At 38.6% G+C, this 72089-nt stretch overlaps 1 protein-coding gene across 1 annotated transcript; it reads left to right on the plus strand.

Annotated features, from left to right (window-relative positions):
• Nucleotides 1-23203: 23203 nt before the first annotated feature.
• Nucleotides 23204-41230, plus strand: fgf10a (fibroblast growth factor 10a; the record flags this gene model as incomplete). Its single annotated transcript, XM_079257167.1, has 3 exons — nucleotides 23204-23654; nucleotides 36823-36926; nucleotides 41030-41230. The coding sequence occupies 3 exons, from the start codon at nucleotides 23204-23206 to the stop codon at nucleotides 41228-41230; spliced, it is 756 nt and encodes a 251-aa protein (XP_079113293.1).
• Between the last annotated feature and the right edge of the window lie 30859 nt (nucleotides 41231-72089).

Consider the following 72089-nt stretch of genomic DNA (forward strand, 5'->3'; position numbering starts at 1 on the left):
GTTGATATAGCCTTTTTCACTCATCCGCTTCAGCCCTGAATTTGTTTAGACTGCATACAAACCTAGAAATCTGATGTGGTTCACCCAGCCTGCACAATAATAACATGCCTGTTAGAGCAGTCTGCCAGTATGTTGCCATGTAGAGTGAGGTTAATCTCTATAGCTCAGAACATAACCTCTGAAATGGATTATTATCCTCATCTCAGGTTCAGGAGGAGGATTAAGAGATAGAACCAGAAATGATGTGGTGCACATGCCAGGCCGGTAGTGAACAGTAAAATGTAATGACACCATGCTGCATCCTCATCACACTGGAAAGCAACACAACAGAAGTGTTGCATGCCAACTGCTAGTTAATCTGGCACATGGAACCTCTGCGTCTTTGCTGACGGCATGAATGTAACCAAGACAGGTGTTGCTTCAACAGACCAAGTAAAGTAAAAATATGTAGCAGCACAAACATGACACAGTGGTCCAACATTGCTAATGTGCTTTTCGGGGGACAAGCAGGGTCTAAGTGCACAAGCACAAGACGTCACCGTCGCCTAGAGATTCTTATTCCAGTTTCCGCTGACAGGACTTGTGTTGTGTTGCAAGAAAAAAATCCATCATGGAGGCTGCCGTCATATTTTGTGGTTTTATCCAACAGAACTCTTTTTACCATGTAAGTAAAATTCCAGAATGCAACCAAACTTTTGCGTTTTTCAGCGTTGGTGTAAACAGAGCTTTGGAATCTGTTGTCTCTACCGTCAATCCTTTGCTCCAACAAGAAAGTTATACTAAAAAAACTCACACCAGAAATGTATCTCGTAAAATTATACAATGTCACTACAATAAAAGAATTCAAATTCAACAGGAACATATCCCTTTTAATTGCACAAGCATTAACTGAGGTCATTTTTTTTTGTGTTAACATGAACAAACCATGCAACAATACAGTGTTCTCATACAATTACAGGAAACACTGTCCTCTTCAGAAACCTGCTGTAAGTGTGAAAATGCAGTTTTCATGTATCAGGATAACAAGGGCCCCTGTTGACTCAGCTGAGCTGCTGGAAAATTACACATCTGTATCATGAAATCAAGAAAATGACCTCTGAATAGTCTTCTGTTGAAGAAAATATCTGTCTGTGAAAAGAGCGGGTGTTTAAGGATGACGCAGTTTAATTTTCTCAATTGTCTTTGTCTCTTCCTGATAAAGTGCATCAAAGACACGCTGACTGGTATCAGGGTGTTTTGCTAACACTGGCAGGACTGTGGCCCTGGATTGGTATTTTTGTCATTGTGACTGTATACGTTTTTCTGAAGTACAGTTTTAATATTAAAAAAAGCACAAAACAACAACTTGAAGTACAACTTCAGAAAGTTCCACTTAGCCTGAGTTTGGTAGACTCAGTGATCTCTTGAAAAGCTGCCAAGAACTCTTCTTTTTAAACCTTTTTTTTATGTTCTTTTAAAGTGTTACATTGTTTTGAATTTTTGTGTTTTATTGTAAAGCAGTTAATTGTAATTTTTTTTATCTTCCAAAGTGACATGTACGTGAACATTTACGTATTTACTTATAAATCTGTGATTCATACAATAATTTACACCCTGCACCAGTTCTAAAAATGATTTTCTTACGCAGTTTTATTGCCTTAAATTTACTTTGAGTTGAGAAGAATCGTATAACTCATCCAGTTTTACACATATGCGCATATGCAAGTTGTACAGCAGAGCAGTTTTCTTCTCCGGATGCTCAGACTTCCTTCTTTTCCCTCATCACTCATCAGCATCTCAAACAAGACTGACAAACAAAGCTGCTACACAAATAAATGTGACATGTATACTTTGCTGTACATAAAAGTTCATGACCTGTATTGCGGTGGCTCTTTTGAATCCTTTTCTGTATGATTAACCATTAATCATCTCTTGGTGAAACACATGGACTCTGTCGGGTCTGCATTCAAAACATCAAAAGATCTCTGTGTGTTGTTGCTTCCATATGAGGAGCTGGCTGACACTTTTTCACAAAAGGATATTGCCGACTCGGTGTGTGCAAGAGGGAGCGAGGCACACAGGCACTCCACGCTTCGACTTTGCTGATTTTTTGTTGCCTCCATATGAATAACTTGGCCATAGTTAACACATCGTGGTGATGATGGAGAAGTCAACATGCCAGTTGCGCTGGCTGCCACATGTAAAGCCCCTTTGATTTTCCCATGGATATATCAGAGCTGGATGTCACTGCTTTATCTGTAAAAGGAATGTCCAAATGTAAAACAGATTATAGCGTATTTGTAGTATTATTTAGGGAATACTCACACGTCACATCCTTGCTATATATTCAGAGTGACTACAGAGAGATGTTATACATCTACTTGGTTCCTTGATGGGATTTAGGTCTGAAATTGGAGAGCAAAATAAAAAAAACCCCGTAATAATAAAATGTTTTCAAATGTGTTATAAAATCATGAGACACAACATCTTATTAATGAATTGTTAAAGATGTTATTAGTTTTTAATTGTGAAAAAAAAATCAGTCAAATATAATTGTCCAAAGACATGCATGTTAGGTTAATTGGTTACTCTAAATTGCCCATAGGAGCGTGAGTGGTTGTTTGTCTCTGTGTGGCCCAACGATGGACTGGCGAGCTGTCCAGGGTGTACCCTGCCTTTAACCCAAAGACTGCTGGGATAGGCTCCAGCTTCCCCGTGACCCTTCATTGGATTAAACGGTTCAGATAATGAATGAATATATTTTACCTTTAATAAAAATTGCTGTCATTTCAGTCAACTTATTTAGGCTGGATGGCTTAAAAAGCAGCAGCTATTTCTTGCTGACATCGGCGGGTTGCATCTGCAGCAGTAGCATTACACCACGGCTGCTGATGTGTGATTGACATTCATTTGCTTGGAAACATTCATCTGCTTCATGAAATCACAGTTTGATTTGCTGGTTCACTGTGTTTGGTTCCTGGGTTTGAACTGATCAGCATTAAACTGTCTTGGTCGTACATCCCTGCCTGTCGTCTGCATTTGGGTCCTCATCTCAGCACCCCCCGTGACAACTGTGGTATTAAGAAAGGTTTCAACTTCTGGGTATTTTATCATCCCAGGTTGTTTGAATTTTATGAATGGATTAGGATTAATTATTATCATTATTATTTATCAACATAATATTAAGTGTGTTTTTGATAAAGAAAAAAAGAAAAATAAACAAAAGCCCTAATTGTGTCATAGCCACAATCGTCCGAGTCTCAATATTTTCAAAATAAATTAACTAATAAAATAACTACAATCATAATTAGAAAGTTTTTTGAACATGTAGGTTCCAGTCTGTTCATATTTGATGTGTTATTAAATTACAAGTTTAATTAATGACAAATGACAAAAAGCACATTTTTTTTTACTGGTAGGCAAACTTTTAAGAAGGGTCTTTGTCATTAATTAAACTTGTAATTTAATAAACACATCAAATATGGACAGACTGGAACCTACATGTTTAAAAAAAACTATCTAATTATGATTGTAGTTATTTTTTAGTTTTTTTTTTTTTTTTATATTTAAAATCTTACATACTCCACCTTTAAGTTCCTTTAGTACAGCGTTGTCCTTATGTGTATTTAGTTGTAAGTGGCATAAATGATGTGTAAAATCACAATTTTACATGTGTAAAATTATCACTTTTTAAACTGTATGAAGTAGTATTCATCGGGTCTGATGTAAAATCCCAAGCTGAGAACCCCTGAGTAAGAACAGAGGGATTTACCTGTAGTCAGACCATACGAGAAGCTCCAACAACCGGGAATTCATGAGTCAAACATCAGGAGCTAGACAAGGGGAAGCCCAGCCTCACTGTCTTCATTACAAGCAACAAAGCGTGATGATGAAGCCTGATGACTCCTTTTATGTGAGACCAAGTCTCGTGTCTAATGGCTCCATCATTAGTAGAGTGTAAACATGAGAAAACACCATTCAGACATGGTGGGATTAGCCCTGGAGTAAGCATTTGTTGTGGTTTCTTCAAAACCACAGGTTCATATGTGTGCTTTCTATAGATCTTTGTGAGCGCATGTTGTTTCGGGTACATGCAGCAGTGCGTCTTCTGATGGTGTAAATGCATTTGTTCTTGTCAGTTCCAGTGCGAAGTTAAAGTGACTTACAGAGCACAATCAGGTGCTGGACAGTTATTACAGACAAATAATAAGTTAGCGTCCCTTACAAACAAATTCGGACAACAAAAGATAGTAAAAAGTGCTTTATGTGAAGCCAGATTGCATGATTTTTCTCTACAAAGGAGGAGGGGAAGTTATTTTATACTGTAGTAGGTAATATTCCAGGTAATACACAATGATAAATGCCCAAAGAAATTATGACTTATTGAAAATAGTTATATGTGTCGGATTATAGTTTATATCACAGTTTCCTTAGGTGACCTGTAGACAATGAAAAAAAGAAATCTTAATTGATGTTGCACATTTAGTATGATCAATTCATTTGCACTATCACAAGTAAAAACTGCATCATTTTGAGTTCCAACTTTGAACTCTCGAAGTAGATGAAATGCATCATTAATATGCAAAGAATACTTTGTGTCTCTGCTTAAACCGTCCAAATTTGATTGTGACGGAGAGAGATAACAACTGTAACTACTTTGTAGTTTCGCCACTTCGCCACTGCACCAACACCTGATTCACCTGATTCTCTTGGATCTACTTTATAGTCTCGGCACTGATCATTTCTCATTCTTATAAAACTTAAGGTCTTCCTACTGAGACACTTTGAGAACAGGTGTTGAAAAAATGTGATCTCTCTCTGTCTCTCTCTCTCTCTATATATATATATAATATAACATATTTTACAAGAATTTTACACGCTGCTGGAGCCCTGAGGAGGATTGTTCTCTGAGGGCCGGTCCCAAGCCCGGATAAATCCAGAGGGTTGCATCAAGAAGGGCATCCGGCGTAAAACATGAGCAAATTCACCCGAGCGATGATTTGCTGTGGCGACCCCTTCAAAGGGACAAGCCGAAAGGGAAACAAAAACAATGATTTAGTAGAACCTCTGAATTGTAGTTGCAAAGAAAAAATTGTAAAAATCCTGACAGTGGTTTTATGCTCTATTTCAAATCATTTCTGTATAACCAAAATGATATTTTTATTATCATATGGCAATAATTGTAAATATTAATTTCTGTTTAAGTGGTGCGATCTGGACCTAGAAGAGCTTCATTATATAAAAGGACTTTCTACAATGAACATTTTTCCTTTGTGAGAGATAATTTTCTCACTGTAGCGTGCAGCAGAAGCAGCACATGCTATAAGGAGTAGGTATGTAACTGCTCTGGACAGATGGAAACCACTCTACTGCAGGCAATAAATTAAATTCAAGACTTTCATACATTCTCAGAACTTTAGAAAGACTTCAGACCTGCAGATATCCTCACATCCTGTACTATAGTTTTAACTAATTTCAGCTAGACAAAGAAAAAAGCAGCTGAGGCTTTGTGATGTTTAATCCCTGCTCTCATCTGTAAGATAACTCAGACAAGTCTGCCTGACTGATCTTAAAAGTAAAGGAAGAAGTAAAGTGCTCACTACTGACAGGTTAATTCAAGTGTATTTCAAGTGCTTAGAGGTACTTTTCAAAACATTTTCAGCCTGACTATTTTTGTTCTAGTCTTCCCTACTGAGGAATGTCTTCTCTGTAGGGAGTCTCCTTACTTTGGCTTGTTCGCGTGTCTAGACAGAAAGCATTTAGCTGGGCCTTGAATCGCTTCTCTATTGTTACCTGTGCACCTGCGGACAGCTGCATGGTTTCACCACATCACAGGGCTTTGTCTGTTCAAATTTGTCCTCTCATCAGAGACCTAAAAATACATGCAATTGTCTTTCAACTTGTCTCAGGGGGAGGTAAGGTATCTTCACCTCCTGTGCATACATATCTGTGGAGGATAGAGCTACAGACACACTGGTCACCTGACTGAGCATGTGCAGAGTGCTTTTAAAGAGGGATGAAGGGGGAGGATGTTGCCTCTCAACTTAAATCGGACACCTGAAATCCTATCGTTGTACATGGAACACATGAGGTGTCTAATTCCAACCCTGATCAAAGTAACGGATAAGCGTTACTGAGGTGTCTGTGTGTGTATTATTACCTGGCGTGGAAGGTTAAAAAGTCAGCTGTAACATTAGGAAGGTGATGAAGAACTTCCAGTGTCTCACCCCTTCCTCTGACATCCCACACTGTAAGTTTTCAGGTGTGTCCATTTACACAAACACCCAGTTAATAAAAGATATATTTGAAAGAAGATCACATTCTTCCAAATAGAGTTTTTTTTTGTGCCTGAAAGATCTGGGAACATTTTTGCCAAATTACCCATGAACCCATGTTTTCACTCTCTGTCCCACACACATGCATACACACACACACACACACACACACACACACACACACACACACACACACACACACACACACACACACACACACACACACACCTGGCCTCCATTTTACCTCCTTCTAGATGCAATTCTGAACATCAAGAGCATAACTTAGCCATGTCCCCTACAGAGACCATCTCGAGTGAACTCTGGTGAAACAGTGATTCATACAGTATAAGAAGCAACTTATATTATTTTGAGGGTGAGGCGTTTATAAGCTTTGACAGAAAACTTCTAATTAGGTTTAAAAAAAAACATGCAATTTTGTAGCCTGAGTTTCTGGTTTTGTTGGTTTAAGTCACAGTCTGACTGAAGGTTTCCCAGAAAGTTGATGTTTTCACACTCAGCTATGGGTGGGCCTGATGCTATTAACTGTAGCAACAGTCAACTGGAAGCTCGGACACAATCAGACAGGCAATTTGATTGGCTGAAACCTACGCCACTACAGGAAAAACCTGATTATTGTCAAAATTCTCAGCTTTTGTACTTGTATCCTCCAGTTAAGCATTTAAAAAAGAAACATTCAATGTAGCAGTGCAAGACATCCAACCATTCAGAGGGAATGAAACCATGTGTGAATCTGGATTACAGGTTTTCTCACTAGCATGGGTTGACCACCTTTACTTGAAGGCATGCATTTAAACTTGATTCACCAATATGGTCTCCAGCAGCTTAATAAAATGCCTCAAGAGGGTCCTCCAAGTTGTGTCCATATTGGCCAGTTATTTTAGATCAGAAAGACTTAACCCTTAATTATGAAACAATAACTTAATAAAATTCCCCCACATATCACTTTGGTTTCTGCAGCTGGACTCCGGATACTTGTGACATCAACTCTATAACTCAAGACATTGGCTCCGGTTACATGATGTTTTTTTTAGTTAAATCTGGGTGTAGTGATGGACTCAGACTTAAACTTTGAAGAACGCATTGTTACGATCGGCTGCAAGGACCATAACAAAATAAACGAAGTAAAGGAATCCGGAATACAAAAATATATTTATTAACTAAACCAAAATCCAACCCAAAAATGCCAGACCCAAACTCCTGTGGACCGGGCCGCGCCGTGGGAGAAGCAGATCTTAAATAGCTGATTGGAGATCCTGGCCTACTGTCACCAATCAGCCATTAACTCCACCTGCAACAACACATAATTAGAAATCAAAGCAAACTAAAAAAACACAACGACCCAACAAACCATGGGTCGTCACAACATCAAGGAAAAAAAGTCAGTTATTAACACCTTAAGAATCTGTTAAAGGTAAAAGATCTGATGTCTCAGCCGGACCTAAAAAAAACTAGTCCATGCTTCCATCAGCTTCATTACTTTAACAATATTTTCACAGGGTTACCTAAAAAATTCTATTAGACACTTGCAGCTCATTCAGAACTCTGCTGTTCGGGTCCTCACCAAGACCAAGAAAGCCGACCACGTTAGTCCAGTTCTGAGGTCTTTACACTGGTGGCCTGTTCATTAGAGGGTAGACTTTAAAGTTTTGTTGCTGGTCAATAAAGCTCTAAATGGTTCAGAAGCAAAATACATCAGTAACCTCCTAACCTAATATGAACCTACCAGACACCTCTGGTCAACTACTAATGTTATGAACAGTTCATTTTCATAGCCTGGAACGAACTAACTGTGATCATCAATTTCTGTGGCAGCACTGTAATCCTAACCCTATAAAGCTAAATGTGTCATATTTGATACATTTAGTTTAAGAGACCATTTGTATCACTTTATTGTAGAAATTTTGCTCAAAACCCTGTTGTACATAATCTGATACTTGTTTTTTTTGCCCCCTAATGGATACTAGGAAGAGGATGATTACTCTAAAATAATTTTGACTTTTAGACCTTTGGATTACACATCCAAAAAAATGTCTTTTTGTTTTTTAGATTTTGTCAAGAAGGGCCAAAAAAAGACTTTTCTTTCCAGTTTGTTTAATTATCCTAAATGAACGAGGAAGAACAGGTGTTCTAGGATTGTGTGTAAGTGATCTAATCAGATGTCTTTAATCTTCTGAAGAGAACATTTATTTCAAGGGTGGCAACATCTAGGAATAAACCCAGACATTGATCAGAGACAGGTGCACATTTTTTCAACATGAGGTCATATTGCTGAAGATTTATTTTCCACGAACTGAACTTCATAACAAAGGGAAGCTCATTTATCGGCTTTGCACTCAGCAATGTCATTTACAACGCTCCCAGGTCAAAGATGCCAGCTCATTTGTGTAGCTGGTAGGTATACTGTGATCCTCCAGTGGGACATACGCTTTTGCCAGGTTTGCCTCCCTTTGAGTCGAAACAGTTGTCCAATTCAGTCATTTTCCCCTTATGCTGCTCTTGTCTTTTCCTCTTGTGTGCACCACTTCTTTTAGAAAAAAAATTCTGCCCTCCATCTGCCACTCAGCATTACCTTTCAAACCCACTCTGAGCTGTTCCCATAGGCTGTATAAAAAAGATGGACGTCACTCGAAGGTTTCTGAAAAGCTGAAACTGAAAAAGGCAGTTTCTACCATCGCTATCTTGGCATGGGCACACGTCGTCTCGTCCGGAAAATACAAATATGGGCAAAGAGGTGGAGCTGAGAGGGGCGCTGTGAGCATCATGGTGGATGATTGACATCGAGTGAACTCTGAGGTTTCTGTAGCTAACAGCTAACTGAGCTAACCTGGAAATAACAGGAGCTAACCAGCTAATGGAGGTAAGCGGGTTAAAGCTAAGTCACGTTGTTGAGCGGCTAAAAATTGTGGTTGTTCTACGTTCTTCTTACTTGAAGCAGGAGATCAGGTACCTGTCAATCAAAAGGACACACCCCTAAATATGCTGAATTTCAAGATTAAATTACTTTTAAACAGGCAAGTTAGAAAAAAATCCCTCACCCCCACAGTTGACATGAAGGTAAACCTGACCTATTAAACCAAAAATGGATTTTTGAACCAGGCTGTAAACACGTTTATTTATACTGTGAAGTCGGTCTTTTTAACATGTGAGTCTATGGGGATTTGCTCTGTTTTGAAGCCCCTAGTTGATGAAGGGGGATCTGCAGTTTCATGCACTTCCTCATAGGCTTCACTTTTTACCGCCGGAAACTCCGCCCATCTTTCATATACAGTCATTGGCTGTTCCTTTTGCAAAAACAGGGCCCTGTGGCTAAGTCTTGCCCTCATATGTGATGAGCCAGTCAGAATGCATGTAGCCATCTCCATACACTGACTTTCTATGCATGGGTGCTTTTCGAACACATTACACAAAGCCAGATTTGTTTGGTTTTCAGAGGCGTTTTTATGCTTTTGAGATTTGAGGAAAAAAAAAAAGGTAAAGCAGCGATTTTTTATTTTTTTTTACCCTTTCCCTAAACCTGTCAAACTTGGTTCGACGTGCTGCTTTGCCACAGTTGATTTCCACTCACATTACTTCATTGCAGATTCAATAATCTTTATTCTCTCATGCATAATCTTGTGACAAACAAATTACGTCAAAAACTCTTTGCTCTTCTGGGCCGAACATCTGTGCAGTCAGTGACGCATTCCTCTATATGCGTCACCTGCCCAGGTAACAATACAACGCTCCCGAACAGCAACAAGTAAGAAAACAGTTAAACAAATTGACTCCTTTAGTTTTCAGTGAGTGTTATTAGGGACCACACATCAACTCAGTTAATCAAGATTCTCACATTGGAGCTGAAAATAAATGACAAAGACTGCTCAGTGAATACCTTAATATCTCAGGCTGGAATTAAACGACCCAGAATAATTTAAATAAGAAACTAGCAAGGCTGCTGTTCTTAAGTACATCATGCCATTAAAATGTAGATAAATATTTTCTGTTGCCAGTCTTAATCAGTATAGTAGATATGACAATGATGATAAAAGAAGATATTTAAGATATTTTTTTGGGAAAGAGGAAGATACAGATCAGGGTGAGACATATCCTGACTCCTGTGTCATAAGCCCTGGGAGCTCGTGGAACTAATGAAGTTAGTAATTGTGGTCAGGTACAAGGATTCAGTCCACCACTAACACCACTAGATGATAGGCCAAAACGACTGAATAAGGGGAAAAACCACTGCCAGAGCCACCTCATCTGGCTGCGATGCATATTGAATCAGTGGTTCTACTCTAAACAACCTTCTGGTTGACTCAGCCTTTCACCCCCTCTCTAACGGAGAGCTCAGTCATCCTGCAGAGGAAGCCCCCAACAACTTAGCTCCTTGGATCATTGAAACATGCAAAACCCTTCAAGAAGGTCACAGCTTGTGTGTGTGTGTGTGTGTGGGGGGGTTCCTACCTCTGGTCATTCTGTGAATAACATGCGACTCTTTCATACTCGTTCAAATCAGAATATCTGTTTGTGCAATCAGCTGTAGCATGCAACACTCTACCAACATTGAGTGTCAAAAGAGATGTTCACCTGTTTTCTTGAATGTTTATGTCTTAATTTGTTTTCTTGCAGTGATGAAAATCCAAACTATTGCCTCTTCATTTCCTGATCTAGATTGTAGTATCTAGAATTTAATGTGATCCAGATCTGTCGTTGATATCTAATAAAACTGGTTGGGAACTTCTATATGTTTTGGCCAAGCAACCCGACCATCTATTGTAAAATTATATGCATAAAAATTAAAAATGGCCCAAGATCATGATGATAAAGTAGCCTTAAAAATGGTAACCTGGGTCAGTCCTAAAATTTAATTGAATGGAAGTTAGACTAAGTCTCATTTTGAGACCAAAAAAAAAATTAAAAATCATGACAATCCATTCAGTAGGGTTTGTGTAAAGTTGAAAACTGACAGACAGATAAATGCAGGCAAAAATAACTTCTGTCAGAGTCTTGATGGAAGTAATAATTGGAGTCAGGTGTATTGTGGCAGGCAAGAGTAAATTCTGCAGGACATTGTCTCCACGGGTCCACAGATGGTAATCTCTGCACTAGTGCAGCAGCAAAATCTTAATATTCCTCTTTAAAAGTTTTGAAATAACCGTGTGAGATGAATACAGATATTTCATTTTAAACTTTATCAAATTAAATAATAATAATGGAAAAAAAAACTTCACTATTTTAATTAACTTAGATCCAATGCTTGCAGGTCCAATAAATACTCCTTACTTTCCTTAATCAGCAGCTGTATGTTTCTAATAAACAAACCAAATAAAACCACGTATTTTGCAATAGTACTGCTTGTTCCCAGTTTAGCATCATGTTGGTAAAATCAAAACTTATGGAAACTGTGTTCACTAAATGTCACACTCTTCTTCTGAACACATTTAGTTGAACCAATCTTCTGAAGTTAAAATGATTTTAGTGCAAACGCAGTAACAAGCAAGAGTTTACACTGCCATGGCTCCAAGCTCGTTGCAATGATAGATGCTACGGTTAAGCTTCAATATTACAGTGACTAAACTGCTGGTCTATTTTAGGATGGATGAAGGTGGATGTGGTAAATGCAGCATCCTGGATTTTATTACTCCTAATGTAGCAGTTTTCTGCTCTTGTAATGGTCCATTTTTGTTAAATGTTTATTACCCAAAAATCACAATGGATGTGTTTCCTGGTGCTGCCTTGATTGTGTGTGTGTGTGTGTGTGTGTGTGTGTGTGTGTGTGTGTGTGTGTGTGTGTGTGTGTGTGTGTGTGTGTGTGTGTGTGTGTGTGTGGACGTGTCTGTGTTTCTGTCACATTATGTCACTTTTACATCCAGGGAAATAACAGCAGGTCCTTTGAATGCAAGTAGAAATGGATTTTCAAATGACTGAAAGCTCAACACCCAGACAGCTCCACATGTCTCAGTGGATCTTTGTCCAGATGCTGTGGATGAATGGTTTCTTTAGTTCTTTAGTTCTTTATTCTTTAGTTGAGGTCTCTGTGGGTATGTTTGTTTCCTAAAAGCACCCTCTCATGCATTACTGTAACATAGATCTCAATTCAAGATTTCTTCACAGATGATTTAATAGGTGACTGATAGCAGGGGTACACACACTGCTGCGGAGTCAAACCATCAGACCTACATGATGTTTTCATTTTAGCGAAGCTATAGGAGATGTAACTTGCTTATACCAGACAAGGACTGTTTAATCAGCAACAATGGTAAACAATGCAAAATTTCTGTTGTACAGTGGGGAAAAAAATGTAGTGTCAGGCCAGAAAAGCTTAACTGATGCTGGCAGCTCATGAGTTTGACACAATGGAAACCAACCACAGTGGAAAAAATCTTGAATTGTTGGAAAGATACCGATTTTAGATGGAACGAGGCTTGCATGACATAAAGCAACCCAACAACATGTTTATGTTGTTCATTTCTATCATTTGTTTTTTATTAAAAATACACTAGCCATGTTGTCATCGTCTTCTCCGGTAAAATAAATGCTTATTTAAATCTTTTAAAACTGCACTTTTCACAGCACATGCTGCCACATCTAACATTCTTTATGCAGGAAATACTGCACACAAACAGTTTTACAGACTTAACAAACACCTCTCATCTGTTTGTATGACAATACGACTGCCTCATGCTTGTCCCGCTTTTTACTGACGCTGCATTCTATTGGCTCTGGTTCTCTTCCCGCCTCTTATGATCACCACTGATTGGTTGCAGGCCTACCATGCTTTCAACTTTCTGTCCAGCAAAAATAAACAAGTAAGCCACAAGAATCATCAATCATCAAAGACAATTACCTTTGTCTTCCAGTGCGAGAATCCTCCTCCTCACTGATCTCATGCACCTCTCACATTTTGTGTTTTTCGCTGACTACATGCGGGTCTGGACAGTGACAGATGCACCAGTTTATGCTAAATGTCAAACTTCATCACAGTCATGTAAAAAGGTTTCGCCTAACTTGTTACATTACATGGAACCATATTGTCCAGAGTGAAAAGAAGTAGTCTGCAACAGATTTAGGAACAGGCTGCTCACAAAATTTCATGACGTTGTATGGAAACACACCTCATGTTAGTTACGTATGATGACTGATGAAGATGAAAAGGTCCCAACCGGTCTCAAATCCAGATCTTGCCTTTAAAATGGCTTAAAAAAAAGTGGGATACATTCCTTTACTGGAGAATTTCTTTGAAAATAAAGCTGCTTATGATTATATTGCTCTGCGATGGACTGGTGAACTGTCCAGGGTGTACCCTGCCCTTCGCCCAAGTACTGCAGGGACAGGCTCCAGCTTCATCGCAACCCTTCATCGGACTAAACGGTCAGGATGATGAATGTGTTATTATATCATTTCAGTAATATTTAAGTACCTGAAAGAAATTCATCATAGGAATCTCCTTTTCTTGTTTTTTGGGTCTTTTTTTTCTTTCCCTTCTTCCCCATTTAATCTTACTGAAACCAGTTTAGAAGTGCAATAATTAATTTATCCATCCACTCGCTTTCTCTGAAACCAGAACTAATCCACCTGCTGCATTATTCACCCAGACCCTGCTCTCCTGTCCCCTCATCAATATTTCAGTGACGAACCATGCAGCCCCACTGGACTTTGCATTAGCAGTATGTTAAGACAGAGGAGGGCAGATAAAATCAGTAGGAGATTTAGCTCAAGATAGGGTTCATTTATCATGTGCATCTTTATTTCTGTGGTGGAAAGAGGTTGTAACACACAAACACGTATGGAAACACTGGCACTGAAGCTAAAAGCTGCATGTTAAACTTCTACATGTAGCAGGGATCTCAGTCTGGTAGTCGAGACCACATCCTGCAGGTTTTTGAAATTGCTGCTCCAACTTGTCTGATTCATATTATTTGAATACAAAAGCATTAAGTTGAATTAGGTGTTTTGAAGCAAAGAAAAATCTAAAACCAAAATCCATGATATGGAGAAATATACTGAGGAAATGCAGGAGTTTTCAACTCCAGTCTCCAAAGTTCACTGTCCTATAGGTTCTGCAGGTGGCTTTTTGGACCTTCTACAATGGTTCTTAATAGCATTGGCTAAAAATGATAAACAGCCATAGAGCGTATTTAAATATAGATATAATAACAAATGTGGGTTTTAGCAGTTTTTCAGTTTTTTTTTCATAGAATAGTTGTATTGGATTTCCACAACATAACAAGCTCAAAGTAGTTTTTTTTTTTTTTTAGATCTATCTTTCTTAGTAAAAAGTTAAATGGACTTGTACTTATAATGCTTTTCCAGTCTTATTGACCACTCAAAGCACCTCATACTATGGCACCTTCGCCCATCCTCTTTTTGCAAGAATTTATGTTTTTCTTTATTTTGAAACTTAAAATAAAAAGAGTTATTCAAAAGTTACAACATTTTTCCTATAGTGGATGGATGGATGGATGGATGGATGGATGGACGGACGGACGGACGGATGGACGGATGGATGGATGGATGAATGGATGGATGGATGGATATGGGAAATTGTAAGTTGTTGTTTTTTTTTCAAAACTTCATATAATATAGGGGGTCTAAAGCCACTTTTATTTAGCTGGGCTGAGGGAAATATTGGCTCTTTGGATTTGAAGCTATAGACTCAAACAAATTTATATCATCCGGCAATACATTACACAATTAATTGGTTTAACTGGTTGCATACATCAGTTTGGTCTTTACCTTTTAATAGCTTTGCATGGTTCTGCACAGTTATAGGTGTTCTCCATGTAGGAAATCTGTTTGCATTAGATGTGTTGCATGCATTTATTTTCCACGCTGTTTTGTGTTCATGCAAAAGTGATAAATGTACGCTCAGATTACTGTCTACCTGCAAGTTGATGAAAATTTGCTACTAAAAGCAAATGTTCATGAGACTTTGGGTGAATTCCAGTGGCAGTCAAGTTTTATGTTGCTGCTTCGAATTCCACTGCACCGGCTAGACACTAATTATTTCCATGTAGTTAGCATTATTTTTTCCAACTCAAAGAGGAGAATAAACACAGCAGTGTTTTGGGAAACATTTCTAGATTTTGGTTTATATTTCTGAAAATATAAACCTAATCCTGGACCCAGTGCTGACTGATTTAACCACAGGTTATAAATTAAGATGATAGCTGAAATATAAAGATTTCTTTTTTTTTTGTCAGACTTGAATCTAGAACACTAAAGACATTAAAGATGATGATTGTGATGGTGAGTTTATACTCACTTTACCAAGCAGTCACAAAAGAGGCAACAAATACATTCAACTAAAGAGCTGCATATTCATTAGTAAAATCAGCACATGCTCCCCACCCTTCCTATCTGCTCTGTGAAGTTAATATATCGAGGCAACATTTGTTTGACTCTATAGCGCATTATGGCATCAGTGCTGCTGGTGTATGGATATATCTGTGCGGCAGATGTCAGAGGGTAATGTCTGCGTAACAGATGTTGATTTTTTTTTTGTCTAAAACGAAAATATGGCAGCACTTTCCTACAAATGTACAATTAGCTATTATGACTTCATTTTGAGTCATAATTTTCAGAGTGGCACATAGAAATAAACTCTTAACTTCTCACTTTTGTCTTTAGGGGACACATTTTTGGATGAAGAAGAACAGCAGTCCTGTACCAGACCTGTTTGATTTCACTCCTTTGTCTTCGCCCTTAAGATATACTTGTTCTGATCAAACAATAAATTTCGGGGCCAACCTATGCAACCCTATGGAATTACCGAGACTTCTGGATTCATTATTCATCAAATGAAGTCTGATATTCATTTAAGCCATAGTTTCAGACAAACACAATCTGACTAAACAAACAAAACACATACACAAGCTGCTGCAGTTTCCATGTACTTATAAAACATGGAGTTACAAGCACTCACAGAGATTAATCATTTGGTGTTCAGGTTGGAAATGGATGGATCTTACTTGCATATCTCTTTTATTTAGGAAAAAACAGTCAATGAGAATAATTTTGCACCCAGCCTCCTGATCTGACTACAAATGACAGAATATCAAATTATTTTAGTCTCTTTTTATATTTTTGTTTTAATGGGAAGATGAATTGCTGTGCTCATTATTAAACCCTGAACAAAACTAACTTCTGCTAAGCCTCTTGTTTGGTGTCATTCAAAATCTAAAATCTGGTTGCTCCTGCTTACAGAACTTATGTCATATTCTTCTATTGAGTCTCTGATTGTTTACTTCAGACTACAATAGTGTTTAGCAGATTAAGGAACGATGGCTTTGAAGATACAGTTTAGCACACACACCCATCATGTGCTCCGCTTTACCATTCACCTGACATAACAAGTCAGACATGTCCAGTTACTCTGAGGAACTCCTGGTCCTGGTCATCCTGCACCAGGAACTCACCGAAAAGCAAATCTATAACAAAGAAGTGTTTTTTGTGCCAGTGTGTGCAGACTGTGTTACTGTTTATGTGACTCATCTAATTAACTGTTAAAATAAATCAATAAATACATTGGAGCCTGAATGGCTGTAGCTGATCGAGCTGAAAAAATGTCCAGTTCCAGCCACTGGCAACAGGATCAGGGGATCCTTCCTCCACCTACCAGTACGGTGTAATATAGAAGAGGCCCAGTGGCCTGTGGTTTTCTATCTCTCCTCATGTGGGTTTTTGGAGCATGTTGTGGTTGTGACTTGTTCTCACCAAAGTGACTTTTAGTTCTGTAGCCTTTTGTTTAATGCTTTGGAGCAATTTGTGGACATGACGAGCTTCTACCCAACAGTACTTGTAGCCTGTGGGCTTTTGTTTCAAGTGAGGTCTCTGGAACAGTTTACGACTGTTTGACTGGCCTCTTCTTAATAGTTCCTGCCGTCTGTCATTGGGAGCTGATGAAGAGGAGACAACACTGATTTGATAGTGAGGTGCATTTTAGGTACTAATGTTTGGTCTTGTTATCATTTGAATGTATTAATATATAAGCGTTATTGGGTAATTTTCCTTGATTGGCCTTTATGGGATGTTTTTAACCTGTTATTGCACTTCTGTGTGAGTTGTGATTCTTGTTTCACAGTGTTGTAGAGTCAGTTGAAATCACCATGTTTCTGGATTTTAAGGGTACTTCTTTATAGTTTGTTTTATTTAGTATTTTTAGCCAAAAAACCCTGCTTTAGTTGGTGTACAGTCAAGAGAACATTTTGTCAACAAGGATTTTTTACTTTTAAGGAGAAACACCTCTATATTATTTGTTTCCACAGAGGGTCACAAACTTGTTAAAAGTATGTGTCTCTGAATCATTTTTTGCCACATTGACATTTATTATACACATTCCTAAATTAATCTTTACCCTGCAGCGTACTGGGGCTGAGAAACTGCGTTTAACTACATTTTTCTCAGCCCAGTATCACGTGACAGCGGTGTACGGCACCACATCACACACCAGCTGGATGTTACCACACTGGGCATTTTGACTGTGCACCATGACTGATTAAGGAAAGAAATCCAGGAGGGCTTTGTCAGGGAGAAGCTTTGTGAGGAGAAGAAAAACAGTAACAGCGCGCAAATCAATATCAAACTGACTTTTAGAGGCTGGAGAATATTCTCAGACGACACAGGATGCAAGACAGGAGTTGAATTAGCCTTCAAAAGTACAAAAATCTGCAAGTTCAGTAGTGCTGCTTATAGTGGACTCCCATGCAAGGCTTTTAAATGCTCACTGGGTACTGAATTATAGCAGTTCATTGTCTTCTGGTACAACTACTGGAAACTGGTTAAATAGAGAGCCTGATTTCCTAATTGGGACGAATTAATTATCATCAATTATCATTACCATTATAATGTATTAGTGATGACTGTGAGTCGAAGTTGGACTTAAGCCTTTAACTTCCACACCAACAAAAAGGCCAAATGTGTTTCTGTGTTTTTCTGTTTGTTTTGGAAAAGAATAAACAGAATAAATGTTTTTAACCAGTGTTTGAGATGTTATGAAGAAGAATTTAATAACAAAGTAACAACAGTGACATGGTTGAAATTTAACTCAGTAGTTTCATGACAAACACTTAGTTTGGATTTAACATACCCAAACCAAATGGCAGAGATGACTCAGTCTGGTTTATTTCCACAATTTTTAAAAAGAAAGTCATCAAAGTCACTGCAAATTTACCTCCACCAAAAGGTAGACCAGGACCTTAAAGGGTTAACATTTGTGTTATTGGTTTGTCTAGATTTGTGACTATAATGGAGATCAAACCATGTTTTCTAGTCTTCAAAATGAGAAATTTTGGTAACTCCAAATGATTTTCCCTTTTTCTTGTAATCACTACAAATCTTTTTGTTTGTCTACTATTCTTACTCAACAATCATCGGATCAGCCTCATCATTAGCAAATTAACCGCACAATCAGAACTATTCAATTTTATTACTACAGAATTATTCCAGTGAACGACAGAAAGCAGATTATCAGAACCTGTTTATGTGACAATGTTAAAACAACTGTTGTCTTCATTTTTAGCTCCATGTTTCTTATTATCAGTCTGCCCTTTTCTCCAAAAAACAGTATCGGGAGACCAACGGAAATACTGCGGTGTGTGAATCACACAACACCATTAAACCAAAGCCCAAGTCTTATTGTTTAATGTCACGCCCTCAGAATATCTTTGTTCACGCAACCTGAAGGTCACATTTCTTCACGCAGGAGTTTGGCAAACCTTCTGAAGCTACCTGGGAAAGAAATGTTTACTCATTTTTCTCTTATTGCTGCATTTAACTTTACTGCATGTATCATGCTTCAAGTTAAACAACTTGTCCAGCAGATTGTTATCTCAGCACTTGGGATTTTAATGGCTGTCACTGATGGTTTGCATCTATTTAGCAGCTTGGTCCGAACCGAAGTGTATCTGTAAATTAGCTTATCGTAAGACCTTTTCTCCCTAAGTGCTTTAACGTGTGTGTAATTAAAGTTAACTGCCAGGGCCATTTCTGCAGAGCTAGTTTGAAGACCATAATGTGTTCAAAGCCACCAGTTCAACCGCAATGAAACAATTAGAAACAGTGAGTCAAACTGCTGGTCCCCATTCTCCTCCCAGGCATGAGTGATCAAGGCATGAGCAACAGAACCCGAAGACATCAGTGCTCGCTCATCTTGCCTAGCACCCATAAAGCAGCTTCTATTTGGTGATTTAATAACTGTAAACCTCTGGGAAAAAGTCAAATTCCAGCAAGTTGTTTTAGTGGCTGACCCCAGTGCAAAACCACCACTATGTAGTACTTCAAAGTTTACCAAAGTTAAACCAAAACCACTGGGACACTGGGAGCAAGTCCTTTCTTTCCAACACTTTTTCCAAACTGCAATGATGTGTTAGGTTATATTTTCTTCATCTTTAGTGTAATACTTTCTACAATGTTGTTTTTTAAATAAACAGAACTGATTCATAAAGAAGCTTTTTAACCATCTGATTCTGGCTGTCAGAATGACAGTCCTGTTCAGAGAGTCCCCCCCCCCCTCCCACTTTCTTTTTTCAGGAGAAAAAAAATCCAAAATGTGTAGTTTCAGCGCTCCAACAAATTGTTTTCTGGTGTGATGAAACTTTTTTTTTCCCCATCTTGACAACTTACTTCCAACATCTGAGTCTTGTTAGGACTGTTTCACAGAACAACAAGACAACAAGGCAAAACAGTGAAGAAATCAGCGAGACATGAACATGTTTCTGCAAATGAATTAAATGGGGATTTATCGTTGATTACACAGATAGAAAGCTGCAGAGAGAGGTTAGTTATATATGCTGTATGGGTGTGTGCATGTGTGGGCGTGTGTGGTGTCAATCCACGCCCTAATTTTCAGCCAAAGAGCCACCGAGCAGATGTTTTTTCTCCCTCTCGCTTTATCGCCTGGTGTTCTATGCCTCTCTTTCTCACTCAGTTGTTTTTTCTCCTCTCCACAAAACTTGGATTTTTGTTGTAGGTTCGACTTTTGCAGTTAACACAGCAGAACCAGTGTAAGTTTCTGGGATAAGCACAGTCTTATAAACCATCTTAAAGTTACAGATTAACAAACTTATTCTCAAACTCTATCAACACACCCAAAACTTAAACTAAAAGAAGATGAACATGTCATCAGAGCTTAACAGAGTTGTGTTCTTTGGAGTTTGTTCTTGGGAAGTGAGTCTGCATACCTTCCTCAGAGATTCTCCTCACACTGTATTCAATCCAAGAACAATGTCAAACAACAGCTTGGGAGGACATTTAGGAAAATGAAAGATGTCTGAAGAGGGGATTTTTGATTATATCATTAGTATATTGAAGGACCGCTCTGAAAAGTGCTGTCCGCGGTGCTGAACGGTGCCAACAGTTGACACATACGAAATACATCCTCTATTACCTAAGTAGATAAATATATTCTGCATGGACTGCCAAGAAACTGCTTTGATGACTGACTAATTATTTTAACTCATTTTGATAAAGTATTTGCTAAGTATCTAAGTTTGTACTGAAGCCTTCAGCAACCTGAAGTCAGATTTTAAAATCCAATTAAAAAAAAAAAAAAAAAAAAAAAAAAAAAAACCAGAATAAAACAAAACAAAACATGAAGGATGAGGAGGGAAAAAAATAGAAACTTTTGACTGTTATGGATTTGTTAAATCTTATCTCATGCCTACTAGATGAAAATAAGTTCATGTAATAATTTTCCATCAGTTCATTGTGACATTTTACACAGTGATGGTTCTTTCATCAAGGCAGGTTGGATAATTAATCTTTACCATGTGCAAAGTCAGGCTCTCTGCGGGAAACAGAAGGCTGAAGTGCTGACAAGAGCGACAAGTTGTTGGCGACACCCAACATCTGCCTATTCCTACTCAGAGTTACTTTTGAGGATGGAAATAATAGCTGAACAGCGAGTTGAACGCATCTTTTTCGACTCTGTGGATGTGACGTATTCATAATTGAGGCTGTTGTACCTTGAGAAGCTGAAGGCAGGTGAACATGATGTTTTAAACCTGCCTGCAAAATAGCATGCACTAAAGAGAAACTAATGAGAGAAAACAAAAAGAGGAGAGAGGAGGAGAGAAGAAGCGGAGATATGGTTGTTGTCTGACTATGTGAAAAGGAAATTAAACAATGCTGAAACCAGACAGCAGACCCAGATTCTTACAAAGGTAAAACGCAACAACACATGCATGGTACACAAAGAGTTTGTCAAAAGAGCCATAAATGATAAAGATAAAGACACTTTAGGGATTCAGCCTTACTGGTACATTACTGAGTCTTACTGGTTCATTTTCAGTTCTGAAAGAAAAACTAAATGGTTGGGAGCTGAAGGAGAAGGCCAAGATATTAACTTCATTAACATAAAACGATTTTTTTTTGTTTTGTTTGTTTCTTTGATAAAATTTGAGCAGATTGTAAACGCTGTGCGAATTCACAGTTCAGCTGGAGTTTGATGTAACTCATCAAAAGTTGGATTTATTTAGTTAAAAATATGATTTGTCAGGAAACGCATTATAAAAGTCCGTCTTGGTGCCAAAATGTTGCAAAACAGGCATGTTATAAAAAACACTTTTACTAATCAGCAACGGGAAGATGAAGGGAATAAAACGGCAAAAACCATGGAGGAGAGGAAGAAAAGGGGTTCCTTTCTGTCTCTGACCTGCTCAACTACTGGAGTTAAGTGTGGGAAGGGGTGGAGACAGAGAAATGGGGGAGAAAGAAAGGAAGGCAAAAATGGGGTGGGACAGATCACCCCCTCACACCCCCCACATCCACCTCCTGCACATACACACTTTACATGCGCAAAAACACTTGCATGCTCACCCAGCTCTTCAAAGCCAAGTGGTTTTAATAGACATCCAATTAGACTGAGACATGTGGGGAGCTGCTGCAGCAGATAAATAAGGTGAGAAGAAAGACAAGGTTCAGTCACCTCAGAGAAGCAGATTACCAGGGAGATAGAGACAGGAGAGAGGCAAAGGAAAGAGGGAGGGGGCCAGCAGAGAGGGAGTCACACACTGGAGGAAAGAAGAGAGGCAACACGCTGCTCGAGCGCTCAGAATCTGAGAGGCAGAGACAGAGGACAGACTCGGAGCGCTGCTCACTGACAGAAGCACACCAAGTGAGGGGAAAACACGAGAACTGGGAGGCTCAGTTACACACTTAAGCAACTTCAAACCAGCTCGGAGGACAACCAGAGACACAAAAAGGGAGAAGAAAGGAAGAAAACCGTCTGGATTCGGTGATGCTTTAGTGAGCAGCACTGCTTGGATTTCTCTGGACATTTCATGAGACTTTGATGGGTTTTTTGTTTTTGTTTTTTTAAATTTTCTTTCTTTCTTTTTTTTTTTAAAAAAAAAAAAAACAAAAAACTTCCTGTTATCTATTCATTTTAAATTAAGCACTTTGACATATTTTGTTCAGCCTCCTCTCCTTTCCTCTTGTCCTTCTCCCTGGACTTTCAGGACATAAATGGGACACGTGCGTGGAGTAGACTATAATAGCGTATGAATGAACTTATGAAGTGTGTTTTGCTTTTAAGTGGTTTGGAGTGTGTGTGAGAACCAGAAGCAGGGGAGAAGGAGGTGATACCTCAGTAGTTCTCACTGTTAGGTGATCTGAGTTATGGATGTTGACACATTCCTGTGGTGCTTCTGAGGAACAACCAGCACAAGGGGGGGGGGGGGGGACTACAGCAGTCATCTTCAGCATCGAAAGCTTCCACCACCACCGGCTACATCATCATTCATCTTACCAACGACTCCACATCTCCACAGCTCTCATCCACCCTGGTCACATTCCTATACTACAGGTTTCAACACCTACGGTCCCGGTCCTGTAGGAAGTTTTGTCAGCCGTTCAGGGGGAGTTTCTCCCGCTCTCTTTCCCTCTCCCTGCACCCAGCTCAGCATGCCCCAGCCCCTGAGCTTCTCCATAGCTCTCCCAGCTCCACTACCATGTGTAGATGGACAGTGACACAAGGTGCACCGGTCGCCTGGTTCTCCTCCAGCTCCCGCTGCAGATCTCCTTCACTCCTCCTCTCCTTCGCTTTCCTCCTCCTGCTCCTCCTGCTCCGTCCCTCATCGTCCTCGCCACAACCCGCTGCTTCATCGACAGACACTCAAAAGAGCCACAATGCACAAGGAAAGCCCTGTCCTCCCCATTTCATCCCATGTCCGGCACCTTCCTCGTCACTCGTGCCTCTTCATGCATCCTCTGCAAGGTTGCCACGGGCAGCGAACATGTCATCGTCGTCTGCAACGGTCCTCGGACGTCACGTGCGGAGCAGCTACAAACATCTGCAAGGAGATGTGCGCAGGAGAAAACTATTCTCCTTTCACAAATTTTTCCTCCGCATTGACAGGGATGGAACTGTTAATGGAACCAAGAGTGAAAATGATCCATACAGTAAGTCATCCTTCCTTTGCCTTTTAAGTTTTCCATCTATCCCTCACCAATATAAAATAAAGCAACATGTGTTTTTAAAAATTTTTTAGTGGATATAAAATGCCCTACTGAGTTCTGGGTCCCATCAGCAACTCTGTTTCTTTTTAAACTTGCTTTTGGCAGCATTACAAGGTGATAACAAAGCATGAAAATACAAGGACCTCCTCTCTATCTGTCAGTGTAACCATTATCACTAAAACCTTTTCAGCCACTTCATCTCATGACAGGGAGTAATGTTCCTGTGTTTTCTCCCTGGGCAACAGTGCACATTAAGACAGGTGATTGGGCAAAAGAACAAATAACAAAGTTGCGTGCGTTCAGTCTTTTCCCCATGTGTGGAGGCAAAACATACTTGTCTGACTACAAAGACTGGGAAAGGAAAGCATGAAAGTTTAAGAGCAGCAGACGAGAAAAAAAAACCAAGCCAAACATTTTTTTTTTTTTAAAAGAGAGAGATGATTCACTGGAACCAATTAGAAATTGCCCAGAGAAAGTTCTTCCTCTTTAAAGAAAATCTAAAACAGCTATTACCAAATCCCTGGGGAGAAGGACAAGTCCACTTACTCTTTGCTGTTATTGTGCTGCAGCTTTAATAGTGGTGGGCATATGCTAAGCATGAGGTTGTACTCAGTCAGATGTAATGTAATAACTATGCGATCCCTTCTTCTTCTTCATTTCGCATGCTGTGATTATAACCTCTATTTATTCTGTAAGGGGTCACTGAACACACATGCTTGTTTGTCAATGCCAGTCAGCTTCACATCTATAAAGATACACTCTTACACACTGAGTCCAATCAAAGTCTTCCAATGCTGTACATCGAGAACATCAGCTGGTACTTTTAAAACGCAAAGTACCTCGGCTGCAAAAAGGGATTAAATTCACTTCAGGGAAAAATGATTGTCTAAAAAGAAGGCATGTTAAGAATATGACTTCAACATAAGCATGCTAAAAGTTCTTTCCCTTTGCTTTGAAAAAGTTGTCATCATTTTACTACAACAGCTGCATAGTGTCTCGCAGTTCTGCACAATATCACATCTAAATACTTTTAACAGCTTGTGAGGTTCATCATAATCACTTATGATCCAGAGCAGAAAATCAGCTGTTATCATTCTGTCATCCACGACTTTTATCTTCTAGCTAAACACATCTGGAGGTTCTCCAAGACCGCGTCTGCAGGCCTGTGAAAAGCACAGAGCTGCACTGCCTCAGTGAACATTGACAGTAGTTGCTGAGGGAAAGCAGAACATTACTCCCACATTTACCTGCTCAGATTCCCTCCCAGTTCACCCAGTCAGATGTGTGACATAAAAAAAAAAAAAAAAAAAAGAACTAATTTTTTTGATATTAGGCTCTGGCTGCTTTACATCTACAACATGTTTTTAAATTTGCTACAGCATGCCAAACGTGTGCATGTGCCAGGGAATGTAATCTGCACAATAGGTCTTTGTCAGTCACCTTCATACACATGTCATAGGTTTGCATGCATCTGTCTGTGAGGCTGTGGTGCTGTACAAGCCTCTCCTGCTGGGTGCACACATGCACACACACACACACGCATACACAGGCCGGAGCACAGAGAGGCCAGTCTTGCACATGGCCTCCATATGGCAAAGCCCACTTTTATTAGGGCCAGGGCCAGTGTGAATATGTGTGTGTGCCACTCAGACACCAAGGCTCTGCCAGACATGGCTGAAGGAATTTCAATTAGCGTCTCTTCCTCCCTCCCCTTGCCTGCAGTGCTCTCTGTAACACACACACACACACACACACACACACACACACATATGTGCACACACTTTCAAACACATGCACAGAAAGAGCTCAACCATTAGACCGCAACGTGTCATAGACTATAATGGCATCAGGTCATTGCATTAGAGCGACAATCCATCAATTTCAGGAACCTCTTGCCACTTGATTGTGGTGGGAAATAGGTAAAAAAAAAAAAAAAAAAAAACCTTTCTGGAGAGAGAAAAGAAACTTTCATACAGGACTTGGCAATGCAGGCTGAACCTTTCAAGCCACATTTTGCCTTGGCAGGATATTTAGTCAGCATTTTGCCACGTCTACCTGTGAACAAGTGCAGATGCTCACATGTCAGACTGATACAAGATGGATGAAGATCTAGTGATGATCTGGGAAGATTTGGCTTTTATGAAATCACGATTAAAGTAAGCACATCATCTTGCTGTGTGTTTTTGCTTATTGAGTGTCTAGATTTTTGCAGAAGCTTGCTTGCAGAAGGATCCGCATGCCCCTCCTGCTTTTTCTGAACAAATTGTTCCCTTCAAACCAAAGCAAACAAGACGTAACTTAATTCTGCTCCACTGTCTCTGATTGTGAACCCGGTTTTCATGCATTTTACGCTTCATATCTTCTGAAAGTCTTTCTGTTTAGAAGTTATGTTCGTGTGTATCATATCAAGATGTCTTTTACATCTCAGATCATAACATTGTTCATATACAGCTGTGAGGTGTAGAGCTGATAGAAGCAAAACCGCAGCTTCAAAGCCGTGTGCTGACTTGGGGACAGATTACTTGCTTGATGCAGGTTTCTGTGCTGCGCTCATTAGAAACATGTGGCTCCTTTGTGGTAAGACGAAGCCAAGTCGCAAAGTTTCTTCTACATGCGCTGTAACATGCCATGTATTACAGTGCACCTACACAGCTCAGTTTATCACAAATAGACCACTTCATAAGGAAATTGTGAAATTGTAACTAAAGAGGAGGCAGATGCTGCGGTCATCATGGTCTTGTAGTCTGGAAGTATTCAGGGTGTCATATTACAAATGAGCTCCATTTGACGGTGTCAGAGGTGATGAAGACAGTTTTATCTCCATCTCCGGGGTCGAGATTCTTCTCCACAGCCGAGCCTATCTAATCAAGGCTGAGCAGATCACATCATTCAGGGTTTAGGACCCGTGTTATAAATGTGCTCAGTGCCGATTGGTCCATCTCGCCTCATAAGGCTCTCCAGGTCAGGCAGCATGGCCCGCATGTGGAAATCTTGCAGGCTTGTAAGGATGTGATTAACACCGATCCTGCTGCTGACCACAAGCAACAAAACTGTCCTTGTTCTCCTCTCCCCGTGTTGCCCACAGACTGTCACATCTTGTTTACAAACAAACAAAGCAATGAAACAAATGGACATGTGTTTGTAGTTGGACGGCAGTCTTATTGATTGGTGCCAATTTGACAACAGTTGGGGAGTCGAACCTCACTGTGACCACCCGCACTGTAAACATTGCAACGATTAATCCATGGACACTAACACGGATGAGTCTAGCAAGCCATTATTCAAGAAAAACATGGAGCATGCTCAGTTGTGCGTTGGAGTTTTGGTTGGTTAAGAGATGCTAATTTTCCCTTTTAAAGTCTAAAATGAATGCAAGTCTCTGCACTAAGGTGAATTTAAACAGTTTAAACTTTCCAAAATTGGAAGCGATTCTTCTATAAGTTTTGGGAAATTTGCACTGGAAAGAAAACCCATAAGCATGTCTTCATCTCTGTTCTGAGCATCATAAACCTCTTGTGCATCAACAGAGGTTTATGCACTGCAAAACTGTAACAAGTGTCGGCCCTTCCAGAAAATGTTAAATATCTCCTTGAAATTGGTCCCAGTCGTCTCCTTGTCTGTCTTTGGACATCTTTATTTTGCAGTTTTAGTCTCGCTGTCTCTCCGCCCAAGGAACATATTTAGTGTTCTCATGGGAAAAGGTAAGAGCGTGGCCCATAAAACAGAGTTATGAGGTGGTACTGGATACACCAGGGGTTAGTGTCAGCGTTGCTTTTCATTTAAAATCACTTTGACATCTACACAGAATTTTTTTCAGCAGCGGTTGTAAATAAGCTCGGTGAGCAAACGCCATTGTGACATCCTTTACGGGAAGTACTGACAAAAGTCTTGCATCTACTAGTGCCACAGTATACATGAACAATTAAATTCAGCTGCATGCTGTTCATGACTCCTTTAAAGTGCAAAGCAAACGTCATCGATGTCCTGCAGAAATGCTGCAGAGAAATGATTCTTATGTAAGAGCAACAGTACCTAATACTGTAACTGATTTATAGTTTTTCCCTTGAATGTTGTGAAACAGCTGAATAGATAACGAAACCAAGTCTGTTCATTTGGAAACTTAAAAAGGTTTCATTATGAGCTGTTCTGCATTGAATCCTCTGGCTCATAATGACAAGATATGCAGCATTTGCTGGTTATTCACAGGTGTGTTTCATGGCTGTTCAGTCCTTAAATCCTTCAGTCATCACATTTGAGACAACATTTATTTCTTAATATAAAAATGTGATGACATCCCATGACTTTCCTGACAAGAAGGCTTTTCCAGTTTGTCCAGTCATCACATCCCGTTGTTGCAGTAAAGGCTAAAACCATCCATTTAACGGCCGTCCTTCATCTATGCTGTTTAGGGGTCTCATTCCACCTCACACACAGGAGTGAGTGTGGTGTTGCAGAGGTCAAGACGTGTGCGTGCCCTTTAACCCCGTTAATACCAAAACCAGGGTCATTTTCAGAGCATGAGTGTTTCAGAAATGCTGACTAGAACATTCTGGAAATTGTCCCAGAAAAGTTTCCCATTAGGATTTATGGACAGATCTGACCCTCAGCTGAATGTGAAACAGCTTGTTGCTTCGTGGTTACTTCCAAAGCAGGAGGATGGATGATTTTCTGTTTTTTATTTTTTTATTATGTGTAGTTCAGAACTGATTTCAGATGAGTACAAAGGTCCAGAAAATGGGTAGCTGGATCTTTTACAAACTTCATCAATGAGAAAATAACTACATTGTTATAATAGCTGTTTTACACACATTGTGAACAGTCATTGATCTGGATACTTGTCTTGGCATCTTTATCAAACCAAGACTTATTGTCAGACTTTACAAATGCAAACATGAAACATGATGATTGGTGAAGTTAGTTTTTAGGTTCCTTGCAACACTGGGTCAGTTTAAAAGCATTCTTTGTGGATGTTCTTCCACCAGTCCATGTGGGAATATACATCCGTACTCGGCATAGAGAAAAATACCAGAGTAGTTTGTTGGAGGGGGGGACCATGATGGGGCCGTAATTCGTCTTTAATAAAGGCTGTTTTTATACATTTAAAGGCTGACCATTTTTTGCAGGAGTAACTGAGGACAATGACAGGATCTGTCTCATTTTTCTCTAACTGTTTACACATTTCCTGTCATTGCCGCTTGACATTTTCCCATTATTTCACTCCGTTGTCGATTAGTGTGTCAGCTATAACAAGACAGAAATAAGAGCCAGGTTTCTGTAGGCAAATTCAAGACAGTCCTACCACAAATCTGACCAGGCAACCACCACCTTAAACAGCAGATTAAACAGAAATCAGTTATGTGAAGAATTCATGGAGCCTGCTTTCATATGAGAAACAATAATGAATACGCGTAGCAGATTTCCATATGAGCAGTGAGTTTGCTACAAATTTTGTTACAAGTCATACAAATATGTTAAAAGGAGTCTAGTCTACTTTAGAAACAGCTTCACGTAAGATTTAAATAGCAAATAATGAGGACAGGATCATCTTATATCAATGGATAAACGTCTAAATAAAAAAGTTCTTTGTTCATTTCAGCCCAAAATAACAAATTGGGGCTATTATCACTTTGTAGTCAACAATAATGGGAAACATGTTTGCAAACTGCTGCATTTGCCACATCAGCAGCAAACTAGTCTTTATGGCACGACTTAGTTACATTGTTTAATCTCAGAGAAGTTTATCCAAGAACCTCAGTTTTACAGGTAACTGTGTCTGAAGAAAATATGATCAGAAAAAAGTAAAATCTTTCTAAAATGTGAAGTTAGATAGTAAAATTACATTGTAGAACTTGTATTTGTGGAACTCTGGAGCTGTTAACATGCTATTTAAAGATTTTGGCTAATCAACGAGATGCTAATTCTGTACTTGATAATAACTTCTTGCTGCGTAAATTTGAGATTGTTTAAACATTCAGAGATGAATAACTGGGATGAGGACTTTTCCCCTTATTAGTTGTCATAAATTTCCGTTTGTTACTTCCAAAAATGTGCTTTTTACAACTAAAAACAACGAACAACGATTGTACCGCAGTGTACTTTCAACAGATTTTCTCTTTAAAAAAATACTGAAAATGTCATTTAAGTGTGAGTCTGGTGTCTGAACAGGCTGAACTGACGGCCAGTAAAGCAGTGGGAGGTGAAGAATAGTATGTGTGACGGATAACATCCAGGGCTGCTGCCTTACCGACACCACGTGCATTAGGAAAAGCCCCCCCTCCACCAAATACACACCTAAAGTTCCTTCTCTCCGCAATGCTCACCCTAAATACCACTCACAAACATACTCATGCACACACACACACACACACACACTCACAGGATGGAAGTGAGGTTTTTAATGGAGCCATCAAAGGTAGAGCGAAGAGCTGAGTGCAGAAAGGCATCTGGATAGTCTGGCTGTTTGAGTAGAGCAGTAAGGAATTCCAGTTAATAACTCCGTGTTTGTGCGTACTGAATGATCATTAATTCAAGCAGACACACAAAGGAAGTCAGGTTAAAGCACAGAGAGAATGTGCAAACCTGAACAATATCTGAGAGGAAAAATAATCCGCTTTATAAGCTGAACTGTTCGTCTGCAACAGCACAAACCACAACAGTTGGGCAACATCATGCTGGCAGCTGAACTGTAAATGAAAAATGTGTGAAATGCAGACAACCGTCGCAGCACTTTTTTTTCTTTTTCTGAAAACATAACTCCTGCCGTGTCAAGCCTGTGAGATGTTTTGAGAAAAACTGGCAGCTCTGGCACTTTATCACGTTACAAAGTCAACTCTGTTGGAGGGGATCACAATTTCTCAGGTGGTTATGTTTTTTGTTTTTTCTCCTCTCAATCAAATCCACATTAACTTCACAGCGAATTTCTTTTGGTTTCCTCTCAGCTGCTCTTAAACTCGGGTGACATAACCCCCTGCGCTGTTTCTGTGCTCTGTCTCAAATTCCATGGGTGGCAACGATGAGTCAACTCTTCATGCTGTCTGTCCGCTGGAATTTTAAACAAGGTTTTCTACTCAGGTGATCCCAGATTAATCCGAGTTTAGGTTTTTTTTCTCCCAAGGAGGCCAATTGTGACGACACATTCAGCTTGATCAGTGTGTGCAGTTGTCAGGACAGAGACAGAAACAGGCTGAATACTGAAAGCAGGTTATTCAGAATAGTACCACTAATGAAAAATAGAGCCGAACCCATTCAGTCCACTAGCACTATATTTATTATGGCCTTATGGTCGATGTGAATTGTACAATATCATACGACAAAACAAATTAAGATTTGTTTTTCATGTTGGCAGAAAAATGTTGTCCATGTTGGAAAACAACCCTCTGTTTTCTCAGCTCCAGTCAAACCCATTAGTCAGTCAGGCTTTGATGTGGTCACTTAGCGCAGGATGATACTCTTGCCAACCACATCGGTTTAAACCAGTCCCTCAGTATTCCTTAAAACCCATAATATGCAGCAGTTTCTAGTCCAAGCCGACATCTTCACCAGACCTCCCCAACAACTTGCTCAGCAGAGGGGGACGTTTGTTCTTCCTCTGACTTTAAAGAGCTGAAAACATTCAGTTTGACGTTCTACCTCAAAAGACTGGATCTCCTTTTGCTTTCTTTCCTTTTTTTTTTTTCCAAAGTAAAATATAGTTTAGAGCACAGCAGATCAGTTTATGTTTTTGTAAAGTCATGTCTGATGTGACCACAGTGGTGGTCCCTATTTCCCACTTTTTCATTTGACCTATTCTTTGGTAGCTTTGGATGTAAACACTCACGTCACAGTAAATATAGGACATTATTGATCACTTTGGTGTTTGTTTAACATTAAAATGGACTTACAGTAAGTACTCACACCTTAAGCCATGAAATGCTGCTGTTAAACCTTTTTAAAAAAATACGAATAATAATTATTTTTGCATCATGCAAACTGTTTCGTAGCTGTCTCTTCATATTTTATATGTAAAAAAGAATGAGCACATGTGCCACTGCAGGGAAAAACAACATCCATTCTTCTGGCTGATGAGAGTTCATGACACAAGCAGCCCATAAGGTGACAATATTTCACAATATAGAGTGAGACCTCTCCAGGCAGTAGATCCACTCACAGCTGGTCACCATGTCAAGGTCACAAAGTGAACAACCGCTGTATAATCTTCAAAAAAGCCCCTGAATAAACAGTGGAAACATTTTCACAACCTCCCTTAACCTTTAGGTTCAGCTGGAGTCTCAGAGACCCTGTTTCCAAAAGGGGGCCAACTAGGGGTCGACAAGAGGTCTATGTATGTGTATGTGTTCCTGTGTGTGTGCATGCATCTCTGAGAATTTTTTCTTTTTTACTAAATATTTGGGTCAGATTGTAGTGGCTTGCCGTAGTCAGTTAGTTGGCGTAATAAATTTGATGCTGAAGTGTATTATAAATCCCAGCCTGCAGCTTTGAGCTGCGAATGAGTTGCAAAAGTGATAATGAATTTAACAAGAGACTATATAGTCTTAACTTATTGTTTATACACTTAAACTATCCAGAGAAATGCTTTGTAAAAGATACCAGACCACACTAACAAGCCCGCTGCTTCTGTATGCCTGCCACATGAAACAGAGCTACAGCCTTAACATCTCAAAGGAAACTGCCCCTAAAAATCTGGACAGTCGGATTTACAGAGGACAAAGTTAAGAGGTTAACCTCAAAGAGAGAAAACAGATAAAAGATGTGATTACAAAGACGGAGGCAGAATGACACTTTAAAGTGAGGGACAAACTGTAAATCCACCCATTAATGCTCAAATGCTCAAAAATGTGTGGAAAACGAGAGTCTAAAGAAAACAAAACAGTAGATCTTTGTGGACCTATAATGTTTCTTAAACTAATAAAACAAAATAAAATATGCACATTTTTTTTAATTTTCCAGTTTTCATCCATCCAACATGTCTGTGAACTGTTGGCTAAAATTATTTAGAAAATATCAAACAATTAACGTAAAAACCTTTTTTAATATCGGCAGGTGGAGATGTAGAGGCACATTTTCCACTGTGTTACATCAGCTTGCTTCAATTCCTGATGGTTGGAAACCAGATGCCTTCATTGTGAACTGGAAATGATCTCTCATGCTAGCTTGATGGATGCTTCAAACTCCACAAAACTTTGGGATGTCCTTCATTCTGTTAGTCCTTGTGTAATATAAGCCAAACATTTTCAGTGGGTGATGTGTCTAGACAGCAACAAGTCATCCCAGAAGACCTACAAGATCCAAATGCAGTCCTCTATTTTCAGCTCATGCAGGAGTTTTCTTTTCTTTAGTTTTTTAAACTCTACAATCATTTCTGTTTGCGTGCCTGAACAATCAAAACTTATTTTCTCCTTCAAATATTGAGATTTGTCCTACTTCTCTGAGAATATTAATAGTTATAACACATACAGTGGATCATAAAAAATCCTGAAATTATTTGTATTTATGTTATTAACTTGATGAATGAATGTTGTAACTTCTTTCCACTTAACTACATGAGTTGGTGTGTTTTTTGAGCATGTTTTGCTTTAACTGGCCTGTCTAACTTGTTGCCGACTTAAGTTTGACAGTAACTTTATCAATGTTTGAAGTTTTAATATTTCATTTATCACTTTTGTACTATTTCAAATATATAGAGTCTATATTTTTTTACAAAGTTTGTAATGTTACAGGGATGCAAAATGTTCGGTACACTCCTAGACATTTTCAATTTGCTATTAATTTTCTTGACATTTCTACTCATCCAGGATTGATTTTACTTCTAAGAAAATGTTAGGAAAATTATGAGGTCCACAATCGGGAGAAAAAATCTATAAAATATAGTTTCAACATAAAAAGCAAAAGCCTCGCCCACACATAACTTACTGTTAGTCAATATTGCAGCTATCTGAAATACAGCCGATTTCAGTGCATGTCATGGTGTGCCTGAGACAGGGTGGAGCTATGATTTGCCTACAAACCCAAATGAACATCATTATTTTCTTTATGAAGTGGTTAATAAATAGTCTCATTCTTGCCATAAGGTCACATATAGCATATTTGAACTTGAAGTTTTATCAGCGCTACGGTTTTGGCTTGACATCATCATCATTTTGGCTTGCTGTTCTGAAAGTTGGAGTTTTGCTCTGCTACACACAGGTGTTTGCCTTTGATAGACCTTGAAAATGCTGATGGCTGCAAATGTCCATGCCTTTTACATTAAGTAGACCCAACGCTATTAGTGCTTTCGGTGCTGGACCATAAAAACTCTTTTTTTCTTTTGCACTTGAAAACATAAATTCATAATGAAAACACTGTGGGAGACCCAGGTGGCATAGAGAGATAAAGAGAGTAAAATCATTAAAAAAAAAAAAAAAAATGTTTTAACAGCATTATAGCACCAACGGCAGGGTTTGAAGTTTGCATGTGCTCGTGGAACGGTTCATTTATCACAAAAACTTTATGTGCCACAAGATCATGTCCTGTTCTTTCCCCCCCGTTTCTCAGCCATAAACTGTGAAGCTGCAATCTAAACCTTTTGTTGCAGCCAGGCTTTTTAACTCACAGGCGACCGGGATGCTTCTGGTAAAGGGACCATAAAAGAGCCTTGTGCTTTTGGTTTTTCACAAACCACATCAAACCGGAGGAGGTAAAAGGGTTCGAACAGGTGGACAAGCTCTTCGTGCAGCACAGACAGATCTTATTTTGTACAGATCACAGTTCAGAAATGTCTGTGGAGCAGCAAAATGGAACGTTTTCAACCTGCTAGATTGTAGCCTGAATGAGTAACAAACTTATCATAGCACAGTAGCGCGATGCACTCAGAGGAAATTCCTGAGGTTTATATGTTTATCAATCCTCTGCGTATAAAAATAAGAACTTCAGCATCATTCCTCATCATGAAAAAGCTCTCACAGGGAGGGGGAAACTAAATGTGTCCAAATGCAAAAAAAAAACAAAAAAACACTCTCCTAATCATTTGGCAGTATGAGAAAAAAAGCAGAGTGAGAAAATCAGCAACATTGTTCATCTAACATATGCATGTAAAAGCCGTAGGCGAAATGAATGACTTTCACTGTGAAACACGATCTGAAGATATATGGAGAGGAATAAGTGACATCTCCTTCAAAAAGAAATCCAGATTTTTCAACTTCTTTGCTTGATTAGGCAGAGATGTTCAGGACAAAGCCCTCGCTTGCTGCCTTTTAGTATGTAATGGGGTAAAATAGTAACTGCATGCTTGTAATGAAATGAACTTGATTAATCATCTGCAAGTGTGAGCAGCTCTATAAATATTGCGATTTTGGCAGTTTGTTGGTCCGAAGCATTTAGGTGTGTGTTGACACAACGTCAAAGAGGAAAGACATCTGCAGAGATCTGAAACAAGTGTGGCTGTTTATCAGTCTAATAAAGGACTGTTGCCTTTGAACCGAGGAGACCAAAATAAAGTAACTCAGCGACGATGCACAGCATCACATCTGTCTAAATCCAAACACATCATATTAGCACAAACACATTATACCCGCTGTCAAGCATGATGGGGGAAGACTAAAGATTGAGGCTTGTTTTCCATCTACAGGGGCTGGGGCACCAAGCAGTCACTGAACCGCAAAGTCTGTATACAAAGAATGTTAGAGCCAAATGTGAGACCATCTGTCTGACAGCGACAGCAAAGCTTGGCTAAAACTGGGTCATGTAGCAGAAAGACGATCCCAAGCACACCAGCAAGTCTTTAACAGACTGTCTGAAAAAGAATAGAATTAGGGGTCCTGCATCTACTTCAAGTTCAGAGCTCAACCTGACTGAAATGCTGTGCAGGACCTTCACAGAGCTGTGGATAATCTAATACTGACAAATCCCAATAACATTGTAAAAAAAGAGTGAACCAAAGTCATTCCACTGTGAGAGACCGACAACATGATTGGGAAAGTAATACCTGAACTTGTTGGAGCTTTAATGAGTCACGGCGTTCAGTTTTTTACTCCACACACAGCTTCTGTATTATGAATTAGTTTTAGTTGAATAAAGACACAGTGTAATATGAAATGTGATGCTGTTTATCTGATTATTTTATTTGTCTAATTAGAACACCATGTGGTAGTTTTGTACCTATGTGCTTGTAATTGAAAGAGATTTTATTTGTTTTTCATATGAATGTTCTGGAAATGCATAATAATCCCAGCGACTATCCACATTGTTGCCTTGTTGCCAGTCCACAGTGACAAATAAACCATTTAGAGATAATCTGAGGATATTGACTGTCCTTTTGTACTAACTCCTGCAATTATGCTGTACTTCCTAAGATAACCCTTTCGAACCTCTGATAGTTTTATTGCTTGGGGTATTGACTTCAGGATGAGAGAAGAAAGGACCAGCGATCACAGCTTAAACCAGTAATTGCTTTGGCTTGAAAACTGATACATGTGCCTTGACCTCTTGTAAGTCTGGCAGCCAGAGCGCTTCTCTCAATCCTGTCCGTGTGCCTGACAGCCTGCCTACACTCCCCTGGTCAGAAAAACAAACATTAAATGCAGAAATGTTTTTTCCTGGCTTGCACCTCGGTCCCAGGGCATGCAGCCCACAAGCTAACCGGCAAACAAACAGGGGGCTCGAGGCCAGTCTGAGGTCTGACTGTGATACAGTGAGGAAAAACTGGGAGACAAACTGGGGTTCGCTTGTGAGGAAGAAACTGGGATAATTCATGTTTTTTTAAACAGCATTTTAAGTTTTAGGTTGCATGGGAATGTGATGCAGAGCTAAATGTGGTTTTTATTATAATAAATTAATACAGCTTTGCTTACATATTTATTTTTGAAGTGTTTTTCTCAAGTTATTCTGTCAAATCAAGTGTAATACTTGTAAGATCTGTTGAGTGAACATAAATTTGAAAGGTTTTTTTAGCCTCTTCAAAAGGAAAAATGGCAACTTCTTGTTGGTTACTTCTTCTGAAATGGAAAGAAAACTGTCATAGGATATGTTTTAACAAGAAAAAGTCACTTGTGTATCTAATATCAGCTAAATATAAAGGGGAGTTGAGTCTATGACATAAAGGTCTGACATGTTTTTGTCTCTGTGTCTGCTGTGGCAGGTATTCTGGAGATCAAATCAGTGGATGTGGGAGTGCTGGCCATCAGGGGTCTGAGCAGCAACCGTTACCTGGCAATCAAGAATAATGGAGTTTTATACGGAGCGGTAAGTTCTTTATTTCAAGATCTCTTTATGTCTTTCTTGATGGATTCATATTTCTTTATTTTGGACAAAAAAAATGTCTTTATGTCTTTCTTTATGTGAGATCTCTTTTACTTCTAAAAACCCGAGGTGCCAAATTGGGGGACTGTTAGAACTAAACCAAACTGTGCTAAAAGGGCCATTTTGGAGACCTCCTAAACTGTTTGGACTGAAACTTCTCATTTTGTTTTGCTTCACTTTATCAAAGTTGGTCCGTGCAGAAATAATGTTTACATATGGATTTGCTTAAAGTTTTAAGCTACATTTGCATCATTCCAAAAGGTATTCATATTAATCTTCAAATTGTTTATTTAATCTATATGAATCTTAATTTATTCTTCACCAGAAACACATATAGTGATATTTACACACCTCAACAAATTTAAAAGGTCTTTGTAGTTGCAGAGATGCAATTTCATTACAGGCCATTTTCAAGCAGAGGTCTGAAAAAAATATTCCCAGGGTTCTAAGTGACAGAATCAAAGACTTACAAGAGGGATGTTAGTCTTTCTAATATAGTGAATATATGACCCTAAACTCTCTTAAATGATCTATGAAATCTATGAAATAGATGCAGAGTGACTCTCTAGAAACAGGAACCGTAGTTGGTCAGTGTGAGCTATCCTCTCCACTCCATTCAGAAACAGGAAACACAATCCTTCAGTTTCTCTATTCTGCTTCATTCTCTCTGGGGAGCACAGCCCTCGATTCATCTGTTTTCTCTCTCTTTCCTCCCTTTTCTTCATCTCATTCTCTCCCTCCTTTTCGCTTCCTTTTCCTAACTTTGAAAGACCCGATTTTCTGCATATCTCTCTGGAGCCACCCCACAGATGAAATGACATACGGTAGACAAGAAAGAAAAAGAGGCATTTTGTTGCATGGCCTGAAACTGAATTCCCATGACGTCTTCTGCCCAGCGCAACACAAGCCATAGTGGCAGTAGCTACAGAGGGACTGGTATTCCATTACACTTGATGGGTTTACACAGTGACTTCTTTATCCGTTGGTAATCAATTGAAATCATTGTTTCATTGCATCCCCAGATAAAGTGTCTCAAAGACCTTTAGGTTTTAAGATTGTTGCTTTGATTTTAATTGATAATCACAGCATGGCCACGTCAACTCTGGGTTTTATTCAAACACTGTCTCAGCAGTTTTTCATTTAGTAACCTTTGGGTCATGAATCCTACTTTTTCTGCCTGTTGTCCATGTTTGCTCACCCAGATGTAGATAAAAAACTTGAAAACATATGTTCCATAAATAAATATTACACCTTTTTATATGCACTAGGCAATAATTATGAGTATGAAATTTAGGTAAACAGGGATGATCTAATATGTTTTATCCCATGACCGTATTTGGGAGTGCCATGGAAGTGTCCAAATCAGGATGTGAAAAGTTATAGAAAAATAAATTCACACCAAACACAGTAAACATTTACATTTTAACATCATCTGAAGAAACTCATTGTGGAGGCCAGACAGAAACTTGCTGAATCTTCACAACTTTATTTTATTTTTCGACTGGAACACCTCAGAACAACATCCGGTTTATTCCTGGAAACTCAGCCTTTAAAGTAATGATGGGATTTTTGCAAAAGTCTTAAATAACAAGCATCACCACAATATAATTTAAAGTGAAAACTATTTTAAACCATGAGATAGAAGTCCATTTCATTTAAGAATTAATTAAAATTCTTCCCATGGACTCCGATTAAACAATATATGATGAGTAGTGACGCCCTGAATTGAACTAAGTGGTTAAAAAAAAGGGTTGCATGGATGGATGAATGGATGGAATGATGGATAGATGGAGTACTTAGGTAAATCAAAACCACCAAATGTGCCACCTGGGCACGTTCTGGCATCCAGCGGGCTGTTTGACATATCCTAAAACTAAAATGGATCATATTACACTGATATATCACTATGTACTCTCACAGGCCTCTGTAAAATGGGCTCTCATGATGAGATGTATTAAACTCTTTTTTCACAAGCCATGACTTTACAGCTCTTTTCACTGCAGCTTGTATGAGATACTTCAAAGCAACCAGTCTCCACTCACCTGAGCAGGGTGTGTCTATGTCTTCAAGCCAGCACGCACCTTCTGCTCTCAGACTTTAGGGTTTTTCAGGCTCTGGGGGCACAATACTCCTCACTGGCAGGGCAAAGAGAAAGGACAGCATTTTTACTGAAGCGAAATACTTAGAAGTAAAACTACAAAGCCTCCAGATATTAAATATTTCTAAGTAAATCAACCTTTTCAGATCATGAAAAGCACATTCTTATGGTGGGGTTGCCAGGGATTCAGCCGACAAACACTGGCAAACCATAAGCATGGCAGGAGGGGATTAAGGGGGATGGATGTTTAAGTTTATGTTAACTGTTTGCAGGTTGAAACTGATGTCATAGTTCCTGGGACTGTGGTGTAATTTCAATTGGACGAACACCTCCTGATTTTTGTAATCGGTCACCAATGTGCAGGTGGCACATCTAAAAAACAGGAAGGGTTGCAGGGGAGAGTACATGAGGTGGTCCATTCCTACACGCATATCTCATCAAACTCAAGGAGGGTGACTATCGTGAATAGTTGCGGGCAGAATTAACTGTTGTTAGCAAAGTTGTAAAAGAAATAAAACTTGCCAGTTCTTTGGGGCTGCAGTTGCAGCAATTTAAAGATGGAGTTTTTTTTTACTGTTTTTTGTTTTGTTTTGTTTTTTGCTCTGTTTATCATTTCAAGTACTGTCAAGCAAAGAAAAGGGCTTTTCCTTTTTGTATTTAACTCAACAACATTTTATTCCTGATGTAGTCAGTGTTAGTTCTGATGATCCATAATTATTTTCATCAGCACTATTTGATTTAAACTGAAAGACAGCTAACAAACACACAAACACGGAAAATATTGTGAAGACAAACTGTAATGACAACATGAAAAAATTAACCATGTAGATATTAACACACATTTAAACACCCTGCAATCACTTTTTCATTACATGAATTGTGAGGACATCAGCCCTGTATCCATAATTTAAAACCAGCCTAAAATACAGTGTGTATGACAGTAAATGTCCCAAAAAATCTTATTTTGCACCACACACACACACACACACACACACACACACACACACACACACACACACACACACACACACACACACACACACACGCACACAGAGTCTGTTTAATATTCTCATTTTACTTTGAGAACATTCAGTTTTACTCCTGGAACCAATCTGAACAGCAGCTGTGGCCAGACTTAGTGAGAGACAGATACTGAGCATGACTGTGTGGATGTGTGCATGTGTGTGTGTGTGTGTGTATGTGTGTGTGTGTGTGTGTGGGTGTGTGTGTGTGTGTGTATCAACTGCACTCAGTTAACTGCCTGCTTAAGTGACGTTAGCCTTGAGCACAACGGCAGCTTCCAGTAAACTGGCAAATGCTGCTCTCTCAGATCCTTTTCCCTTCATGCAGCGGTCACTGTGGTAATGTAAGCCACAAACTTCGTGCCACAAGGCTCTTCACTGGCAGCAAGCCTAGCCTGAACTTTAAAAATGTCACATCTCCCACACACCCAACGGCCCTCACTCCCATACTACTGACACACAAGCTAGCACTGAGCTGGGAATTGTTTTTTCGGGCAATGATGGGCCAATTCATGTTAAACTAAAGCTGAATAGAACAATGTAAGCCATTACCACCTGTTGCAACAGTTTAGAGGCCACCTTGGTGGCTTAAATTTCACAATCACTCACACAAAAGCAGTTTCTGAGTGCCTATTATCCTCTAAAAACTTCAACTTATATCATAAAAGTAGTGATGAGTGGCAAAAATTAAGAAGAGAAACAGATGACAAGAGGTTTATGATTGGGATCCAACTGAAGTGGATCAAAAGGAAACTTACTCTACTCAGCTGTGCCTTTTAGAGTCATCTGACTTTGGGCTTAGTGATATGAGTTCAGATTAATCTTGAAAGAAAAGAAACTTTGATGGTTCAATTAAAAGCAGAAAATAACAATGGCTCATTGTTGCATGCATCCCAATTCTAAATTCACATTCTTCTGTTCCACAGAGAGATTTTGGTCCGGACTGTCGTCTTGTTGAATGCATCGAGGAAAACAAGTACAACACCTATGCTTCAGCTAATTGGTGCATCAAGGAAAGGCGCATGTTTGTGGGACTGAATGCCAACGGAAAAGCAATGAGAGGAAAGAGGACACGGAGGAAACACACAACCACACACTTCCTGCCCATAGTGGTTCAACCACGATGAGTGGACCTCTCAGTTGTGGGACAGCTCTGCACACTGCAGGAGCCTTTTTTTTTTTTTCTTTTTTGGGAGTTACGGTGATGGCTGCAATGGGACAGATTTGAAACTGATCTGTATGATGCACTGAGGAGGAAAAGAAAGGAAATCTATAGACATTTTACTGTTGATAAAGACGTTTCTATTTTTAAAGAAAGATATATCGATATACATTGTATATAATATTTTCTGTTTTAAATTATAAGGTACACTGGCACAGTATAAAAACATGAGAGAGAAAACCAAGACAAAAACAAGCTCTGTGCCAAAATGTTATTTAGTAACTCACATTTCTAGATTTGTGAAGTGTATCTGAAGACAGAGGAAAGTTCAGAACGTAAGAGGTAAACTGTGAGAAATGAAAGAAAAGACGGCAAAGAGAAAAGCAAGTAAAAAGAAATGTTTTTTTCAAGAAAGTACCACCACAAGTCTAACACTATCATGCTTTCCTTCAAAATTATTTATTTTATGTAATATTTAACAAAAAATTTAACAAAAACACAAAAAGGTCCTTTTTATCTTTTTCTGGCATTTATGCTTTTCTTTTTGAATACTAACCATTTAAACCTAAATAAATATAAAAATATATTTGTCTTTAATTGTTTGACTTTGATTTCTTTTTTTTTTAAAAACTGTTCTTTTCTCAATACAATTAAAGAAATATAAGAAATTACTAATGTTAACAATTCAAGATTTTTAAAGATATTTTTGCATGGACTGAATTGTTTTTAATATAAATGTATATTTGTATCCGTGGTCCACCTCTGCATTGCTGACAAAGAAGTCCAGGGATCACATGTAACGGCTACCCACTACGGTATGGTAGGTACTTTGCTTTTTACATTTTACATCTTTTATTTACTTTTTAAAAGTATAAATACATTAATCTATTTCTATGGGTCCTTACAAAAGGAACAATTGAAATGCCATAGGGAACAAAGAAGTCATCATGCGTATTGATTTTGGGGATAGATAAAACTTTGGTGATGTCACCTATAGGTTTCTGAATAGCTGAATTAAAGGGGCACCATTGCCATCTTGGCAGCATCAATGAGCATCACGCTTGTCATCACTCCCAAAACATACAAAAATGGTCAAAAAGGTAAAGCTGAGAGGGTAGGGGATAGGGTGCGGGGGTTAATAACCATCAAACTCCAAGCTGCCTGTAGCTAAGAGCTAAGTGAGATGACCTAGAGCAGAGCTAGCTAGCTTACAGAGGTAGAAGGGCTAGCACTATACGGTGTGCTGTTAGCTGGCTAAAAAGTGTGATTGTGGCTGCTAGGGGACCTTCCACATGCTACTGAGGTCCTTTACTGTGTAAACCTTTTTAAAGTAACAACAATAAATACCAACAGCAGAGTATTCAGAGGACTTTAGCTTATTTTTAGGAGACGCTACCTACACATCTAGCTGCTCATTCCACAGCAGCACAATCTTTACAAGTTGTACTTCATTCTAAAGGTGACTAATCAGGTATTATTAGATACTTAATACAACATCATTTGGTATTATTAAAGGGAAGAAACAACTAACAAGGAAATACAAGTTTCCTTATTTTTTGTGCTAATCTTGGTACTTTCATGTTTGATGCCAACCGAATGCAATACTTTTGCTTCTTTTTTATCTGTCAGATTAAATGAATGTATCATGCAAATTGTGCATCTTAATATCTCTACTGCTGCCAAAAACGTAACAAATTAAAAATACTACAGGCTATAGTTAAATGTAATGTATACATTGATTATGTATTAATGTAAATTCAAGCAAATCAAAGTATTGATCATATGCTCTTTTTTACAGCAGCTTGACAAAGTAATCTCGGAAAAATCCAATCAACCTGGAAGAAAACTTTAGAAACCAATGTGTAAATGAGAAATCTGTTAGAGATTATAGTTTTGAAAGAAGACCAGCAGACAACCTGGCAGATTAGCGTAGGAGTTTCCATTTCTTGCTGCAGAGATGTCTCCATTACAAGTACACATGGTAAACATGGCTTCCTGGAGGATAATCAAAAGCCTTTTATGTGATAACAACAAAGACAAAACAGGCTTCAGAAATGGCCTGCACATGCACGAACACACGCACAGACGAGATTGGGTGGCTGTGTAACTTCGTGTGTGCATCAGTGTGGTCTAGCAGCTGGGAAAAGCCTCCTCCTTGACCTTACGTGTCTGAAACCTGTTGCTGTACCCCCCGAGACAGAAAGACACATGGAACAGGGCATATGGTATAACATAAATATCACTCGTTTGTTTATCACCTGATTCTAATTAACTATGATGTCATGTTTTCTTTCGCTTCTCTTCTCATCTTAAACTCATACTCTTGTGTTGTTGCGGTCGGGGTCCCCCCTACCCACCGACTAGCACACCCACAGACACACACACTGTTTTTGTAAATGTTGCTGATGTCTCAGAGAAGTTCAGATAGATTCCAGCTCTTTAACTGGAGAAACATTGAGAAAGGCTGTCAAATAGACACTGTCGCGCAACAGTTGTACTTTGTTCACTGCAAACTTGAAACTCTCTCCCATGTGTTTCTCCCATGTGCGTGTGTGTGTGTCTAAGTTCATTTCCAAGTATGTGACAGAATCTACTCGTGTCGGTGCATCCTGCTGTGTTTATTACAAAAGAGGTCCTTATTCCTCTTATTGTGCAGGAATCTTCAGTGTCTAACGCTGATGTCAAAATGTGAGTAAGTATGATGCATCAGAGGGCGATTCAAATTTCCTTTCATCATCCCAGGGCATCTATTCCTTTGTTTATATGATTACTTGGGTGTTCTGTAAACGACATATCAAGTACAATTAAATTGAAATGTGTTCAAGACACCAACCCTCCCCCCACCCCCCCCACCTCTTTTCCTCCCTCATAAAGTTCAGGGCCTGGCATGCTCAGTCATAGCCATGTATGTCTTTATTAATTGGTGGTATGACTCCAAACATGTAAAACATTGCATTTACATCCTCACTGGATCATAGAAATCTGGCCTGAAACTGAATAATCAGAGGCAAATTTGCCCACTTGTTCAGTCTAAGAATGGGGAATAAAGTATATTTACAGTAAAACGTTTGTTGACCTCTTGGAACAGCTTGATGTATGTTTATTGCAGCTTTAACGTGCCTTAATGTGCTCTTGAGTTTGCCTGTAATCCATAACAAGACCAGACTTCAAACCAGGGCATTTATTCAAGACAGATGTTTCACACTGATTATCAGTGATATCTGAGTTTAGTCTGTTAAATGGCACCAAGCCACACGTTGTTTCTGCAGAGCATCTAACAACTTACTAAAACAGTTTGCCTTAGTGTTTTTTGTCTTGTTTTTTTTTCTTTACCTTTGTGCTTAGTGTTTGGTTTGTTGAGGCATGTGGTGAGGTGCAGTATGCGGTTTCTGTTTTGACTGCGCTGGGATCTATCGAACTTGTGTCGGACCTCAAATGAAACGTATTCCACTGGCTTCACACGTTCACAGCCCCCCTGTTTGCTCAGAGTCTTGTGGCCATGCTACCTGACCGCAGCAGCAGCTGTGAATATTTTACATCCCGGTGAGTGCTGGAAAGACAGAAAAGAGGATAAAGCAAGTGTGTGTGTGTGTGTGTGTGGGGGGGGGGGGGGGGGGGGGGGGGGTGGACTGTGAGCTCTGACTCAGAGAAAGACATGAAGGCTTAAAGGACAGGTGAACATCGGAAAGAACCACAGTCCTGGGGGAACTCGCAGCATTCAGAAAGAGGAGCTTAAGGAAAAAGGGAGTAAAAGAGTTGTTTACTGAGAGGGCAGCAATTTAAGCGGGATGCCAAAGAGTGAGAGGAGGGGTGAGGGGAAGAAGGGGTGATGGGGTCCGATTGAAGCGGTTGCCAGAAAAGGTTTGTGCTAAAGGGTGAGGAGGGGGGGGGTTACTTGAAGGGGTATTTGGAAAAGTAAAGCGGGTTGAAGGGTAGGGAGGGGTGGTGGTGGTGAGGGGCAATCATTGGAAGCAGACCAAGGGAGTTCCTGGAACCCAGAAGGTGGACCGGGAGTTGTTCTCCTCTCATGTTCAGCTTATTTTACTGGTTTTTTTTGTTTGTTTGTTTTTTTTTTTAGCTGTCATTTAGTCATTCAAACATTGTCTCTGGAAAAAAGCCAAAAGATATATAGTGGGTAAATGTGCTTCTTGTACAAAAAAACAATAACTTAAATGAACAAATCAAAATGTATCACCTAGCACTTTGTGGTATCAGTTTAACTCAATATTCATTTAGAAGTACAGCTACTGCAAATAAAACAAGCTAAGATAAGGTATGGTTTACCTCGTTTCTGTTTTTAGGCTTCATACTTTTATATAGTCTGACATATCTGGTACAAAAATAACTTTTTTTTGTGTTATCAAAGGTTCCATCTGAGTCAAACTGGTACAAGGTGACATGGAAACATTACAGGCCACTGAATGGTCTGTGTATGTAAAACCAGCATCTCTGCAGTAGCCCAACATACTTCTTTGTTTTGTGCCAGCTGATCACATGTTGTGTCATATTTAAGAAGTACACTGCAAGTACCAAGTCACTGATTTTATTTAAAACCATCTGTACATCTGTTAAGGTCTAATATAAACCCATTCAGTCTAATAAGTTACTGATCAGAATCCACTAAATACTTCAAACGTGGATCATGCTTCAAAAAAAGCGCTAACTAAAAGTACTTAAATACATACATGAACAGATAAGTTGGGTGTCTCATCTGTTTCACCAGTTTCTCACAGGTTGCAATAATAAACAGCAGATCCCATTCAAGCAGAAGAGATGCTGTCCATGATGGAAAGTAAAAGAGTTATGCCAAGTCGAACTACACTATATAAAGGAAAAAAAGCCTTAAGTGTCTTATATGTAGCTGAGGATGATTACCATGACAAAGTTTATACTTCTCCTTACCTTATAATGGATACATGAAAGGGCTTACTGAGCTACAAACTGGCCTGTGGGAAACATGACATCCAACCTGTAAAAGTCTGAATGAACGACTTTGTGGGTAACATACAAAAAGTCTTTGCTTTTTCCATGAACTACTTTACTTATTAACTCATGGAGCAACTAATAGAAAAAAACCTCTAGCATCCTATAATCTTTAGACATTGATCACTACTTCAGGAAATAAGACCATCACGATGTGGAGCTCAATTAGCTCCACAGATGAATACATCTGCGTACAACCATTGTTATCGACTGGCTGAACAGGACTAAAGAGCAGCACACAGAAGCAGGACTGTAGTCTGTGTACATCTTTAGAAATCAGTGCTATACATTTGTAAGCTGCAAAATGTGTGTAACGTATGGGGGCCGTGCCGTAAAGCCAAATTTGGGTGAAAGCTTGGTAAGAGGGTGAATGGCAGTACGTTTCTGAAGAAAAAGTACACAGCATGTTTGTATTAAGGACCTTTCACACCATCTATGATAACAATAGTGCTGTTTTTTCTGCTGTGACCTCAAAGTTAACAAACTACTGACTTCTACCATTTTTGCGATGTTTAAAGTCTTGTTTAAATGACAGAAATTCAACAACCCTATTTGGTTCTTTAATGGACCTTCTAGTAGAATCTTCTGGTAACAAGCATTGTACACAAGCAAGTATGTGAACAATTACCTACAGTGGAGCCAGTTGGATGTGCAAACACAAGGTTAAAAACCAAGCAAGTGTATTCTCATTATATTCCACATAAGACTATAACAAGCAGTAAGGCATGTGGCTCCTTCATTCTTTTCTCTCCATTGTCTGATTGGGTGCATGGAAAGTCCTTACAGTAGACTGCATGGGTTCCATGATGTGTGATGGCTGTTGCTTCTCTAGGTCTAGGGACCCGTTTTGCCTGCTTCTGGTTGGATATGCATGATCAGGATAGCAATCACCATTAAATAAATCTCACCTGAAATTTTGCATTTGCACTCATACTTTGACACAATCACTAGCAACAATGCAAAATTGACATTGTATATCGGTTACAAAAGCGATAGAGACCTTGATAATAACAATATAATATCAAAGAAGGTAACAACATATGGGACATAAAACAAAGCACATAAAAAAGATTTGTGAGCAAAATAAAAAAAAAAAAAAGATATTACAAACCAATACGTAAAAAAAACATAGGGAAAAAGAATTTGAAATTATGGAGGAAAGAAACGTATCTTTGTAAAACTGTGTGGAGGACAGATAAGAGATTGCTGTTCTTTTTATTATTTTTATCTGGTTAAGAGAAGAGAGGAGAAGTTCTGTTTCAGTCTTAAAGGTAAGAAAAGATGGGATAATTTGTTGCCATTTTTGTTTGTCAACAAAAAATTTATCTTGCAAGGTCAAAAATGAACGAGTTCTACTGCTTTATTAGCAACGATTTCATAGTAAAACAGAAAGTCCTTTGCGGTAAGGGAGTAAGACAAGTTGAACAGGTGAATATTTAAACCATTGATAAATGTTTTTTGTCTCTCACAGTCAAAGAAGAGGTTTACCAGCATGTCATCCATGTTATAACAAAAGGAACAAACAGTCTTTATGTCTGTATTTGGAGATACTAACATTTACAGGTATATTTTGTGAAGAATTTTAAAGTAAAACCTCCTTCACCTTGCTTCTAGAAAGAAAGAATTTCAGTAAAATTTCCCTCTTGGTGTAATCTTCCTTCGTGATTGAAGGATCTGGCGAATATGACTATTGTTGCATGTGCTGCCCAACACATCAATCCTATTCAAAGTTAGTTTATATCCTGAGATATTGTTTTTATCAAAGGACAGATGACTTTTGATAAGTTGAGGTGATCCTTCTCAATCCTTACCATAAAGATATGGCTTTAATTAGAGAGTTAAACTCTTTTAGTGGAATTAGGATACCATAATGTGATAAAAAAAAAAAAAAAAATTCATACATTAACAAATTTCCAGATCTACACAATCCCTGTGTTGTCCTGCAGTTTTATCACCAGTAGCTAGTTAGGTTTTCATGTACTTGGTGGTGTTGATGATGTTCCTCTACACTGTTTTTTTGTATAGTTGCTCCTGGTGAATCTGCTTTGATTTTTAGATTAAGCTTTAAGGTATTTTCTACTAATTCTTTTTAACAGGAGCAGCTGCTGCTTGTCTGGTTTTCATGTTTGGGTTTTGGTTGTACAGTTGTTGCTGTTGCTCAATGATCCAGCAGGCCAAGGGATCTAGTATTTTATTTTGTTTTTTAATTGTAAAGGTCTTTTACTTTCTTTTTTAAAAAGTCCACTGTTTTGCCCTTTTCAGTGTTTAGCTGTTGTGCTTTTGCTGTAATTCTGTATGCAAACTAGTCCATTCCCTGTCTCCATGGATCACATGACTCACCTTAATGCAATCATTACAGCAGCCCTACATTGACAAAGAACCCCCCCATCCCTGCTGGCATATAGCATTTCAGGTGCGTGTCTGCATTTATATCTGCAGAGGAGGACCAGCCTGCATCCTAGAAAACCTCAGCCATCACATCTGAGCCAATTATTTTACCTATTTTTTGGCCACTTTAGTTTTTAAGGGTTTTTTTAAGATTATACTATATCCTCCTGACTACCAGTAGTTCAATTTGTCCTCTGTGGAGGACCTTTGTAAACCTAAATATTTTCATCTCCCTGAAGGACATTTAATGCTTTTAAAAGGTACCTCATTTTTGGGGTTGGGGCTTTGTGAACTTTCTTTCTCTCTTCAAGAAAAATTGCCTCCATTGCAACAAGCATGTTTTATGGGAAGAGCAAAAGTGCATAATACTTTTCTTTGTGCTGATTTTTACTTGAAATTTTGTTTTATATTTTCATTGAATAGCTTACAAACATATTAAATTGTTTCTTAGATAAATATAACTATATTTTACCACAATATTAAAAAGTTTAAGCAATGTCCTCCATAGTGGACATTTGTAGTTACATTTTTTTTCCCTGGTAGTCAGGAGGATATGGGTGTTATTTAAACTGTTCACTATACTTTTTTTTTTTTTTTTTACAATACATTATTAGAGACTTACCTGCTCCGGTCCTCCTTGGCAATAATAAAAAATAATAAAAGTGTGTTCTCCCTTGATCATTTTTACATCCCAGTTGCATTAATCTATCTGGTGCTACTCCACTCGCACACAACTCCCATACCCTTCACTATCACAGTTCAATATCTTCTGAATATTTGTCTCCCTTTTCTTGTCTTTACTCTTTCCTCCTTACTTCTCTCCACTCTCTCTCATCTCTTGTTCTGCTGTCAGATCCACAATAAACATGTCATTCAGCAATTACCAAATTAAGAAATAAATTCCAAAACTCATGTGTCAAGGGAGAAACTAGCATCCACAAAGCTTCATTCCCTTTATAGCCTTTAAGCTCCCCTTTAGTAAAGTAAAATTTCTTTTGGCACAGCCTGGCAGCTAAACCATCATTCTGCTTCCTTGCCATGATGCTGGACAGGAAAATTAAAAAAGAAAAAAGATTGCTCCTTCCAATCTGGGAGAAGTTTAAATTTCGTTGATTTAAAGTTAGGTATGCATGAATACACAGCACAGCAACTCCTTGTTATAACCCTGGATCCTGAAATTAGACAAACGTACAATCAAAACAAAGTCATTATAACAAATCTAAAGCACAACACCTTAGAGCATATGTAACTTGTAATGCAGTTTAAATGCACAGGGAATAAAAGACTTGTCTGGTTTTACTCCTGGGTACAACTTCTCTGTGCCGCTGAATGTATATCTGGAGGTGGAGGAAGCTGTGCAAGGTGAACACCTGTCCCTCAGGACGTTGGTGAAGGTAGAGTAGTGACTTAATGAGAAAAATGTGGGATGGATTCTTCTGCTGTCCTGTTCCTGTACTATTTCTAACTTCTGATAACACAACTACAGCTACTATCCACTGTGTTCGTGCTAATAAACTGCATTTTGACCCTAAATTATTTAAAATGTTAATAATTTACTAAAAATATAGATACTTTATGTAAGAACTGACTCTAGAACATAAATACCTGGTATTGCTGGTCAAGCCACAATATTCAGTATTGATTTGCACAGCACTACCTACAGTTTTTGTTTGTTACTGTCAGTGTTATTTATAACTTGATTCATGTAATAGCAGCGCAATAAGAAATTAAATTTTTTTAACTTTAGGTGTTTTTAAAAAATTTTTTTATTTTTTCTTTAGGAATTTAAGATTCCTCTTTGTGCTGTAGACTTAAACGTACAAAATACTTCATTTGTAAATGTATGCTGTCAAATGTGCTGCAACATCAAGTAGTTCACCCCTGCCTGTGGTTTGACACAAACACACATATACACACAGCTCTGAATTTTCCTTCACCCTCTCTTTTTTTTTTTTTAGTTAACCTGTAGCTGGATGGATCGCAGCCTCTGCTTCAGCTTCGTCTTAACATCTCCTGAGGGCTTCAAGTTTCCTGCAACAGGTGGCTCAAACATTTGCCTTGGCCTGTGCTGAGGTGAGGCCTCTGTTTATTGGTTCGGAAAGAGTAAGGAGAGCGAGGAGAGGGAGGAGAGGGAGGAGAGGGACAGGGAGACATGAATAAAAAGGCAGTAAAAAGATTAAGTCTGTTCGAAGGAGCAAAATCACAGAGTAAATGCCATCCTGAGAAAAAAGAGCCTTAAAATGTGAATCATTCAGGTGGAATGTGTTTCATCTTAATGCACTTGCTGTGTGGAAATAAAAACAAGAATGTAAACATGTATTTTGTTGTAATAAATTAGTCCAAGCCTTGAGAAACTTATGAAACCTTTTTCCAGAGCTGGAGCAAGAAATGAGCCCAAGTCATTCTCCTCTCTTTTTTCCTCCCATCGTATATACAGTTGGACTTTCTCTCCTTTGCTTCACCACTCGCCCACTTTCCTCACCTTTACTCCTCCACTCGGCAGTCTCCAGAGGAGTATGCCTGCAGTCTAAATGAAAATATATTTGTTGTTTTTGTTGGCCTTCTCTCCTTAAACTCCACTGGCATGATTCATTTAAAACCCGTCGCTGGAAGCGGCTATGGCAGCAGAAAGCCTCCATTAGTCCTTGATCACTGGCTGCCTGACAGCAGAGTCAATATGCGGGGCATTAGAACCTGACATGGGATCAAATAAAGACTAATTTATTGGCTGCTTGGAGAACTGCATTAACCATTACCTTACCCAGTTTTGTTTTTAGTATTTAAATTGTTGGAATTAGTAAATGGCACAATTAAGCAAATAAAATAAGTTTTTGCAACATATTTTTAATATGGTTGCTGAGAGGGAGGAAAGAAGCCTTTCTGACTGTTTTAACATTGGTTCAATTTAAAGGAAACATGGCTCCCAACAGCATCTTTGCGTTCTATTTTAGTTTAAAGATGATTTGGTTGAATGTCATGTTTACACTGTGGATGCAAGATTTTAAAGCATGTCTTTTGAAGCTGTTATGACAGAGAATACCTTTAACATCTGCCCCTGATCACAGTAGATTTGCATTCCAAGAAGTTTCTTCAAAGGCTTAAAATCACAATTACATTGTCAGTGAACAAACCTCCAAACCTGATGTGGTGGAGTTTTTGAGATGGATTAAATTAACCCCAAATACCACACACTTACAAAATGATAAGTGCAAGGTCACTGTATACCGTCTGTTCTTCATCATGTACCAGAGGAAACAAGTACAATGTTTCCCCTAACTGGCATCGGGTGAGCTGCAGTGAAGATGAGAGAGTGGGGAAACTAAGGTATATTTAGCTGCTTTTCCTGTAAGATTCACTCTCCGACTTTGAGGTTTAATTTTATATGTCTGTGGACATGACAATGTGACAAGTTTTTTTACAAAAGAGGGGAAAAATGAAAAATATAAGGGCAAGGACTCAAAGAAAAGTCCTTATAAAATACTGGAGTTTATTCATAAAAGTTTTTTAATATGAAAATGTCTTGAAAGCAAGCACTTCCACATCTATAGATGGTAAATTAGGGTTTATTTCAGGGTTGCGAGGGGCTGGAGACTATCCCGGCATATTAGCAGGCAAAAGTCAGGGTACATCCTAGGTTGCCAGTTCCTAGGTTGCCAGTTCATTTCAGGAGACTCATGCACATGTGCAAATTAAAAAGGACTAAGATTTACCAAAAAACTGAAGCATACATATGCACTGCTTTCTGGAAAATAATGCATGCACTTCTTACATTTTTTTTTCTAACATATTTTTCATGGATCTGAACCTAGTAACGTTCAGCAGAACCTTCTGGGGTACTGTCTGGAAGTCCTCTTCCTTAAGCTGGGGGCAAAAGTTGTATTTTTTAATGTTTTTCCTGTTTAAATTTCTTCAACTCTGTCTTTTTTTTCTGTCTGAAAACAGAATACACATATTCACCTCATTCCATCCCACAATTAGTGCTAAGTTTAACTAGATTGATCTTTCTGTCTCAGCATGTGTGTTGCTACAACCATGAATGATACATGTACAAATCAAACCCCTAATCCTTGAATTGTTACGGCACAAAAACAAGGCATGAATGCCTTAGATGTAATAGCCTACATTCACATTACTGTTGATAAAGAGCTGAATCAGAACTTTCTCAAACTATGCATGTGGAGTTTTGGTAAAAATGTGTTCTGTGTTATCAATGTATTCCCCAATAGCTGCCATTCTTTTAACATTATTTTTCCAAGTATTTTTGAACATGACATAATCGCAACTTTCCTCTGGTCAGACCTTTGTAATATGAGGGATTTGTGGCTGAGGTTGGTTTATGGGGACGGGCAAAAGTAAGAACAGACTGTATTTGTTTAACACAAGAAAGGGTAGCAAAAAGAGTGAGGGGGATTTTTTGTGGTTTTGTGGAGAAGAGCTGTCTGCAGGCCCATGATAGAGTTGTGGTTTGAGCAAGCTATTTCACCGAGTTCCCCATATGTATGTGCTGTATGTGTGCATTATTGAATGTCAGTTATTCTACATTCATATGGGGCTGAAATGTAGAATGCAAATATTATGAAACCCTAAAATGCCTTTGGGCCACAAATTTTCACATTAAAAAATGCATGTTCATTCATTCATTTCTTTTAGACCCCCCTTCTTCCACAATGTCCTATCATAAACAACCTGAGCAAATAACTTCTGTTTGGTTGTTTATTTATCTACAGTAACATCCTCTCAGCTTTTGAACATACTGGCAGGAGCGTTGTGATAAATGGTATCAAATGGAGCGCTGAGATCCAATAGGTTCAGCACAAAAAAATGCTACCATCTACTGCCATCAGGAGATCATTGGTAACTTTCACCAGTGTTGTTTCTCTATTAACCCTTGATCTTATGGTAAACACAAACCCAAAGGCCAAAGAAAATCTTCATCTGTGTTTTTTTATTTTGGAAAATAAAAAAAATGAATCTTTTTTCTTTTTTTTTTATTTTTTATTTTTTTAGCAAATAGTTGATATGTTAAAAAAAAAGAAGTTAATAATAATGTAACAACAGTGAAATGGTTGAAATTTTGAAACATTATTGTTATAACAAACACTTAGTTTGGGTTTTACAGGCACAAACCAAATTGTAAAGATGACTCAGGTAGGTTTATTTCTGCAATTTTAAAGGAAATTCATCAGTCACTGCTAATTTACCTTTACCAATTGGTAGACCAGGGCACTAAGGGTTAAGATCTGAACCATGACTAAAACTCTTGACACAGATAATTTTGGATCAAATGTGCATATAGTTGCGTTGAAACTTTTTTTTCCTTTTTTTTTTCACGACTTATTTTAGATAAGGGATCATTGGATACAGGCCTATAATTATCTAAAAGTCCTGGGTCAAGACATGGTTCTTTAATAAATAGTTTGATTACAGCAACTTCAAAAACCTTTGGCACATGGACTGCCCACATTGATTAACTGATCAAGTCTAACACAGAGGGATGGAAAGCCAGGTGTGGATGGAAAAAGATGAAAAATATTCAGATAAGTCTCATTTTTTAATATGAGGTCTTTATTTGTCCCTTTAACAAAGTTTAAAGTAAAAAAAGTACCATTTGTAGGATGGATTTTCACCATTTATTACCACGTGACATGTCAGAATTTTTATAGTGTAAACTTCTGCTTTCTGGTTTCCATTAAGAGCCATTAAGGGTTTCTACAGGATTTTAAGCAAACTTTGTACCATAAAGTGATGCCAAATGTCCAGAAACCGTATGAATCATATATGTCATGCAGAGTTCTTCAAGTTGAACCTATTCTAGCAAGTTCAGAGAGCCCAACTGGACAGAAAAAGTCCAAACATGAATCAAGCTGTACAGACTGCTGAAAACATGCTGTACTCCACACTATTTGACAGCCTCTATGTTATTAGACTTAAAATCTCTTCTCTCAATAATTTTTAACATAATTCCAAATAGTTATGACTGTCTGCACGAGAGCCATAAGTTTGCTTTCTGTTTGATGCAGCTAAGCAGCAACAATGACTTTTTGCTGCCATTAAAGAGGAGTAATGACATGCAGTAACTTTGCCTGACATTGATTATTCAATGATTGGCTCCAACGATGAATAATTTTTCTTAAAATTAGTAGAATTATTTCATCTTGATTTGGTAAAACCTGCGTGACCCAGATGTTCTCAGCAGAGGTTTTATATACATCTGGATTACACAGTCTCACCATAACCTGCTTGCTTAGTTATATGGTGACCATGATTGTAGAACATACTGCCGCACAAGAAACCACCATGCAGCTATAAAATCAAGGTTAAACCTCAAGTTAACTCCCAGATCCACAAATCTTGCATTTTGAGATAGAACATGATTCAGAGAAAACATCTTCAACCGTTTCTCTCTCCTCCTTTCTGCTGCAGAGTAAAACAATGCCTGCTTCATTTCAACTAAGCACACTGTTGCTGGGCCTCATGATAATCTAGGAGACAATGAGCCCTATGATGGTTTGGTTGTGGTGTGTGTGCATGCACATGTGCCTGCATGATGTGGTTTCAAATGCACAGAGCACACAGGAACCTTGATAAGGTTTTCAGTGATACACTCAGCCTTTCAGCACAACAAAAGATGTCTCACTGATGTCATGGTCTGCATTTGCAATGTAGCAGGGCAACATTACTGGACACCTCCCTGACTGAAACCCTTAAATAACACAGGCTTAAGAGGCTTCAAAACATAACGGCAATTAATGGTTTCTTGAAGAAAGAAAACCAGTTATATGGCAAATGTTTGCTTATGGATCTTAAACTAGATTTATATATTCTAACAGATAAAAAGCACGTAATAAAGAAAAGCAGAAACCCTACAAGTGGAACTATTAAGAAACCAGAACTATCCTTGTTTAGCTATAATGTAAACCCTTTTGCAATCCTTTTTTTTTTTTTTTTTTAAATTTTAAATTGGGTCTTGTCCAGCATTTAAGCAAGCAGAATTATGGTCTGGATGCTGTGTTCTGCTGAGCAAATTTACTTTGCCAGGGGGAGCATTACTGGTATGATGATCCCCTTGATTTTCTGGATTCTTATGTTATATCTTTATTTATTTTGTTTAATTGTAATACAGAGTTTCTACTGCTGGACCAGACCGGAGAAGATAGAAGAAAGACAGAAAGACAAAAGGAGACATAGAGAGAGAGGAAAAGAGAGAGACAGAGAGAGAAAGAAAGAAAAGAAAAGAAAAAAAACAGACATTTGCATGAACATATGCAAATATACCCATACGTATTCATCTATATAAACGCATGTACATAAACATTCACACACATATACACAAAGAGGCCACACACAAACTGTTTTGCAATCCTAACACTCTATGGGGAGTTGACCTGCACCCCTTCAATCAAGAGAGAAAGCAAAAAGATCCTGATACAAGGTCTAACAAAGAGTCCAGCAGAATGCAACACCAGCAATGTGGCAATATTTCAGTGGGAAGAGCATTGTGAGTTTACATTTTACAGTTTAAAAGAAAAAAATCTTGTGGCAAATGTGAAACACATGTTGGCTCCTTATGAAAGTAATAAACAGCTTCTGGCCCCATGTCCCCAATTCCAGCTGTTACACAGGGCGAGCATAGACAACTGCAACAAAGACTATCCACAGCACGTCCACTGCATTGATGCATCGGGTATTGATTGTTTAAGTCTTTAGTGTTATATAAGACACACAATTCTAATTTGATACCCCAATTCACTTATCAGTTGCCAATTCACTTGATCATAATGTGCCCATTGATTATTGCATTGTAGATTTTCTGTATTATACAGCAAACAGCAGGCTGATGCCCCTGTCATTCACACATACACACATAAATAACTCCTGTTACAGCTTCGACAGATATAATAGTAGACAAGCTGTTTCACACTGCATTCCTGATCCTATTTTTCTAGACATTGTGGACAACAGGACCAGACATTAACTTCAAAAGTGCAACTTAAAACAATAGGAAAAGCCCCTTCTGAAAATATCTGGCTTTATTAGACTGTCAAAACTGATGGCTTGCTAATAGGAACCGCAGGTTGCTGGAGGCTTCGCTGTCTGAGTCTAATCCAGTCAGTCTCACTCTATTTTTGCTTGTTGAGAAAATTGTGGGTGTTCAGAACAAGACTAGGATGGGCAACCACAAATTCGCTCACAGCCCTGTAGCAGTCTCTGTGCACACATGTGCTTGTGTGTGCAAAAATGCATTTCTGCTATACCGTATGTGCTGTAAGGGCAGCTGTCTGACATATGTATACAGTATGTAGGCATCTATGAAATGTGTGCATCCACATAATTAGTGTCAAGCAACATTGTGGTAACTAACCACCTCATGGTTTGAAGCCTGAGGGATTGCCTGGTGACAGTAGCAGGATTTTTGTTTCCCTTCTTAGATCTTCTATAGATCCAGACGCAAGATAGCTAGTAGCTTAGCATTAGCTCTGTCCAATGGTGTAGTGGTCCCCCCAAGAAGTGGGTATACTCTAATTTTCTGAAAAAAAAAAACCAAAACAAACAAACGGAGAAAATGTAGCCCAGAAAACGCTGATTCAGAAAAAGTGACATGTAAGACTCTTTTTAGTTTCCCCCAAAAATCCATCAGTATATTTGTTTGTTGTCCCATAATTTCTTCTCTTCGGTCTTAGGGAAGAAGAGTTGTGAAATGACTGGCACTATACTGTCACAATACTGGCACAAAGACTAGTAAGAGACTGGCTCATAAACATATGTGCATATATTTTATTATGTCTGTGTTCAGACTAAAGGAAATGCAGCTGATGGCTAGCTGCACCAGTGTAGCATAGGCTGAGCTGCTGGGCGATGTAGGTACATGCGTAGGGATGTTAGTAACTGTAAAAGCAGCATCACAGGTTTAGAAGTGGGTACACTCAATGCTGACTGAAAAAGAAGTATACCCTGGACTACACCACTGGCTCTGTCCTGATGGTGCCTGCTGAGGACCTCCAGCAGTTCAAAGTGTTTTGAGTTAGCAGCTGCTGAATTTGGCGGGAAGTGTTATTTTGCTGGAATCCATTAGCCTCTGTTCTGCTTGTGTGTCAAAGCTGATACTTTTTAAAAATGTTTACGTGGGAGTGTGTGTCCCTTAAAGGATATCGGACTATTTCATAAAAGGGCTCCAAAATGCTTTTCTTCTGTCAGCTGTTTGTTTAAAAAGAAAACAAGGCAAATCAGACAGAGGAAAGAGACTCTTCAATTTCCTTATCTCCGATTCTCTCTGGTAACTCTCCAATATCCTTTGTGTGTGTTTGCTCTCCATCTTCTCCTGCTGAGTCCAGTCTGTGTAACCTGCATTCACAAGCTGACTCTTTTGCTTTGCTTTCCATCGTAACAACATCCATATGGCAGGAATTATGATTTTGGGCTTTTCCTTCCATGAAATCAGATTGAACGAAGTGATGGTGAACACATAGGCCTCCAATAACCAATACTGGTTATTGCAATTTCTTCCAGTTTGCACTTTATGAACCAGTACACCAGTCTTTGTAAAAATGTATATATCTATTTCTATATCTATATCTATATCTATATCTATATATATATCTATATATATATCTATATCTATCTATCTATCTATCTATCTATCTATCTATCTATCTATCTATCTATCTATCTATCTATCTATCTATCTATATCTATCTATCTATCTATCTATCTATCTATCTATCTATCTATCTATCTATCTATCTATCTATCTATATATTGCAATTTCTTCCAGTTTGCACTTTATGAACCAGTACACCAGTCTTTGTAAAAATGTATATATCTATTTCTATATCTATATCTATATCTATATCTATATATATATCTATATCTATCTATCTATCTATCTATCTATCTATCTATCTATCTATCTATATATATATATATATATATATATATATATATATATATATATATATATATATATATATATATATATATATATATATGTATTCATAAAGTGCAAGCTGGAAGAATAAGGACTAGATACAGCTCGGAAGTCTGCTTTGAGCATTGTCATATGTTGCTAGGTTCATACTTCCACGCTTTTTGCCATAATTGATGGTGGAGGCCCACCAGTGGAGGAATTGACTATCCTCCACTGGTGGGCAGCGCTGAGTTTAGAGTTAATTTTGACATTTTGATATCAATTGGCTGTGGTTAATCACTAGTGAAAAGCTGTTTACAGCTGTCCAAAAACACCACAGGAAGTAGAAAAATAAAACCACAAAGATCTGTTTGCTGTTCTTAACCTGGGGCAAATTATGAGTATAACCAATGCAGGTGATGCAAGATACTATCTGTCTGCGTATCCATCTTAAGCGTCAAGCATAAATGGGCCTTACAACATGTATTTAGCATTTCTTATTTGAGTGCAATGTAATGTTACATGAATGTTGTCATAGGAATATCTGTTTGAACTTCTGAACATTTGAGTGTTAGTACTAAAGTGCATTGGCTCTTTCCTCAGACACAGGCCATCCCTGTAGGCCATCCCTGTGAAGGGATTTTCTCACTTCCCACTCTGGTTCCATCCCTTCATCTTGCTGGTTCCTCCGTCTTTCTGCCGCCTGTTGTTTTACCAGCAGATGCAGAGTTTATCTTACCTTGGTTTTAAAACTTTGGTCCTCCACATGATCAAAAGTCAAGGACTGGGAATAGACTTCAAACATGAGAAAAGAAGCTCTTGGGGAGTGAAGGATACTGAAAAGGACAGACAGACTATTTAACGATAAAAATGACAGTATACAATTTTAAGTGAGTATTTACTTGCTTCCTTGATGCTACTTGCTGTTGCAGTCAAAAAGAGATGGTAAACTTTCCCCTCTATGGAAGCACTTATACCACGTCTTGATCCTCCTCTACATAACTTTCATTGCCTTGTTAGACTCCATAAGTATCTAATGAAAGTTTTACCCATGATGTCATTCTTGTAATTCTTTTTATGTCTTTATTGATGCTTAAACAACCTGTTATGGAGTCTAAATACATGTAGTATACTGTATATTTACTACCACTACTACCCTTTGGGTGCTTCTTAATAGCTACAGGGTTGGCCTCCTGCAAGCAGCAACTGTCGGACCACAAACCTTGTATCTGTGATCTCTGCACTTTACATTTTGGGGATCAAACCATCAAAGGCAACTTCAGGTTCCTCTCATATATTATGCTGTGTTATTTGGTCACAGTCTGGTCTGCGTTAGACTCACACCACTCGATGGTATATGTTCTAGGACAACATAGTTCAGTACAGTAAGACTTGCATCAACACATAATTAGTGGAAACATTATGTTTGCAGTAATACATTAAATCATTTTGATTGATTTAGAACAATGCTAAGAATAGTGTTTGAACAGTGCAATTTGAATGCTTCATGCAAGTTTCTTGATTGGGTTTTTTCATGACAGCACAATAATCTACATTAATCACATGAAATAGGAAATATCAGCTATTCTTAGCGAACCTAAAGACATTAAGGGGCAGATTTACTAATGCAACAAATTGATAATGTGGCAGCATGAGGAGGACTTGATCAATATCAAATGTGCTCATAATGTTAAAGACATGGTACATCAGGATGTTAAAATCATTCAATGTTTTGAAATAAAAACATCCATCCATCCATCCATCTTCCTTGAGGTCTTGGTAATTCTCCAGTTTCTCATACTCCTTTTCCTGATATTTCCATCATTGCAGATGGAAATATCAATCACGGTGGCCTTCCTTTGCTGCTTATCCATGATCATTATGTCTGGTTGGTTGGCCATCACCATTTTGTCGGCCTGAATCTGGAAGTCCCACAGGATCTTAACCCTTTCATTCTCCACCACATTGGGAGAATGAATGGACGAAGATCACACAATGGGAAACCATTTGGACATTGTGTCTCCAGACCATATTCTGCAAAGATGTTTCTGTACACTATGCCAGCTACTTGGTGATAGCATTCCATGTATTCTTTCCCTGCCAGTATCTTGCACCCTGCTGTGAAGTGCTGGATTGTTTCAGGGCTTTCTTTACACAGTCTGCACCTGGAGTCCCACCGGGTGTGATAGACTTGAGCCTCGATGGCCCGGGTACCCAAGGCTTGTTCTTGTGCTGCCATGATTAGCGCCTCTGTGCTGCCCTTAGGCCAGCCCTATCTGGCCATTGGTAGGACTCTGTCGGTGGTACATCCCATGCAGGGATTTTTGCTTCCGTGCTTCATCCCTTAGGGCCCTCTTTCTGATGTATTCATGTAGCTTGGACGTTTCATCTTGGATAGTAGCCCTGATGCTCACTAGTCCCCGACCTTCCTCTTTGTGCCCAGCATAAAGCCGCTGGACACTGGAGTTGTGGTGGAACCCTCCATGTATCGTGAACAGCATCTGTGCTACTATATATATATATATATATATATATATATATATATATATATATATATATATATATATATATACAATAATTCACCTTTTAAAGTGGTTTTGCACAGCAACAGTTAATTGCAGTCATTAACACGGTTGTTTTGTGACTTTTGCATATTGTATGCTTAGTAGAGACACACCACAGACCACCAAGCAGCCAGGCAATCATGCCTCTTTGAGATCACTCAACAGTATTTCTGACATGCCACTTGAGAGATGGCAGCAAAGTGTGTAAAAGTACAAACACCAACATATCATTCAAGTGTGAAGCATCCTGCAAGAACTCAGCCAGAAGGCTTGGACCAACCTGCTCATCAAAGACAGAAGGGGGAATTACCCAAGCCTAGTGACTACACACCCTCACACACACACACACACACACACACACACACACACACACCCAAGCAAAGACAGACACAGGTCTAATGAGTCCCAGCTGTGAATGATTGCGTGATACAGCAAGGCAACAATTAATGTGGAGTTGTTGACCCACTGAAGAGATATGGAGGGACTGAGGAAGAATGAAAGAAAATAAGACGAAGGAAAGAAAAGGAAACATAAATTACTTTAAAGCCTTCAAGCGACAGAAAACAGTATTGTAACAACAACAAAGAAAAACCTAATTATACACTAAATTATGTGAAATATTTGACGGTTAACTGCGCATAGTTGTTCAGCGTCTCGTGCATGTAAGGCGACATCAGATTACTTACTCAAATATCTGTGAGGATGAAAGCCACTCTAAAATGTGCCATTCTGAAAATCCTAAAAATATTGGATAGGTTAGGAAGGACTGATTCACTTATGTGCCTAAAACCACTAGAAATAAGAAAGAACGAAACGCCAGCCATTTTTATTTTGATCTTTACATCCTGTATTTCACTGCAGTGTCGACATCCAACCAAAATGTGCCAAGTTTCTCTCCCAGTTTCCCTCTCTGCTGTTAGATAATGAAAAACTGACTTCAGAAACTTTCCCTGTATTATTCCATTACTCATTGGTATTCCATCTATACATGTACATGGAAAATAAAACTAAGCTGATGAGGCGCTGAAAAAAACACTAATGAGCGAGAAAACTGGAAACCTGACTATAGGTTATTGCTGTGCTTGCTCATTTACAAACTTAAGACAAAGAGGAACCTGTATGGAAAATTCTGAAACGATGCCACCATGGTTAAAATAAAAATGCACATTATGAAAACTATTAAATCATGTGTGAGTATTAATATCTCGAGATAAGACAGATGTTCAAAGATGATTATTTCTGTATGATTTTTTTATGACTGGTATTTACCAGTTTTTTTTTTTACAAGATTATTATGGCTGTACGTTTCTTTGTCCAACACCAGTGAAACATCAACATCTTGGCAAAGGAATAAATGAATAGCAAATATAGTTTCTTGCTCAACACTTTGCAGGACCATTTTTTCCTCCGTCTTTCTTGCAGCGGCTCTGTGGTCTTGTGACAGACATGTTTCTAGATAGCTTCACTATAATTTACAGAAGAAAAAAAACACCTGAAGCACAAACAAAAATGTATTTCTTAATGTGGTGCTGCCCTGCACCTGTCACAAGGGGAAAGCATAGCAAGCTAAGATTAACACTTGGCTAATTTTCACTGCAGACTCTGTAAAACAAACAAATAATGCAATAATCACCTCCCCACAAACATTTTAAGAGGTGAATTCAACCACAGAACAGCCACAGCAGCCGGTCAAAACTGGTCCAAACAAACTTTAACACACACACACACACACACACACACACACACACACACACACACACACACACACACATATTGGTACACACAGCAGGAGAGCACATAAACATATAGATTCAGTGCACCTTCTCACCACACATGCACACACATAAACGCACCCATCACATGCAGTCATGTTTTAAGATCTTGCCACCCAGCACTCATCTAGGTAATAAAGCTTTTGGGTTGCAGCCCAGAGAGGGGCTGCGTTTGAGGGGCTGTGCAGAGTAAACAGAGCTTTAAAAACAATAACAAGTCACTGGTGAAATATTCTAAGTTTGCAGTGGTCCTGTGGACTAATAAACTTTGTATTAGCAGGTGACTTTATTGGGACCGCTGGGGATATGAGTGGCGCTGTTTTCTTTTGGAATACAAGAACTATCAGACAGACGTGTGCTGCTGAATCATGAAAGATGACTAACATGTGCACGTATGTTGGATTATATGTCCTGCTACATTTAAAAGTTGTTTTGTTTCTCTACACTGCAACTCTGTTTCCCAATCTACAGAGGAGCTGGATAAAACAGAATCCATAAATTAAAAATGATTTACGTTGCACACAAAACAAAGCTAACCTAAATTCAGCTAACCTAAACTTTGCTCAGCAGAATGTTTATTAACATCACTTATCTCAAAATAATGACTTTACATTCTTAATGTGTCACGATGGTAAGGATTGTTTCCTCTACATAACGGTTTTGTTTATTTTAACAAATTATAATAACTCAAAGAGCTATGTCATTGTCAGTGTGCTTTATTACTGCTATAGACTCTTCCAGCAAGAACAGGGACAGAGGGGCCAAACCCTCTGTCAACCCCAACCCCTAAAATGTCACAGCCCTCCCAGGTGCGCCACACTAAAGTATATAAATCAAATCCTAAAAAACATCCAGTTTAAACTGACCTTTATCTTGGTGAACGTCAAATGCCCAAGTGCAAGTGAATGCATCGTGCAATGTACTTTTAATAAAATGTCATAATCGTACCGTATATAACAACTGTGCAAAGTCAAAAAACCAGTAATGTTGAAGAAGCAGATAAAAATCCGTAATTTGACTCAAAATAAGTTATTTTTCTCATTATCAGGGAGTAAAAGTCTTTGCACAGCAGTGAATAAAACCATACAACAGCTACGGATTACAGGCTCATTGTCAGTAAATAAATAAATAAATAAATAAATTATTAAATGTTGATTAGAAAATAATTATTAGATATAGAAATTTAGCCGCTCTGTATATTAGATGACCACTTTATTAATTATTTAATCAACTCTAGACCTTTTACTAAAATGGTCTCATTCACATGTGCCATCCTTTTCCCTGTCCATGCCCCTGCCTGCTATAAAAATGTTTGAAAGTAAATAATTATTGTATGTAATTAAACTTGTGATGCAATGTAGAGAGGAACCCAAGAAGAAAAGCAACAAATGTTTCAGTCGCTAATGGGGATGTTAATAAATTAAATGAAAGGTTACAATAAAGCATGTTTGAAAGGTGGCCTTTCTGTGTGGAGTTTGCATGTTCTCCCTGTGTACGCGTGGGTTCTCTCCATGTACTCCGGCTTCCTCCCACCATCCAAAGACGTGCATGTTAGGTTAGTTGTTAATGGACAGGCAAACGCTTGTAAACACACACACACACATGCACATGGTGTTCCACCAAAGTTCAGGTCGCCACTCCTCACCATAGTCTCCACAGAGCAGGGAAGAAATGAAATAATGTTCACACTGACAAAGAGAAAACACTCTCTCCATCCAAAGAATGAGCTGGGAAAACAGGCGAGAGGTGCAGCAAGCGAGCTGGAAAAGTATTCCTCACACAAAGAATCCGCTCAAACAGCCAGTCATGCTGGAGACCTGAGGATTCTGGCCCTGAAAACCACACAAAAAATAATAATTGTTGATCTCTGACCATTTAAAAAAGTAGAGGTTCCCCAATGCATTTCAATAAAAATTACGTCTGTTTAGAAATCTCTGCTGTCTTTTTCCCAACCTGAGAAAGCAGAGCCAAAATTAATATGACTATTGGAAAACTTAGACAATGTTGTTTCATCTGGATATTGAGTATCTGTCAGTGTGTGTGAGTGTTTGCATGTGTAGAATTACATCTAGGAGCGAGTTAAATGACCCCAAAAAGCCAAATTTTAGAACCACACACACACAATGGAATCTGTACTTTCTTTGTTTTGTTTTGTCTAATTCTCGACCCCCAGTATGAGGACTGACAGAACAGTGAAACAGGAGCTGAACAAGGGCCAGACATGGCCAGGAATGAAACCAAAAAGCAACCACTGACACCTTCCTAAGCCTCCACCAAGGTGTACTTCATCTGTCATATTTACAGCAATTGAAACCATCTCTCAGCAGAGCTTTTCTCAACAGAACGCTGCACCGGGGGGTGCCTCTACCCTGCGGGATGTCAGTTTAGGGTCTTTATTTTATAACAATAATACCAGCTGTAATATATCAAAACACCTTGATCAACTAGTTACAAACACAGAACCAAATAAACTCATGGTTTTAAAAGACTTTCTACATATTGATCAAAATGTGACTTCTGCAGCTTCACTTCCACTTACTTAACAGGATCAGAGCAAATGATCTGAAATACACGCAGAACACTTGAAAAAGTTATTTTATTCATATTTATTCAATTTATTTTTTATTATTCATAGTTTTCATCAATACTTCAGTTAGAAGTTAATAATGGAGTCTTCTCTTACCTCAAAAATTATTAGTGTAGTAAACGTTTATATTTATGGGAAGAGACTGTGGTGCTCTGCAATGAATTTAAGAATGAGGAAATAACTCGATCAGCATTACAAATGCAAATGACTGTGATGTCATTAAAGGAACTGCAACAGGAATTTTTGTCAGCATGTAGCTGATTTAGATTTTATTTGAACAATATGAACCACTACCACTGGTGGGAGAGAGAAATCTTCTGTGCTTTTCCACATCCAAACAGACAGGCAGGTAATTTTAGACTGTGGGAGAACAAATTGACCTGTTTCACCCACTCAAGTCAGTCATAACAGTAAAGGGGGGAAGGGTGACACCGAACAAGATAGAAACTATGATAACTCTGTTATAATCTAGGGACAAAATGATAGAACATGGCTGATTACAAATAAACAGTGAAGGGAAACTTAGGAGAGGATGGGAAATATGTGACAAGAAATCTGTTTCTCCCACTGGTGGTCCATGTTTTCATTGTTGCCTCTCTTGATTTAATTGCCTGGGTAGGAGTGAGATCAGAGCCACAGTTCAGCAGTAGGCCTCTATCAGACCTTAGAAACAATAACAAATAAAACATTAAAAAGATGAAAGAGAGAGGGAGATTAAAAATAAAAGAAAACACACGAGACAGGAGTGAAAGACATTAGTGATGCACAAGAAAATGAGACGTGCCTGCAAAAGCGTGACAAGGAGAAAAGTAGAGACGGAGTAAAAGCAGAGACAAGTGGAGCTGGTGGTCCGTTTCCTCGTCCTTAGCTACATTTAATTACCCAAGTAGGAGTGAGTTCAGTAGATCAGTAGTAGGAGTAGCAGGCCTTCATCAAAGCTGCAGTCACTGCTCATTAGAATATTATTACAGAACAGCAGCAGCCAGCCAGAGGGCTGATTACTGACTGGGTCCAATGGGAGGCTTCATTTGACTGGAATGTATGGAGGCTGAAATGGAGAACAGGGACAAACATAGAAATATCATTTATAGACTAAGTGTTTTAATAGAGTTTTAGAGAAAAAGCGTGACCACATAGGACAAGCCCTTCTTTTTCATTATACAGGGGTTTTCCCACAGCTACTTCAAATTATCGTTTTCATTCTCTCTAACTTGTACAATAAAAGGTCAGATGTAACCAACATATTCTACTAGCAGCAGAGACGTTTCTAACTTCCTGCTGGTGTGATTTATGGAACAGCGTGTGGATCATTTCATTGATTCATGATTGAATTGGTCTCACACATTTACCTGAAGATAGAATGAAATATGAAACAAATTAGATCCAAAAATGGATGAAACCAAAATCACACTTTGGAAAATGACAGAAAAGCTGATTCAGTCTAGAAATAGCAGTTCTGTGATGCAACACAAGTAGAGCAGCATGTTGGGCAATTAGCATTACCTACAGGAACTCAGATCACATCTCATACATCAATCAGGACAAAGACCGAACTTAGGTTGATTGGTTGCCCGACTGGCTGAAATTAGCGCTGTCTGATACTTATCCCCAAATTTGACATGGCTGTTTGATACGCTCCTCTGTAATACATCACACACAAGCACAAACACATATGCAAAAAGTGCACTGGCCTCTGACCAATACATTCTCCCAGTTTGTGCAGATATAAAAATACACACACTTCAAGTGTGGTCTAAGCAACGACCACCACAACTGAACAGGACCAAAGAAACACATTGATTCCTGACTGAGAAAATATTAACGTAGAAGTTTGATATGGTAAATGAAGAACATATGTGGGCAATATTTAATATGCTGGGCAAACAATCATCCCACAGTCATGCTTGTCCTTTTGTCTTCACAGTTTAAGACTGTTTGTTTTCATGGTGACTAATACAGATGCTTTGCGTGTCTATAGAAGAATCTGAAAGGAATTCAACCAAGTCTAAATAGTGATAAACATGTGCAATGGGACTTCAAGAATCTGTTCATTTGCTTTTTCCTCCCACTGTTTGTTTGTTTTTGTTTTTGTTCTTTTACACTTTTTGGAAATGTTTTTTTGGAAATAATACAGCTGGATCTATCAGAATTTATGTTTAAAAAAGTTGCTGAGATTGAAATCAACTCCAAGGTACGTCTTGATTAATATGATCTGGATCACATCCAATCCCTGACAAAAACCCTAAACTGGGATACTGGTAATTTCTTAAGCATACTGTGCAGTATTTCTGTTCGAGCTCCATTCCTTCGAAGTCCTGAGTCTAACTTAAGTCAGATGACAGAGTGAAATACCAGCTTAAAGGACCATAGGACTTCCCTATTTAAAATAGCTAATGTAGGATGCTCATTTATTTCTTTTTTTACTTACTTTTTGGTGAAGGAGACAGAAGGTTCTTGTAGAGTTGTGCTGTGCAACATGAGGTTAGGGTGTGTGTCTGCATGTGTGTGCAAATGATCATTTGTGTCCACACATTTGTATTATTTGTTGTTTTTAATTTATGAAAAGCAGAGGTTATGCTGATTGTGCCCATGTCCAGACGAGTGTAGACGGGGCTGGCACCCATCTCTGTTTGTCTCAGCTAAGCAAGACAAGCAAGCAGTTATTCTCACTCTTAGGGTCAGTTTACCATGCTGTTATATTTCTAAAGCACTTTAAAAAAAAAAAAAAAAACAGCACAGCAGCCAACCAAAGTGCAGATCAATCAATCTAATAGAGAGAAAAGAGCATAAAAAACAGCTTAAATCAAGAACTAAGATGAAACAATAAAAGAGCTATGAATGACCACATAAGAGCTAAAAGAAATTTCAAATTAAAGTTTATTATCACCAGTAAAACTAACGTATAATTTTAGGCTTTTGGAAGGAGCCATGACCCACACAAGCACAAATGGAAAATATAAACTCAAACTTCAACTCAATGATACTTTCCAAACAGAAACCCAAGATCCTGAACAGAGAAAAATATATGTACATACACACACATAAAAGTTTAGATAAATGAAACTACTTCTAAACCAATCTACAAGTGACTATAGCATTGAATTGAACAAAAAAGGGGTTAAAAAATATTCTTTAAAAAACCAACAAACAAACATTAAAACAATATGTGCCTGTCTCCTTTTCTCATAATCTTCATTTCCTGTTTCGTGCAGATTCAGTCTGTGCCAGCTTGCATGGTGAGTACGAGGTGGCAGTGTGTATGCTCATATGTCCAAAGGCGAAGAGCAAGTTAATGTTGGTCTAATTGGAGGATGTTTGTATGTCTGGGAGAACACATAAATGATGGTGGTACAGGGAAAATTAAGGAAATGGGGGTAGCAGGTGGTTTCATTCATCTGGACTACAGCTGTACCCTGGATGACTCACCCATCTTGACCAACAGATACACTAGCAGAGTATTACTTGATGGTGCCTGTACCATACCAAAATGACAGAATATATTATAAGTGTGTTAATTACAATATCTGATTGAAAAAAAATCTATGCAGAACCTTTGTCAAAGCGTAATTTTATAGTACACCAATGCTGATGCTCGGATCAGAACTCGGCTAACGCATTGTTGCCAGTTTAGTTTATGTTCATTTTTGATGCTATATTTAGCGAGTTTTCAGACCCCATACAGCAGGGGTGCCCAGCTCAGGTGCTCGAGGGCCACAACCCTGCAGGTTATCCATGTATCCCTTATAACACACCTGATTCAATCTAATCAGCCATTGTGCAGAACTTAATTGGCTGTTGGATTCATTTGATGGAAGGCAGAGGTACATCGAAACCCGGCAGGACACCATCGAGGACCAATTTTGTGCACCCCTGCCATACGGCAAATCTTTTTTCAAAAAGCAGCTAGCTACAAATCTAGCAACTTTTTAAGATGTGGACACTTTTGGAGATTGTTTATTTATATATAGCTTACTCTTCTCCAATGCACAAAGTCTCACAAAACAGAATTTGTAGCTCCCAGTTGCAGTCAGAGACAAAATTGTCATTGGTCACTGGCTGATTCTGTCCTGGCTTCCTGTCAGTCATTCACTGATATCTATATGAGGTAAAAAGAAATGTTGCTTTTTAGGGCAAATATAGTGAGAGGATATTGACTATACATGTGTATATATATATATATATATATTGATATACACTGATATTAAGGAGCTCAGTCACAGTGACTGGGATCTACAGTACAGATCTATCAGACACAGGATATCATAGGGATCTACAACTGACCTAACACTAATTCAACATGGTGAATTGTCGGAAAAAAAACCCAAGATGGGCTCTGACAGAGTCAGGAGTGCATTACATACTATAGAGATGAGATACAGATGTTTGGTGGAGTTTTGGGAGTTCTGAACATCAGCTCTGTGTATAAAGCGCTGAGACTTGCCATAACTTTTATGTATGACTATCTGATGCAAAAATAAATTAATAACTTTTTAAACATCAGCAAGACATGCAAAAGAAAGGACACCTTGTGAAATATTTCATCATGCAAAGTTTCTGCCATTTTGATCCATTTTCTCTTATTCAGTTGTTTTGGGTTTTTTTTTTCTCATTGAGGCTTAATAAGCAGCTGGCATCTCATTCCCACCATGTGGCTCTTCTGAGTGTATGTGTGTGTGCTTGTGCTCCTCCACATGGAGGGGACGTTGGGGCTCTTGCCCTTAAGGGCATAGTTAAGGTCCTTTGGAGCTCAAGCTTTTTTCTCTCTCATTTCACTTTGATTCCTGGAACACTTAACATTGCACACACACATACACGCACACACAGAGTTAACTAGACATGGATGCTTTACTAACAAGTTGGGCAAGAGCTCAAACGCTGTGTTCAATTAAACCATACAAGTAAAACCCCACCTCCCTTGAATCACTATATGAATGTTGCTTTCATTTGACAAATTCAAGAGTCCATACAATTTCTTGATAATATGGTCCAATAAATTATGCAATAAAATGAGCTTTTGTGTTTTTTGGACTGTATCAACATGTGTATAAATGCTCCAAGGCCAGAATGTGCACATTTGAGTTTCATAAACTCCAAAAAGATACAAATTAAGGTGAAACTGGAGGTGCATGTAGAATTGAAGTAGAATATATCCACTTGTCAGATATACATATGACAACTATAATGCTGATAAAAACTAACTGCTGCATTATACATCAAACTTTACACGTTATCTGAGTTGTAATTTCGATATAAATGAAATGTTTACAGTAACAGAATTGGGATAGATTGGAAATGTGCACAAGGTTTTTTACTGGGGGCCTGGATTCAAACCGGGGGTGGCTGCATTGAGGAGCTGCAGTTTCTTTATAAGCAGCAGCTGCCCTGGTAAATGAGCAAAACAGCATTTATTTCTAGAGTAATTGTTATTTGGATGTTTATCTCCTTGTCCAGCATCTCAACAGCAGAGAAAACAGCCAGATTGAAGTCACAACACTATCAATCTGGCTCAAAGTTACAAGTTCACTCTTGCAAAAGAGGATTTAAGATTAGCGAGTGACCAGAAAGCACCTGTTGCAGCTTGCAGCGGCACTTCAAGTCCCAGTCTTGCAAGAACTACAAAGCCCTGGTGCTTGATTTTCTTTTAACCCCTCAACCAGCGGGACCAGTCATCGGTTGCATCAAAGTCCCAGAGGAGAGGTCTTCCACAGCCCTTGTGGACAATAAACAGATGGAGTTAATATATATTATTATCCAATACTACTGTGCATGATGGATCTGCCATATATTGAAATACAAAACATCTAACAGATTGTACAAGATTTTATATGAAACAATAAATAAAAACAACCCAGGGGTGGGCTCCTGTGGTTAAGGGGTTTATATTGTCAGCTTTATGTTAACTACTCTATTCTGATTCAAAATACTTTATTCTTTCTTTTCAGAAAACATCAAGGAGCTAATCACTGAACATTGTTTGCCATTTTGCTCTGCAAATGTTGCTTCAGATCTTGCAGTTAGATGGGGGAGAAGGGATGCTTAAGCTGTGTCAATTTGGTCTGGGTAAGAAGCACATTGTGAAAACCCTACAGATGCATGTGACTGGTATAAAAATCTACATAATTCCATGATTTTTAATGTGTGTAAGGCTTCAAAGCCTTTCCAACTCTTGCAACATATGCATCAGATTTTTATTGTAAAACGGGCAGAGTGCCTCCCAGACCTCCTCTAAAGATTCCCCTCCCTCCCTTTGTCGAGCTTTTGTCTCCTTTCTTGTTTGTGTCTTTTTTTTTAACAAACTTACTTTTCTACATTCTTCATGGCTTGTTGGGATTCTTCATCTTGAACTGTGGTTTCCCTTCGCCATGATGGTTATTTGACTGAACACTGGCACTGCTCATATTCTGAATTCTTAGCATGCCCTTTTCACGGTTGGAGCATTGGAAAATTATTGCATTTTCCTTTGTAACAGAGAGCTATTGCTTGTTTTGAACTCAGTTTGGCACAAGATCTAATCAGATATACTGTGTTTTCTCTTTTTAGAGCAAGAGAAAGATGAATAATGTTTTTAAATATTGCTTATTTTATCTGACTGATAAACTGAAATCACAAGCAATGAAAGTGTAAAT

Source organism: Telmatherina bonti, assembly GCF_933228915.1.
Source record: "Telmatherina bonti genome assembly, chromosome: 17".
In the NCBI taxonomy this organism is placed as follows: Eukaryota; Metazoa; Chordata; class Actinopteri; order Atheriniformes; family Telmatherinidae; genus Telmatherina; species Telmatherina bonti.